Source organism: Telopea speciosissima, chromosome 1, assembly GCF_018873765.1.
Source record: "Telopea speciosissima isolate NSW1024214 ecotype Mountain lineage chromosome 1, Tspe_v1, whole genome shotgun sequence".
In the NCBI taxonomy this organism is placed as follows: Eukaryota; Viridiplantae; Streptophyta; class Magnoliopsida; order Proteales; family Proteaceae; genus Telopea; species Telopea speciosissima.
Genome location: NC_057916.1, coordinates 51,503,635 through 51,575,723, shown reverse-complemented (window position 1 = coordinate 51,575,723; position 72,089 = coordinate 51,503,635). Strand labels below are relative to the sequence as shown.

The 72,089-nt window shown below is 40.6% G+C and overlaps 1 long non-coding RNA gene across 2 annotated transcripts; it reads right to left on the bottom strand.

The window, feature by feature from the left end:
- Positions 1 to 19,350: 19,350 nt before the first annotated feature.
- LOC122644451 lies at positions 19,351 to 25,021 on the bottom strand. 2 transcript variants are annotated; one of them, XR_006330390.1, is made up of 3 exons: positions 24,937 to 25,021; positions 24,741 to 24,830; positions 19,351 to 19,362 (listed from the first exon to the last, which is right to left on the bottom strand). It is a non-coding gene; the product is annotated as an uncharacterized LOC122644451 (long non-coding RNA). The 2 variants fall into 2 exon arrangements; XR_006330384.1 differs by lacking the exon at positions 19,351 to 19,362 and adding an exon at positions 22,582 to 22,594.
- Positions 25,022 to 72,089: the final 47,068 nt, after the last annotated feature.

The following is a 72,089-nucleotide window of genomic DNA, read 5'->3' as shown; positions in this document are numbered from 1 at the left end:
CTCCCAGGATATGTTGATGGTGATCCACATGTGGCGCTTAAAGTTTATGGAGATGCAAGTCACCTACTTTGAAGACATAATCGGGTGGAGGAGATGATCGAGGCTTGGCATCCATGGCATGATTGATGCACCCAAGTTATTAGTTTTATTTTTATTGGGAGGGTTCTTTAATTACTTCTGATAAAAATACCGTCATCCCATAATCACTTTTAATTAATGTTGATTAATTATGTTGTTTAATTCCATCCATGATATGTGAGAGTGGATTGATCCCTCTTTGATCATAATACATGTATGATATGAACTAGTCTAAATTAATAGACATGTTCATGGCCTCCTATTGATTGAAGATAAATATAAAAATTATGTGACATGACCCCGTATAAGCCGACAGGACATTACCAGGACCACTGTCACTCGATTATCTATATTTTCCTCTATCTAGATACATTAAGGTATGGATAGTGAGAGGGCACTGCGACAGTGGGCCATCTTTCATGATTTCATGATTCTAACTAATGCAATAGATAAGTACATGACTTGGGTGTATGTCAGTAGACAGGATCTGGACATAACACCCAGGTGGTCAAAAATATTGGAAGCCCATGAGGCGGATAGCTTAGTCCACACTACCACGGTGTGCATAATTACTCCCGACAGGGTAAGTTATGCATGCAAGGGTTGTAGGTATCCAATTCATCTTTTGGGTCATGAGGGAGACCCAAATCATGAAAGACCATTGATATGTGTGTGCTCATTTTTTCATTTCAATGGTTGTTAATATGCATGTGTTTTACTTGTACATGAGTAGATTATTGTACAATGGCTTCCGTTAATTCCAACTTGTTAACATCATTAGCAAATATAAACTTAATGGTACAAACTATGTCAATTGGTACCAGAGCATTAAGTTGCTCCTGACTGCTGAAGGACTGTACACAGTTCTAGATGAACAAGTTCCTCCTCCACCGGACCCAAATGATTTTGAGGCAAATGAAGAGATGTAGGATTTCCTCATGAGGGATTCTAAGGCATCACTTTATATCCTAGGATCGTTAGAAAAGTCAGTTATGGACTCAGTCAAGGATATACGCACAACTGGGGGTAAAATGGATAAGCTTGCTGAATTGTTCAACAGGTAGTTGACACACGCCCATTCTGATGTGGTGAGTCAAATCCACAACTCCAAGATGTCCCAAGGGACTCTAGTGATGGATCATGTAATGAAGATGATCAATCTGTTTGAAAAACTGTAATCCATGGGGACAGATTTCAGCCTATGATACAAGATCGTTGTGATCTTAGCATCACTCACTTCTACTTATGAACCCTTTAAGATGTCCTATAAGATGTCAGATGAGGAGATGGAGCTCACTGAGCTTGCTAACATATTGGTAGAGGCCGAAGCTTCCTTGAAAAAGGACAAGGCTGAGGTCAATGCAACTGATGTGAAGCCTTCTTCAAATGGGAAGAAGAAGGAAAAGGGAAGTAAGGGTAAGACCCTGAAACCCAAGGGTGGGAAGTCTGGAAATAAAGGCAAAGACAAGTGCTTCTATTGCAAGAAGGAGGGTCACTAGAAAAGGAACTGTCGTGCTTACTTGGCAACTTTTAAAGACAAGAAGCCAGATGAAATAGAGACTACTAAAGAAGGTACATATGATGTTCACGTTCTTTATAAGTCTAATTTGTCTTTTGAACTGACCAATTCTTGGTTAGTGGATAGTGATTCCACTGTTCTCATTTGCAATGATTTATAAGGGTTCAAGGAGACAAGGAACCTGGAAAGAAATGAGGTGCGTCTTCGGATGGGCACTGGAGCTGAGACCATGGCGATGGCTGTGAGAACTTTTACTTTGAATTTTAATTCTGCTTGTTTAGTTTTAAAGGATTGCTATTATGTACCCTCTTTTAAGAGGAAGATTATTTCGGTTTCAAAACTTGTTTTCAACGGGTATAGTTTCTCCTTTAATACTAAATTGATTATTCGTTTTAATAATTCCTTTGTGGCATTTGGATATATGCATAGTGATTTGTACTTTCTAGATTGCACTATTAGAAAGAATGTTGTTTTAAATATTGATTTGAAACAGAAAGCAGCTCCAGTGAACTCAACATACCTGTGGCATCTAAGATTATGTCACATTAATATTGACCGAATCAGTAGATTGGTGAGGGATGGGCCCTTAGAGAGTCTGAGGGTGAAACCATTCCCCACCTATGAGTCATGCTTTCAAGGTAAAATGACCAAGAAACCCTTTAGCAATAAAGGTACTAGAGCCATAGATCTGTTAGAGTTGATACACACTGACGTGTGTGGACCCATAAACAAACAAGCAAGGTATGGGTATGAGTACTTTATAACATTCACTGATGATTACTCTAGATATGGCTACATATACTTGATGCATAGGAAATCGGAGGCCTTTGATAAATTCAAAGAATTCCAAGCCGAGGTCGAAAGACAGCTCGATAAACGCATCAAGTCCTTACGATCAGATCGTGGAGGGGAGTATCTATCAGATGAATTTAAAGAATATCTCATATCATAAGAGATAGTTAGTCAACTAACTAATCCAGACACACCACAACAAAATGGTGTATCCGAACGACACAATCGGACCCTATTGGATATGGTCCAGACGATGCTCACTTATAGTGAGCTGCCTCTCTCTTTTTGGGGGTACGCTTTAGAAACAGCAATTTATATCTTGAATAGGGTTCCATCCAAGTCTGTAGCCTAGACACCCTTTGAGTTGTGGAAAGTGCAAAAGCCCAGTATTCAACACCTTAGGGTATGGGGTTGCATAACACATGTGCAAAAGCAACAGACAGACAAGTTGGAATCCAGGACTTCAAGATGCTATTTCTTAGGCTACCCCAAAGGCACGATAGGTTATTATTTCTATGATCCAGTTGACTAAAAGGTCATTTGTAAGTAAATACGTAACATTTCTAGAGGAAGAAATGATGACCCAGAGATCCAAACTAGTAGTCATTAAAGAGCTATCGAATAGCTCAAAAACGTCACTTCCAGAAGTGAGGCCAATTGACATACCCGCTAAAATATCAACACCTGAAGAACCTCAATGCAGTGGGAGGACTATTAGACCATCCACCAGGCTTACTCTTCTAACCGAAGAGGAAATAGTGGAAGAGTTCCACATGGTATCGGTTGAATTGGATGATGATCTGGTGATATACTCTAAGGCTCTTAAGGATGTTGATGCCACTAGGTGGCTGGAGGCAATGCGCTCTGAAATCGATTCGATGCATTCCAACAAGGTCTGGACTCTAGTCGATCCACCACTTGGCGTTAAGCCGATTGGATGCAAATGGGATCTTCAAGAGGAAGAAGGGTGCAGATGAAAACGTCAAAAGATTCAAAGTGAGACTGGTGGCAAAAGGCTATACCCAGAAAGAGGGTATAGACTATGACGAAACCTTTTCACCAGTGACGATGATGAAATCCATCAGGATTTTATTGGCTATCACTGCACACTTTGATTATGAGATCTAGCAGATGGATGTGTAGATTGTATTTCTGAATGGGTTTCTCCAAGAGGAAATCTACATGGAATAGCCAAAGGGGTTCTCTTCCTTAGAGGAAGAAAGAAAAGTGTGCAAATTCAGAGGTCCATTTATGGACTGAAGCAGGCTTCTAGGAGCTGAAACATCAGGTTTGATCAATCAATCAAATCATTTGGTTTTGATCAAAACATGGATGAACCATGTGTTTACAAGAATATTAGTGGGAGGGCAGTATGTTTTCTTGTTTTATACGTAGATGACATATTGCTGATTGGTGATGATGTAGGATTTCTTTCATCAGTAAAATAGTGGTTATCCATAACGTTTTTGATGAAAGACCTTGGTAAAGCTAGCTATATCCTTGGGATCAAACTCGTGAGAGATCACCAGAAAAGGATGCTAGGCTTGTCATAGGCTACCTATATAGACAAAGTCTTGGCCAGATTTAGCATGGAGAACTCCAAACAAGGAAGTATTCCCTTCTGACATGGAGTCAGTCTTTCCAGATCTCAATGTCCTCAATCTCAGACGGACATTGAAGAGATGAAGAGGATTCCCTATGCTTCAGCAGTAGGGAGTCTTATGTATGCTATGTTGTGTACGAGGCCGGACATTTGCTATGCAGTAGGTATGGTAAGTCGTTACCAATCCAACCCTGGACAGGAGCATTGGAGTGCTGTCAAGAATATCCTTAAGCACCTAAGAAGGACTAAGGAATATTTCTTGGTTTTTGGGTCTGATCATTTGTCAGTCTTGGGATATATAGGTTCGGATTTCTAAACTGACAAGAATGATAGAAAATCCACATCTGGGATGGTATATCTAATGGGTGGAGGTGCCATTGTGTGGTGGAGTGCAAAACAGAAGTCTACAACCGATTCCACTACCAAAGCAGAATACCTTGCAACTTACGATGCAGCAAAAGAAGGTGTTTGGCTGAGGAAGTTCTTATCAGAATTGGAGGTTGTCCCTGACCTTGTTAAGGGCCCCATTCCCATGTTATGTGACAACAGAGGGGCCATTGCACAAGCTAAGGAGCCTAGGGCTCAACAGAGGAACAAGCAAGTGCAGCAGAAGTATCACCTCATCAGAGAGATTATCCAGTAGGGCGACGTGAGTATCTCCAAAGTGGACACAACTGAAAATGTGTCTGATGCCATGACAAAGGGTTTGTCTTCTGGAGTATTTGAGAAACACATGGAGGGCATGGGTTTAAAATGTATGGAAAATTGGCTTTGATGTACAAGTGGGAGATTGTTGGACTTGTGTGTGTCCATTAAACCCAGTTCGGTCGTGTTCAACCTGGTTCTTCTTTGTATTGAACTTTTATACATTTTAGTTTAACATTATCACATGCGATATAAACTTTTTGAGCATTATGTGTCCATAAGTTTTACTTAAAATGGTAGTCACGACTAGGGTTTGGGTTGGGCACCCTTATCATATGGTCGTCGCATTGGGTATGCCTAGACATGTGATGTCAGGGTACAAATGTGAGTAGTCACATGTTTGATGTGTGTATTGACAAAGAATCTACTTTGTTGATTCCCTCATGTATTACTGTCAGATGTAGGAAGGGATAGACATGTGTCACCGACACCCTTTGCCTGAGGGAACCCTGTTGCTGCAAAGTGTGATGCTATTCTTTGGTTCATTAATGACTAAGACTCAAGCGAGTCAAAACTGGTGTTCTGGGAATACGTGAACACTTTATGAGTGAAGGAGTTACTCAACATGATTACCACTGCCCGATTGGGGAACACCAAGATTGAGATTATCTGTGAATGGTCGGATCAGAATCTGGATCCAGTGCCCTTTTGGAAATAGTTTTGCAAAAATCTATTTTACATAAAATAATAGATTATATATGATTATTTGAACAAAGTGTTTTATCAAGTTTTGCGGGACTCGATCAGATGCACAAACGCTCTTATATGGATATGTACTATGGATTGGGGTTTGGCAGTACATGTGTACATGCCCTAGATTCCATAATGATGGTGTTGATTAGTGGGGGGGTTGTATAAGATAATTTGTTATCATATAGGGAGTTATTTAGAATTTGCTAATTTAATTGGTTCTTTATTTAATTAATGGATATGGTGCTAATTGTAATTATCCATAAATATTAAATAAAGTAACTAATTAATACTTTCTTTATTAGATTCTGCTTCTTCACCTTTTTAAAGCACTTTAAGTTTAAACAGAACTGCCAAACTGAGAGAGAGAGAGTCAGACTCTCACAAGGATTAATCTAATCCTATCAGGGTTTTTAATTAAACCCTAGCTCTATATAAGGGGACCAAAATGCAGAAGGGGGGCAGTGCTTCAGATTTTCTGCCTGGCCCCCTCTCTCCTACGTTTTGGTCTCTCTCTCTCTCTTTCCCTCTTGTGATCTCCCTCCTTCTTCTTCTAGTTTCTCTCTACTGTAATTGAGAGTTAGGGTTTGAGAAACCATAGATCTGTGCTAAAGAATTTGAGAGCATCTGGGATTGGCTTGAAGAAGCTTGGTAGCATCATTGAAGGTTCAAATCTGTTTACTTGGAGCGCTCATTGGAGGAAGAACCATTGTCTATTGGATGAGCAACACTTGAGGCCCACCAGGTTAGCAATTCTTTTTGATTCCTCCTATTATTAATTATTAAATATTCATGGGATGCGAAAGAAACCTGAATTGATTTATTTCCGTTGCGCATTCGGGTATGGTATGGATCCCTCTTTCTAAATGATAGATTAGAGATGATTAGAATGGGCATTGGTTTGTCATACCAAACCCTACTAGGGTTCCTGCAGGGACACCATGGGAGACCATGGTCGACCCAAAAATTGAAAATAGGGTGCCCATGCCAGGTTTGGTGCCCCTAGGGCAACCCTAGGGTTCCCTAGGGATAACACTAGAGTTCCCGAAATTAGGGTTCTCGTACTTATATTACTATTGGTTTACCAAGGTGAACCACCCTGATCCCCTAGATCGTAGTTAGACCTACAAATACAGGCCCGTGCTAAGAATCAATTGGTAGTTTACTTAGCTCTTGCGGACACTAGTGAACCCGTGGGTCGAGCTATTTACCTATCCCTAGCAGACGAGGTTAGAGGTGACATAGCCTATCTTTACGTGCAAAATATTATCGCCAATTGGCAGTTGCAGAGACTTGTCTACTAGACATAGGTACATAATAAAGATAATTGTTATTTAAAATTTAAAGATTCAAGATAACATCATGCATGACATGGCATAAAACACTCCTCCAACATAAAAAAATGATGGAACAAAACCAATAAATAAATAACACACCTTGCTGGGATGACAACATAATTTTCACTGGAACTGTGGAATAGGTTATGTACATGTGTTAGCTAGGAACTGCTTGTTGATCCTGATAAGAAATGATGAATAATTGAATGAGTTGCTTTTTCCAGAAAAGCAGCCATGGTCAACATAAGAACTAACCGAGGTGGTCGTCCAGGAAGACGCCCTCGAATTTTTTCGGAGGTTAAGTTGCCAAACGGATCCAAAGCTTAGAATTTTAAAGTGACAGCTACTTTGCCGAGAGCACCAATGGCTGCTCAAGCCACTACTACGGCACCTCAGCTAGGGATAGCAGCTGGTGAGGTGAATGCCTTCATGACCACTATGATGCGGACCATGCAGCAACAACAAGAACTGTTGGGCCAAATGTGTACATAATTTGCGCCCATGATGCAAGAGCGTGCAACACCACCTCCACCATCCAATCAGCCCATACTTTTTCCACCCCCGGTGCCTCAATACTTAGCAAAAAACTCCACAGCAAAGGTGATGAAGAGGTTCAAGAAACTCCAACCACCCGTGTTTTCCAAGTTGAATTCTGAGGCAATGCATCCAGAACGATGGATTAGTGCCTTGGAGAAGGCATTTAATGTGCTCGAGTGTACGGATGCACAAAAATTGATTTGTCCGGGTTACCAGCTACAGAATGAGGCTGAAGCCTGGTGGAAGGCTACCAACCCAAACCTTGAAGCCGCTCACCCAAGTCCTACCTGGGAGCAATTTAAGGAGGTTTTCTTCAAGAACTACTTCCCAAAGAGCTTTAGGGACAGAAAGGAAGCTGAGTTCTCTACACTTGTGCAAGGAACCAAGTCGGTGCTGGATTACCAGCAACGATTTGAAGATCTGTTCCACTTTGCTCCTGAACACCTGAAGGGGGAAGTCAGTAAGACGAAGAAATTTGAGAAGGCACTTAAGCCCAAAATCGGGTCGGTCTTGTCAATTATGGATATTTGGGATTATGCTCAGATGGTAGATAAGGCGAAGACTATAGAAGACAGGATGAAAGAGAAGGAAAGAGAGAAGGCTACAACATCGCCCGGATTGGGAAAAAGGCCAAATAGCTACCAGAACATCGGTTGGCCGAATAAGGTTTACCGGGGAACTAGTTCAAGCCCCAATCCGACTCCATACCGTAGGCCAGATGTGGGACAGAACCCTTTCAGCCCCACTTTTAACCGACCAACTATAAGCCAAGTGAGCCAAGCCTCATCCCTGGCCGATCTGTCCAACAAATGCTATGTGTGCAACAAAGCAGGACATATGGCTAGGGAATGTATGCACCGTAGATACAACACTTACTCACCAAATCAGTCCTACGCTAGACCGTTCCAGCCATGGGACAATCGAATACAAGGAAAGGTGTTCATGCTGACAAACGAAGAAGCAGAGGTGAACCCCGATGTAATGACAGGTAAGCCCACTGAACACTACTAAATTGTAGGAAATAGCCTATGGAATGAGAAACCTACATTTTATACAATTCCTAGGTACCCTGAATGTCTCAACCATTCCCGTGCGAGTACTATTTGACTCGGGCGCATCCCACTCTTTCGTTTCTACAACCTTTGCGAGTAGGATGACTGATCAACTGGGGGACATCGGGCACAATTTAGTAGTCAGCACGCCAATGGGCAATGTCGTGAACCTGAAGGAAGTCTATGACCCCTATCAGGTAGAGATTTGTGGGAAGAACCTAATCGCACATTTGATAAAGTTTGATATGAGGGACTTTGACGTAATACTAGGCATGGATTGGCTATCCGCCTATGGAGCAAACATCATGTGTGCGGAAAAGAAGATAATATTCAAGTTAGATGATGGGTCGGTTTTTACCTACCAAAGTGAACCAATGAGGAAGCATAGAAGAATAACCTTATCCGCCCTCTAGGCGCGGAAGTTGTTGAATGAAGGATGTCAAGGCTTTTTGGCCACTGTAATGGACACTGAGGCAAAGATAAAGCCCTTGGAGGAACTTGACATCGTCAGAGACTTTCCTGATGTTTTTCCAAAAGATCTGACCTAGCTGCCGCCGGACTGTGAGATAGAGTTCGCAATCGATCTGACTCCTGGTGCAGCACCGGTATCCAAGGCACCATATCGAATGGCACCTATTGAGTTGAAAGAATTTGCAAGTCCAACTACAAGACTTGCTGAAGAAGGGTTTTATATGACTAGCGTATCTCCCTGGGTAGCACCTGTGCTGTTCGTAAAGAAGAAGGATGGCAGTATGCGACTGTGTATCGACTATCGTGAACTAAATAAGCTAACAATCAAGAATCGATACCCGCTGCCACGCATTGATGACCTATTTGATCAACTACAGGGAGTAAGAGTTTTCTCCAAGATCAATCTTAGGTCTAGATACCACTAGTTAAAGATCAAGAGTGGCGATATTCATAAAACGGCATTTAGAACTCGATACAGACATTATGAATTTCTAGTATTATCGTTCGGGTTAACTAACGCCCCGACAACGTTCATGGATATAATGAACAGAATATTCCATGACGTGTTGGACAAATTCGTCATCGTGTTTATTGATGACATTCTGGTGTATTCCAAGAATGAAGAAGAGCATGCTCGACACCTTACCTTCGTATTGCAGTGGTTAAGGGAACAGCAACTATATGCCAAGTTCAGCAAGTGTGAATTTTGGCTTCACCAAATCGGATTCTTGGGGCACATTGTCACCAAGGACGGCATTAAGGTAGATCCAAGCAAGGTGAACGCGGTTCTCAAATGGGAGACTCCAAAGAGGGCCACTGAGATCTGAAGTTTCTTGGGTTTGGCCAGATATTATCGCTGATTTATTGAAATTTCTCGCACATCTCGGTGCCCATGACGAAGCTGACAAAGAAGGGCATGAAGTTTGAATGGAACGATGCTTGCGAGTAAAGCTTCCAAGAGTTGAGAAACCGATTGGTGACGGCACCAGTTTTGACTATTCCAGATGGCACCGGAGGAATGGTGGTATACACCAATGCATCCAGAACAGGATTGGGTGGCGTCTTAATGCAAAAAGGTAAAGTGGTCACCTATGCCTCAAGACAGCTGAAAGAACACAAAAGAACTACCCCACTCATGATCTAGAGTTGGCCACGGTAATCTTCACATTGAAGATATGGCGACATTACCTTTATGGTGAAAAGAGTGAGATCTTCAACCATCATAAAAGTCTGAAGTATTTCTTCACCCAGAAGGAACTAAATATGAGACAGAGATGGTGGCTGGAATTGGTGAAGGACTACGACTGTGAGACCCAGTATCACCCTGGCAAGGCCAACGTAGTGGCGGATGCGTTAAGCAGGAAATCACAAACCACATCTCTCGCTTCCTTGGCTATAAGTAAGCAATAGTTAGAAGAAGCCCGAAAGTTTGATCTAGAACTCGTGATCGAAGGAACGGCTATGCAGCTAGCAGCTATGGATATACAGCCGTCGATACGAGAAGAGATAATTGAGAAGCAACCTCTCGACCTCAAATTGGCCAAGATAATATGGGAAGTATAGCATGGAGTCCACAAGGACCCAGATTTTTCACTGGCCCATGACAGGGCATTGAAGTTCAGAGATAGACTATGCATGCCTAATGATTTCGAGGTACAAGACCAAATCCTTAGAGAGGCACACAACTCACCCTATTCAATCCACCCTGGAAGCACCAAGATGTACAAAGATCTGAAGAAGTACTATTGGTGGATTGGAATGAAGGAGACCATAGAAATATACGTGTCCGAATGCCTCACCTGCCAGCAAATAAAGGAGGAGAGACACAGACCGTATGGATTGTTACAGCCACTCCCTATATCTGAATGGAAGTGGGAAAGAATTACTATGGATTTTGTGACAAATTTACCCAACACCAGGAAAGGAATGAACGTAATCTGGGTGATTGTAGATGGACTGACGAAGGTAGCTCACTTCATACCAATTAGAATAAACTATTTGATGGAGAAGCTCGCCCAATTATACATTGAGAATATAGTTCGCTTACATGGCTTGCCCGTCAGCATTGTATCCAATAGGTTTCCTTGATTTACCTCAAGGTTTTGGAGAAGTCTACAGAAGGCACTGGGATTGATGAGCACATTTATGTGTGAAATCTTAGGACATAAAGCATACATTTTACCATATTGGACAGAGTTACTCGGTGCTTTCTTATGCTTTTCAGGTTTTAGGTGAATTCTTGTGAAAATGGAGGAGATGATGCTAAGGAAATGTTTTTAAGGTGTTTAAAGGTGTTAATGGCTTGGATGCATAGCCCATCGAGTCGGCTTCGCAACGGTTTAAACGGCACATGATTCCGAGTTGAAACGAAGAAGTTACGGACGTTTCCGTAACGAAGCACGAAAATGGTCTATAGGGGTTTATTTGTAATTATTGACAGTCGGCTGGGGATAAAGTGAAGCGAAAGTTCAGATTGCAGGGGCCTTAACAGAATTATTAGAAGTTACATTTCTTGTACCCAAAAGATTCCATTTGGAGGGCTCTGGACAGTCCAACTTCAACTTGAGATATCTTGGGCTCCCGAACTCCAAATTGGACGAAATTTGGGTCTATTTTGGGTGATTTTTCGCAAGGAACACAATGGTGAGGCCTATATAAGCACCCCATGCTCCACGTTTCCTGAAGGATAGAATGGGTATTTTATTTATTCTTGAAGGAATCCTAGTCATCACCCTTACTCTCTCTCTCCTCCAACTTCTCAAGGGCACTTCTGGAATTCTACTTGGGATAGACTTATTTTGAAAGATATTCTCACCTATGGAAAGTTGAAAAATCAAAGATGCTTTGATTTTATTGCTTGGAGAAGATATCTACAAAGAAAAGGAAGCACTTGTTAGAATTGGAAGTTTACTTTTCTAGAAATAGAAGGTCTATGTAAACAATCTTCTCTTCTTCTTCTTTCTATTTTTTTCTTTTTTCTTAGGATTCAAGGCATTGTAAAAGAGGAAGGAAAAGAGAATATTCTCTTTTCTTAGGGAATATTTCTCCTACACTTCCCTCTTCTCCCTTCTCTGCTCTTCCCCCTATAAATACCCCTTGCCCTTTGGGTTGTAAGAAGTAAGTTAGTTTTTTAGTTCAGTTTTTTAGTTCAGTTTTTAGTTCAATTTTAATTCAGTTTTTTAGTGTAATTTTTACTTCATTCACTTAGTGAAATTTTCTCTTCTTTTCCTATTTTTGGCTTAAGTTCTTAGTTTTGATTTCAAGTTCTTAATTTTGATTTCATAAGTCTAGTTTAATGGTTGTAATAGTTTTAGTTTAAAGCTTCCTAGTCTAAGTTCCTATGTTGATGACAAGACATGGAGATTTAGAAGAGGAAGCCATGGTGAATTTATTTAAGTATTCAAGCACATCAAGGTATCTCATTCTCTAAACCCTTAATCTCATTCTCCCTCTCCTCTATCTCTCTCTATCTTCTTCTTCTTCTCCCTCTATTTCTTTTATTTTTTTTTATAGGGTTGTGGTTTGTGGATGCACTTTTATTCCCTTATTCCTTTTTATGTGGTTATTATGTGTGGCTGTATTTTTATTCCTTTCAATTTGCGTTAGTCTGATAGGTTAGATGCTCATGTGTTAGGACGCCAATTTAATCCCTTAATTTTGTTAGATGCTTAGGAGTTAGGATGCATTAATTTTCATTAATTTAATTAGTTTAATTCAATACCTTAATTTGGTTCACTTTGCATTACTTTTAAGTTAGTTAAATAAAGTGGCGTATATCTCCTCGTGTTCGACCCGTAGCTACGATTGACCCGTACGCTTGCGGTATTATTTTAACTCAAACAGGGATCTCAACTAAATCTTAGTATAGCTTTTCATCCTCAAACGGACGGACAGTCTAAAAGAATGATCGAGACTCTAGAGGACATGTTCAAAGCCTGTATCTTGGAAATGAACGACAGTTGGGATGCCTACATACCTTTGGTGGAATTTGCATACAACAATAGCTACTACTCCACCATTGGCATGGCACTGTACGAAGCACTTTATGGTCGAAAGTGCCGGACCCCGTTGTATTGGGACGAAGTTGGAGAACGGAAGTATCTTAGGTCCGAGATGATATAGGCAACCTGTGAGAAGGTAGATATCATTAGAGAGAAGATCAAAGCGGTCCAATCAAGACAGAAGAGCTATGTTGATATTCGGAGGAAGAATATTGAACTTATTGTTAGAGAAAAGGTATTCCTCCGAGTGTCTCCAACAAAGAGATTGCTACGCTTCAACAAGAAGGGCAAGCTGAGCCCAAAATTTATCGGTCCCTATGAAATCCTCAACAAAGTGGGCCCCGTAGCATACCGGCTAGCATTACCGCCATCCTTATAAGGCGTCCATGATGTTTTCCATGTGTTGATGCTAAGGAAGTACATCAACAACCTGGCACATGTGCTCTCAGCTGAACTTGAACAATTAGATGTGGATATGGCCTATGGAGAACAGCCTACTGAGATCTTGGATAGAAAAGAACATAACCTCTGTAACCGTACGGTCGCATTTGTAAAGGTTTGATGGGGAGACAGTCCAATAGAGGAAGCATCGTGGGAACGCGAAGAGGAAATGCAGGAAAAGTATCCCCAACTCTTCGAGCTATAAGGTAAGCAAATTTTGAGGATGAAATTTTTGTAAGGTGGGGAAAAATGTCAAACCTGCCCCTAACTGAGTGGGAATTTGAATGAAGGATAGGAACCCCTAGCCAATCCTCCAAGCACTCTGTGGAGTATTACACCAGTAGCTGATCCAGTGGAAATGATTTTTGACATACCTGCCAGAAGGTGGATTGCAGCTCCATGCCACTGTACTGCACATTACATCATGTACAGCTTAGACACCAGGTATTCTCTCTCCTCCTCAAAATGTGGGGCCCACACCTAAAATGGGTGTAATTTACCCTGGGTGAGGTGTAAGTGTAATGCCTAAGCCTTGGGCCAAGCCCCTGTGCAAGCCTCACTGAGAAACAGTTTTGCTGTATTCTCTAGGCGATGCACACATCACCCAGTGAATCGCCCATAATGGTAAAAATGAGTATTTTAATCAGCAGTTGTGTGGGGACCACCCCTACTAGCCATGAGCACCCTCCATAGGTTGAAGGGAGTCTTGGGAACCTCCACATGCCCTTGGACCCCTGTGGACCTCACCAAGTTGCCCAGAATGACTGAGATTCAGTCTGAAAATGCATTCTTGGAATGGACCTAAGCTGCCAAACAGGCCTCAGTGGGGGGCTGGTCTATAAATAGGGGACCCCAGCCTCATTTTAGAGGTTCTCAACATTGTTCAATTTGTGGGAGAGAAGAGAAGAAAGAAAAGAGAGAAAAGAGAAGGGGAGGAAGAAGAAAGGAAGGAGAAGAAGGGGAGGAGCTCACCCTTGCATCCAATCTATTCCAGCAGCCTACCCAACCTGATTCAGGTATAAAAACTATACCCATACCTACTGTTATGTTGCTATTACTATTCTTCTCCATGAATCTCTAGTGTTTTTTAAGCATATCTGGTCATGGACAACCCAGAACACCTGGGGGCTGCCATGTACTGCTTCAAATCCAACATGCAAACCGATTGCATGGAGGATCTAAGCTTTTTAATGAAGTTTTTAATGCTGTTTTGTTCCTGAGACTGAAGCTTGTCTCTGTACCAGACTGCACTGCACTGTGCACCAAGAACAGGCAGTCTAGGCTTGGATCTATGTATACAGGCTGCTCCCAGCCTAACTCTATGTTGCAGCAGCCTCAGACCACCCTATTACACGTGGGATAACCCTTACATGCAGCCCAATCCATGCCCATATGCTAGAACATAGCTAGGTTACTATTTACTAGGCTGTCTGGGCAGCTCCAGGTTGCTAAGTGATGGGCCCAGGTCAAGATCCGAGTGGACCACTGTAAATCACTCCCCATGAGGTCCACAATGACTTAACATGCATAAGGGATCGACCATGGCACTACCTGTTGTGCAAAACCCAAGAAATTGAGCCTGTTCACGTTCTAAACAAGCTCTGGGCGATGCACACATCACCCAGAGATATCGCCCGGAGAATTAAAATGACTGGTATGCAGATCTGACTTTGGGGACTTCCACATATGGGCTATGAACAGTGTAAGGAGGTGGTAGATGACCAAAACACCCCTCCTCACATCTATCCAAATTTATTTGTACCTTGGGCACCTAAGTGGGCCCCGCAAGGCTTGAAAACCCTGTCTGTGTTGGTCCTACAGCACTGCTGACCTAGGGATTGTGTTATAGGACTATTGGGACCTAAAACCAAGTACTACAATGGTAAAGTACCATACTAACCCTAAACCACATTCTCTAGATGATGCACCGGGACATCGGCCTAAAGCCCAGTGTAAGGCCCAGAGAATTCCAAGTGATATCTGACTGAGCACCGAGTTAGACCAGTGAGCCTAGATCAACACTAGAACATCCCAGAATAATTTGGAATATTAAATGACATATTTCTGATTTATACTTTAGGGTTTGATCCCACGCTCGAGGTGCACTGCCAGACCGCAGTCGGAATTGAAACTGCAATTGATTTTATAGAACCAGGCCAAGGTGAGTGAAATGTTATCATATATGTACGTGTAACATGAATAACATGCTTAAATTAAACTCTTATATTATTAATACTGGGTTACATGTTTAATTCAAATCGTATAAATTCATTACAACACTATGATTGATTGTTGGACAACTTTGCTTGAATATTCTATACTGATTGTGAATGCTAGACTAGATGTCGTAGCCGGCATGGAAATGAGGCCTCTGGTAGCCCATAGAATGGGATACGATTGACACTGCCCGACTCATACAATGCCATATAGACATGGGGTTAGAGTTTCATCACCCGTGCTACGTACCCATGCCAACAGGGGTTACGGTGTTGGATGCCTGTGGGAGTGACCGTATATATATATGCTATATGCCAGGCTTTAAGCCAGAAAAGAAAAGAAAAGAAATATGAGCTATATGCCGGGCTTTAAGCCAGAAAAGAAAAGAAAATAAATATGAGCTATATGTCGGGCCTTGAGCCAGAAAAGAAAAAGAAATGTGATTATTGAGCTAATGCCGACGGTTACCTCACAGAGGGGTGGTCGGGCTGACCTTGGTGAACGAATGCGGGAGCTGATTGGTCCTCTCCGATAACTCAATGGGTGTATCGCGGGAAGGAGTTAAAAGCCCGCACCAGGGATACATGTATTGGGGATTGTAGTATCACTAACCTGCCCTAGTTACGATGTTAGGTGGCTAGTAAATAACTAGACTGCATATTCATGTCAGATCCATATGATTGTAGTTGCATATGCATGCATGATGATATGTTTTACACACGGGCTCAATGGGGCTCACACTCTGTTATATATGCTTTTCTATTAGATGATTGTACAGGTAGATGTCACTGTGGCGGGGAGGCTCATTACGCGAAGGAGAGCCCTGGTGGTTTTGACCATATTGGTGTGGACCCCGACGGAAGTTGTGCCAACGGTCCGAGTGTTCTCGGTGACTACTGAGGACTGACCTGTAAAGGGTGTTGACATGGATGTTGATGCTGCCTTTTATCTTGGGGACTCCTTTTTGACTTTGTCAGGAGTTTATCCCCATTTCTAGTTTTAGTCTTTCTCTTTCTTTTTGGGGCTCGAGTTGTCTCGCCCTGTATATATATTTTCCTTTTATTTCAGCTGATGTATTTAGTATCTTTTACTATTTAGTTTGTGGGTGTGAGAGAGGGAATGATTCAGCTTATCTATGTATATAACAATCATTTCCTGTACTACTACGCTTCTTTTACTTTTAATGTAATTATTATTTCTGCAGCACTCTGAGTTTACATATGGTAATACTATGGATGTGTGTTTGTGAATGTATTAACTGCTTCTAGATCCGTGGGATTTGGCGGATTGCCGTTATGCAATTTGGGTCACCTACCTAATCCTCCCAGGGGATGGTTTGGGGTGTGACACAAACCCTAGTCATGACTACCATTTTAAGTAAAACTTACAGACACATAATGCTCAAAAAACTTATATTGCATGTGATAATATTAAACCAAAATGTATAAAAGGTTCAATACAAAGGAAACTGGATCGAATTGGGTTTGATGGACACATAAATCCAACAATCTTCCACTTGTACATCAAAGCCAATTTTACATTTTAAACCCATGCCCTCCGTGTGTTTTTAAAATACTCTAGGAGACAAGTTCTTTGTAATGGCATCCGACACATTTTCAGTAGTGTCTACTTTGGAGATACTCACATCGCCTTACTGGATTATCTCCCTGATAAGGTGATACTTCCGCTGCACGTGCTTGTTCCTCTGATGAGCCCTAGGCTCCTTTGCTTATGCTTTTGCTCCTCTATTGTCACATAATAGGGGAATACAACATTGACAAGATCAGGGACTACTCCAGAAATGTTAGGAACTTCCTAACCCAAACACCTTATTTTTGCCACATCACATGATGCAAGGTATTCTTAAAAAATTGGAATTGGCTGTAGATTTCTATTTTGTACTCTACCACACAATGGCACTTCCACCCATTAGACTGGTAATGATTCATAATACCTATTGCATAGCAAATGTTCAACCTCATACACAACATAGCATACATAAGACTCCCTACTGCTGAAGCATAGAGAATCTTCCTCATCTCTTCAATGTCCATCTGAGACTGAGAACATTGAGATTTGGAAAGACTGACTCTATATCAAAAAGGAATACTTCCCCATTTGGAGTTCTCCATATTATATCTGGCTAAGACTTTGTCTATATAGGTAGCGTATGACAAGCCTAATATTCTTTTCTGGCGATCTCTTATGAGTTTGATCCTAAGGATATAGTTGGCTTCACCAAGATCTTTCATAAAAAAAGTAGTGATTAGCCACTACTTAACTGATGAAAGAAACCCTACATTGTTACCAATGGGCAATATGTCATCTATGTATAAAACAAGAAAACATACTACACTCCCACTGATCTTCTTGTAAACACATGGTTCATCCATGTTTTGATCAAAACCAAATGACTTGATTAATTGATCAAACCTGATGTTCCAGCTTCTGGAAGCCTGCTTCAGTCCATAGACGGACCTCTGTAATTTACATACTTTTCTTTCTTCCTCCAAGGAAGAGAACCCCTCTGGCTGTTGCATGTAAATTTCTTATTGAAGAAATCCATTCAAGAATATAGTCTGTACATCCATCTTCCAAATCTCATAATCATAGTATGTTACGATTGCCATTAAAATCCTGATGGATTTCATCATCACTACTGGGGAAAAGGTTTTCTCATAATCTATACCCTTTTATTAGATATACCCTTTTCCACTAGTCTCGCTTTGAATCGTTCAACCTTTTCATCGGCGCCCTTCTTCCTCTTGAAAATCCACATACATCCAATGGGTTTGACCCTAAGTGGTGGATCAACTAGAGTCCAGATCTTAATGGACTGCATTGAATCAATTTCAAGTACATTACCTCTAGCCACCTAGTGGCATTAACATTCTTAAGAGCCTCTGAGTATGTTACCGAATCATCATCCGATTCAACTGACACCATGTGGAACTCTTCCACTGTTTTCTCTTCTTCGGTGAGAAGAATAAACCTGGTGGGTGGTCTAATAGTCCACCCACTGCTTCGAGGTTCTTAAGATGTTAGATTTTCAATGGGTATGTCGATTGATCTCACTTTTGAAAGTGAAGTTTCTGAGTTATCCAATAATTCCTCAATAATTACAGGTTCAGACTTCTTGGTCAACATTTCTTCCTCCAAAAAAATAACATATTTGCTAACAATGATTTTTTGGTCAACTGGGTCATAGAAATACTAACCAATCGTGCATTTAGGATAGCTTAAGAAATAGCAGTTTGAAGTCATGGATTCCAATTTGTCTGTCTGTTGCTTTCGCACGTGTGCTATGCAACCCCATACCCTAAGGTGTTGTATGCTAGGCTTACATTCTTTCCACAACCTAAAGGGTGTCTTAGCTATAGACTTTGTTGGAATCCCATTCAAGATATTGATTGTTGTTTCTAAGGCAAATCCCTAGAAAGAAAGAGGTAGTTAACTATAAGTGAGCATCGTATGGACCATATCCAATAAAGTCCGATTGTGTCGTTCAGATACACCATTTTGTTATGGTGTACCTGGATTAGTTAATTGATTAACTATCTCCTATGAAGTGAGGTATTCCCTAAATTCATCTAATAGATACTCCCCTCCACGATCTGATCGTAAGGACTTGATGCATTTATCCAGCTATCTTTCGACCTCAGCTTGAAATACTTTAAATTTATCAAAGGCCTCCGATTTTCTATGCATCAAGTAGATATAACCATATCTAGAGTAATCATCGGTGAATGTTATGAAATAATCAAATCCATACCTTGCTTGAATATTTATGGGTCCACACATCAGTATGCACCATCTCTAACAGATCTGTGGCTCTAGTACCTTTATTACTAAAGGGTTTCTTGGTCATCTTGCCCTGAAGGCATGACTCACAGGTAGGGAATGGTTCGACCCTCAAACTCTCTAAAAGTCCATTTCTTACCAATCTACTGATTCCATCCAAGTTAATGTGTCCTAATCTTAGATGCCATAGATATGTTGAGTTCACTGAAGCTGCTTTACATTTTAAATCAATAATCGAAATAATATTCGTTCTAATAGGGCAATATAGAAAATACAATCCACTTTGTAAATATCCAGATGCCACAAAGGAATTATTAAAACGAATAACTAATTTAGAATTAAAGGAAAAACTATATCCGTCTAAAACAAGTTTTGAAACTGAATAATCTTCCTCTTAAAAGAGGGTACATATCAACAATCCTTTAAAACTAAATTAACTGAACTAAATCTTAAAGTAAAAGTCCCAAAAGCCATAGCCATGACTTCAGTTCTAGTGCCCACCTGAAGACGCACCTCATTTTTTTCTAGTTTCCTTGATTCCTTGAACTCCTGCAGTACATTGCAAATGTGAATAGTGGAACCACTATCCACCAACCAAGAATTGGTTGGTTCAAAGGAAAAATTAGACTCATAAAAATTGTTTATATCATATGTACCATCTTTAGTAACCTTTGAATCATCTGGCTTTATGTTTTTCACAGTGGCCAGGAATGCACAACAGTTTCCTTTCCAATGACCATTCTTCTTGCAATAGAAGCACTTGCTTTTAGCTTTCTTATTGTCAGACTTCCCACCCTTGGGTTTCAGGTTTTTACCCTTACTTCCCTTTGTCTTCTTCTTCTTCCCATTTGAAGAAGTTTTCACATTAGTTGCATTGACCTCAGCCTTATCCTTTTTTAAGGTAGTTTCCGCCTCTATTAGTGCATTAGCAAACTTGGTGAGCTCCAGCTCCTTATCTTACATCTTGTAAGATATCTTAAAGGATGCATAGGCAGAAGTGAGTGATGATTTTATACCGCAGATCAAACTTGGTCACCATGGATTCCAGTTTTTCAAATAGATTAATCATTTTTATGACATGGTCCATCACTGGAGTTCCTTGGGACATCTTGGAGTTATTGTCACGCCCCTATCCCGATGTAAGATATTTTGCCACATAGGGGTATGACTGGGACAATCACACATCATCCCAACACCTACCAGGATTACAGATACAGTGTCTCGAGCCACAGTCCACCCTATCATTACATTATGACGACAGAAAGGAACGTACCAAAGGAATAAATCGTTCCAATCACAGAGTTATCAGAAGTGAAATTAAATTAAAATATGTGAAATTATAGAGCATCGGTTCTCTAATGACAACACATAGTACAATATCGATGTTCATAACCATTCAATCTCTCCTAATAAGTAGACATACAATTTATACATGATTGCGGATGAATACAAAATTTAATTAATAAATAATTGCCCCATGGGCACCACTCTTGGGTGTACATCTACATCCAAGTCACGGTCACCGGCTCCACTTGATTTGCATCCAACGGTGCTCATCAAGAGATTATCTGCATATAAACTAAAAGGGGTTGTACAATGGGGTTAGCTACACTAACTAGTGAGGGAGCAAAGGGGAATATGCATACATCATAATCAATATCAAACAGAATGATGCATGCTAATGTTAGATTCATTTCCTACCTAGCACATAATTCTATCGGTCAAGTATATGCTACTGTGATAACTTGGGAGACACTAAGGGTCACTTATCCTATCGCCCCAGTGAAACCTCAATTATCATGAGGGGACCTACGCCAGTAGAAGCCATCATGACTACCCAGTGGCAGACCCCAATAGCCATCACTACTGTTTGAGTTAAAATAATACCGCAAGCGTACGGGTCAATCTTAGCTACGGGTCGAACACGAGGAGATATACGCCACTCTATTTAACTAACTTAAAAGTAATGCAAAGTGAACCAAATTAAAGTGTTAAATTAAACTAATGAAAATTAATGCATCCTAACTCATAAGCATCTAACAAAGTTAAGGAATTAAATTGGCTTCCTAACACATGAGCATCTAACCTATCAAACTAACGCAAATTGAAAGGAATAAAAATGCAGCCACACATAATAACCACATAAAAAGGAATAAGGGAATAAAAGTGCATCCACAAACCACAACCATATAAAAAAATAAAAGAAATAGAGGGAGAAGAAGAAGAAGATAGAGAGATAGAGGAGAGGGAGAATGAGATTAAAGGTTTAGAGAATGAGATACCTTGATGTGCTTGAACCGGATTGAACTTGCTTGCATGAATACTTGAATAAACTTACCAAGGCTTCCTCTTCTAAATCTCCAAGTCTTGTCATCAACATAGGAACTTAGGCTAGGAAGCTTTAAACTAAAGCTATTACAACCATTAAACTAGACTTATGAAATCAAAACTAAAAACTTGAAGTCAAAACTAAGAACTTGAAACCAAAACTAAGAACTTGAAAGAACTAATCTTATGAAATCAAAACTAAAAGCTAGAAAGCCAAAAATCACAATTTAGAAGGAAAAGAAGAAAAGAAATTTCACTAATTAATGAGCAAACTTTACAAGAGAGGTAGGGGGTATTTATAGGGGAAAGGGGAGAAGAAGAGAGAAAAGGAAAGAGGGGGAGGAGCTCCACCATTTTAGGCTGCTCTCCCTCTAAAAATCATGGAGAGGAGAGAGAGTGTGAGAAGGGAATCCAAAAATAGGAGAAGATTCTCTTCTCCTTCCTCCTTTACAATGCCTTGGCTCCTAAGAAAAAGAAAAAAAATAGAAAGAAGAAAATACAAAAAATCCTAGCTACATAAACCTTCTATTTCCACTACAAAAAAAATGGTCATTTACGACAGAATTTTTACTATGGAATTTTTTTTCCATCCTAATAAGTGTTATTTACAACAGAAATATAATTCCATGGTTACATGTCCCATCTTTCCTGACACTTTTATATTTCCGTGGTTACAAATTTCGTAGTGAAGGAATTCGTGGTACCGTGGTGAATATTTATATTATTACCATTGAAATTAAATTCCATGGTTAAAAGTAGCATTCACGACAATAATAATTTATTGCTTAAGACGGTAAAATAATTCCATGGTAAAAAGTCATGAACATTTTTCTTAAAACAACGGAATAACTGGGCCTTCGTATTAAGTTTATAAATGGCACGGGTAATTACTCAATCCATCGTATTAGTTTTCCCGCTTTGTTTTTTTTTTTGGCAGTTCCCGCGTACAAATCAATTATTCATGAATCTCTCTCCCTCTCGCCACATACGAATCAGTGTTCCGTCTCTCTCGGCCTCAATCTCTCACTAATCCCTCTCGCCCTCAATCTCTCACTGATTCTCTCATATCTACTCTTTAATCTCTCTTGCCCTCAATCTCTCACTGATCCTCTCATATCTACTCTTTAATCTCTCTTGCCCTCAATCTCTCACTGATCCTCTCATATCTACTCTTTAATCTCTCTTGCCCTCAATCTCTCGGTTACGAATTCCCCTCTCATCTGTCTCGCCCTTATCCTTTTTATCTCACGGTTTTCTCTTGTTCATCTTTTTGATTGGGAGTCATCTTCTAGATGCTTAAAACCCTAATACAGGTTACCTTTCTCTCTCTCTCTCTCTCTCTCTCTCGAATTCTTTTAATTTGGAGAATGTTTGTGATATCTATTTTAGATTTATTGATCGCGGGTCACATTTTTTCGCAGCTGAAGAGGCCAAATTCAGCAAAGTGGTGTGGTGACTGGTGAGTTTTATTTTCTCCTTTTCTTAATTTATCCAACTGCACCTTTTCTCTGACTTCTCTGACTACAGTTTCGAAATAGTATGTATGATGTAGCTTCAGTTCTAGACTTTATTAAGTTGGTTCTTTCAGTTCTCTTTTATTTCCCCTTTCCTTTGGTGATGTCTTGTTGGATGTAGCAGCTAGATGAGTTCTATTGAGTTGTGTTGCTGTGATTCTTTGCCCCGTCTTGCCTTTGGGTGGTCTTTTGGCTTCTATCAATTTGGATTGCTTTTCTATATTAGATTCCTTTCTCTATGCACTAATGATTTGGGTGTGTTTGTTTTGTTTCTGATGATTCTGTGAACTTCTATGGTCCTTTTCTTTTCTAGGTTTGTTGGGCTTGGTTTTATAGTGTATAATCTACTTTTTTGTGTATCTTTTCTCTTCTCTGAAAAGGAGATCAAATAAGTCCCAAGGCCACCTCTTTGGTATTCCCTGTTTCAACCAAGTTCAAAGTTCGACATTATCCAACTACATCTCTACCTGCCTGAACCCTTTTGCCATTGCTTGGGGCATACATTTCATTATTGTTGACAACACAAAATCACTCTGTTATAGTTACAACAAGAGGAGAAATTATATAAATAATTTTTTTTGTTCTCTTCTACCAATCACCATGAATTCAAACCCTTTTTGAAGAATGGTAAATCCATGATCTTTCAAATTTACAGGCATATCTCGACCACTCAATGCATTAATTCACATTATGGCAGGGCTCATAAAATCTCAATTAGTGCCAAATTTTCTTCTTCCAATTCAATTAATTGGCAACTGAAATATGGCCGACTCAATATTGTCTACCATACATGTGTAAAACAGTAAAATTATTCTTCAATTTAAAAAAAAAAAAGGAAGAAGTAAACTTAAGCAACTGACAGCAGCAGATAATGACCCACTTTGATGATTTTATAACACCAGGCCCCCAGACCATTTGCCCGCAGCCAATCCAAATTTGGCATTATCTTCTTTCTGTTCTATTCTATTTCCCCCTCCCTGGTGAATTTTGAGAAACTGCCAGTCAAGTCATAGTTGGTGCCCCCGAACATAGATGCATGCCTTGTGAATATAGAACATGCATCCCTTCTGTACCATTAGCTGCTTTTCCAAACATCTTTGTGTGCTCCTGGCTATTCTTCTTAATACATTCTTCTTAATACCAGAATATCTTAGATTACTCAGGAGCTATATCTCTGCAAATATGCTAATACACCAAGTCCAACTACGACTGCAGCCCCTGCTACAACAGTACTGTATGCAGAAGCCCATGCATCTCTGTGCGCATAATCCAAACCTTCTGAACCACCACGCCTCTGACCATCTGACCCTGAATAATCTAGATGCAACCTCAAACTCGTTTTTAAAATTGTCAATCGGTCGAGTGTGTGACAAAAAATTTATAACAAATCAAGTAACATTAGACATCATCACTAGGACAACTCAACTACACCAATTTTGACATTGGAGGTGTGGATACTAGAGCAAGTCAATGCTAGAGAGTTCCCTTAGATCAAAGTATTAGAACAGCAAAGAGCAGTGGGATCGTGTCCAGGCTTATACAAAATAAATTTTGTAATAGCATGCTTATATAGAAAACCTCAACACTAGATGACCCTACAAGATATGACTACATTCATTTTTCTACACAAAAAAGGGGATAGGAGCCACCATACCTTCAAACCAACCTGCCTTGCATGGTCCACAACCGCTGCAAGATCACCATCCGATGCAATCACAACTTTATCATGATCTTCATCTTCATACTACAAATAAGTAGTTAAAGAAACATTTAAATAGATGAAAGACTACCATCACGCAGAGTAACTACAATAACAAAATATAAAACATGACCAATGGGTTTCAAAATACCAGAATTTGGGGCAAATGGTTCCAATCAATGTCGCCACCCACCCTCTGGAGGACGGAAGTTAAAAGATCTGTCAAACTTCGAGTGTCTGAAATAGCAGGGAAAGGAAATCAAATCTGTAGTATCACCATACAATCAAGGAGACATGGAAAGTAGCTACACTAATCAAGAATCTAGGATCAGCCTGAAACACTACATTGGTCCATCTGGGTAATCTCCTAGGCTGGGAACAACAATCATAGCCATTCAATTATTTCAATCTCTGATTTATAGGACTATTTGCCAAATCAATTTTGACGAGCAATAAATTGAATGATAATGAAGTCGATTATCAAACGTCTTGTTGCCCAAAGATGGTAGCTATACTATAAGATCAATTGAACAAGGTCTGGCCTACTCCTTTCACTATGTGGCAAAGTTCATAGAGTGTGTCCTTCACATCATCTTGAGCACCTTATCAGCAAATGTTACAATTTTGGTTGAGGGGATGAAAACAAAAACATACCATAGATGAATCTATGCATCCAGCCCTTTCTATCTTCAATCTTGAAGCCAAAGGTATTAGGCAAACCAAATGAACTAAGAGACTCAAACCTCAGTCTCTGTTCCATTAGAGGTCAATTTCAATGATCCCTCACTGCAAAGTCACTAAAAGATAGTAAGAAACAATACTAAATCATAGATGTATCACTACAGTTATATAAAAGTGAAAACCTCCGTGTCTCTTCTTCATCATCCACAGATTCCAATTGCATGGCAGAATCCCAAAAGTTTTGTATCACACTATTGGCTGTTCTTGTCTTTCTTTCCCCCCTTCGGGCCTCCTTTTCTTTCTTTTCTTCATCCTTTGGTAATGAATTTTTTATTCACCAAAAAAAAAGATTAAGAATGGTATTCTAAAATTATTTTTGCTTCTTAGAACTCTTCAGTGAGGTGTTGTCGTGCTGGCATGATTGTTTTCCTTAATAGTAATATTTGAGAATGGTTAACAGGTTATGTGAGGTTCGTACGTTTATAATTTATTCAAGCTTGATAAGTGTTAGATATATTAGCTTAAGGATACTTTTTTTTTCCAAGTAAAATACTAAAATTTCCATAAGTTGTTTATCTGATGGATTCATAAATTTGATTCACTGCAAGGCCGAAATGGTGAACCTCAATCTATCTTGATTATCTTCCTGCGACCTGAATGAGCTATTCTGATGTGTTTTGGTATCTTCATCAGCTATGCAGCCTTAAACATTTCAAATTAAATTAGGAGTGCTCATGACTATTTTTGGGGTTAAGCAGTGTCATCATTTAGTCTTTCCTCTATTGGGAGATAGTATATTGAATTGTAATTTTGATATTCGAAGAATGATCTTGGAAATTTGTTACTTTGAAGTTGAAATGTCAAATTTGAATGGGAATCTAAGGGGGTTCTATCATGCATCTCACCTCATTTGTTATTGCTGTTTGGTTGTGGGCTCAACAAGAAGAGGAAAGTGAAGTCTTGTTTCCAATCTTGTTTCGACTCTTCGGATAAATTTTCCTTGCTGGGTATATTTACACATCCATCCATCCACCAAGTATTTCTCAATGATGTCCTCAGCTTCATAGGTTAAATCCCTAATTTGGATAACCAATTCCTCCATTGCAATATGTGAAAGAGTGGAACCTCTTGAGAGAAAAAGAAACTAAGGAAAGAATGTCGAAAAAATCTGGAAATTCAGCGTGGTTTCCTCCATCTTCAACTTCTTCGTTTTCCCTCTTAGTTGCCTGATGTTGTCTAACTAGGAATATCTACTTTCTATTTTGATTATTAGTAGTCAATTTCTATTTTCATTGTAAGTAGTTAGTTTCTATTTTAATAGTTAGTACATTGTCAACAAGTAGTAGGTCACATCAGTCTAGAAACTGATTGTGTTTTGTAACCCAAGTAAAAGGCCAAAGTTGGTAGTTTCTAATTTTTGGAACTTTCTAATTTTGAGTCCTTACTATTTTGTTTTAATGAAGTCTATAAAAACAACCCAGGAGGGCAAGCAACCCACAATTTTGATTCCTTGGTGTTTGATCCATGGAGGAAGGAGCTGGTGTATGAACTGGCTGACTCCTTGCGGTGGGAAGCCCAGGAGGTCACTCTTTGCTGCTGTTCTTCATGCCCTACAAGCTATCTAGACATTGGAAGACTCTACTTCATCAACCGAGACACCTTTACTGCTGCCCCCTTGCTCATGTGCCTTGGTTTGAGCCTATTTTGTGTTACTTTCTAATTCCAGCAGCCCCTTCTCCTAACCAATCCAGCCATCACTTCTCTCCCATCTTTTGAGCACATCTCCTGCATCCTAAGGCCCCCAATCGATCCCTTTTTCAGCTCCATTCTCCTCTCTATACTCTGTTTTACCCTTGTCAAGAAAGTACTGTTAGCATCATTCTTTTGTGGTTGGTTCTACTTAATCTGAGTTTGGGGGGATTATAATCTGTTGCTTTTGTTGATTGTATGCTATTACTAAGAGGGTTTAATTTATAGCATTGAACTTGGAAGCAGCCCTCTTTTGGACTTAATCAACATTTTTTTTTGTTTTACCAGTTACGTCTGAAACTATGTCTAGGAGTTGGATTGAAAGATCAAAGGATCCATCCTTTAGAACGCTCGCACTATACATGCAGGAGGTTGACAAATTCCTAGACTATGCATTTTCTAATGCAGCATGTGGGACTCAGATCTTATGCCCATGTGTAAAGTGCCTAAATCAACTTTAGGGAAATTGGACTGAAGTGACCGAACATCTGGTCTGTGATGGATTTTTAAGGAACTATACAATTTGGAATAACCATGGGGAAGCATCATCTTCACACACCCCTCTCCGTGAAACTCCAGTGGAACTTGACTCATCAGATACCTATGATGTTACACATAACATGCTAAATGAGATGTTCAGAAGAAATACAGATGAAAGGATTGATGATGGTGGCACAGGTGTGCATATAGAGGGGGAAAGTATAGCAATGAAGAAATATGAACGGTTGATGGAAGATGCAAATTTACCATTGTATCCAGGAAATGAAAGGTTTACAAAACTATCTTTCATTCTTCGGCTTTATCATATTAAATATCTCTGCAAGTTGAGTGGCAAAGCATTCTCATTGTTGCTTGACTTATTGAAAGAAGCATTTCCTGAGCCGAATTTGTTACCGAAGTCTTTGTATGAAACCAAGAAGATTATTAAAGACTTAGGCCTGAATTACGAGAAGATTGATGCATGCCGCAATGATTGCATGTTGTATCGGAATGAGACAGCAAATGCCACGTCTTGTTACAAATGTGGCATATCAAGATATATATCAGACGATAAGAAGATCCCAGTCAAGATATTACGTCATTTCCCTTTGATTCTAAGGTTTCAAAGGTTATATATGTCGTCTAAACTATCATCTGATATGAGATGGCATCATGAAGAGCATGTAGATGACCAGAAGTTACGACACCCAGCTGACTCTAAAGCATGGAAGGACTTCGATAGGCTTTATCTGGATTTTAGTGAGGACCCTCGTAATATTAGGCTTGGGCTTGCAAGTGATGGATTCAATCCATTTAAGATGAATAGCTCAAAGCATAGTACATGGCCTGTTGTGGTGATCCCTTACAACTTACCACCGTGGATGTGTATGAAGGCTCCTAACATGATTCTTACATTGCTTATTCCTGGACCAAAACAACCAGGGAATGATATAGACGTATATTTGCAGCCATTGATTGATGAGTTAAAAACATTGTGGGATACAGGCGTTGAGACTTATGATGCATATAAGAAAGAAAAAATTTAAGCTACGTGTATGCTTGTTATGGACCATTAATGATTTTCCGGCATATGGGAATCTCTCAGGTTGGAGTACGAAAGGTGCTTTGGCTTGTCCATGTTGCAACAAGGATACAGTTTCACGTTGGGTAAAATATGGAAGAAAGCACTGTTACTTGGGCCATTGTCGATTTCTTCCTCCTGATCATAAATTTCGTACTGATAGAAGAAGTTTTGATGGTCATGAGGAACATAGAGTGCAACCAAAGACACTTTCTGGTTTTGATGTGTTGGAACAGCTATGGGGTGCTCAGTTTCCCCCATTTGGGAAGGATAATATTGACAAGGATGGGGGGGAAGAGAAAAAGGGGGTTACAAAAGCCAGAGCTCCCATTTAACTGGAAGAAGAAGAGTATATTTTTTGATTTGCCATATTGGAAAAATAATGTTGTTCGTCATAATTTAGACGTGATGCATATTGAGAAGAATGTTTGTGATAGTATCATTGGGACATTGTTAGGTATGAAAGATAAGATGAAGGATCACGTGAATGCACGTCTAGATTTAAAAGATATGAAAATCCGTGTTGATCTTCATCCAAAGATTATTGAAGGTAGGGATAAAGTCATTTTACCTCCAGCATACTACACATTGTCCAATGAGGACAAGGAGGTGTTTTGCACAATATTAAGTGGTGTGAAGGTTCTAGACAGCTATGCTAGTAATATCTCACGTAACGTGCAAGTCAAGGAGAGGATAATATCAGGAATGAAGAGCCATGATTGTCATATTATGATGCAACAACTTCTTCCAGTTTCCTTTCGTAGTGTTTTGCCCAAGAATGTTGGTAAAGTATTGATTGAGATATGTGAGTTCTTTCGAGATTTATGTAGTAAAGTTGGTTCAGAGGAGGATTTCAAGTGGCTTAATCAAAGTATTGCTGTCTCAATGTGTAACCTTGAAAGGTATTTTCCACCTGGATTTTTTGATGTTATGGTGCATTTGATAGTTCATTTAGCCAGCGAGGCGAGCTTGGCTGGTCCTGTACATTACCGTTGGATGTATCCAATAGAAAGGTTAGTGTTTAATTATTAGTTTGTATAATAATACACCTTATTCATGTTCTATAAAATTTATGGCTAAATATTCATCACAAATGTGGATTTGTGTAGGTTCCTCAAACAACTTAAAGACTATGTTCGCAACAATAGTCGGCCAGAGGGCTCGATAGCTGAAGGATATATTGCGGAAGAGTGTATAATAATTTGTTCTAGATACTTTGAAGGTGTTGAAACGAGGTTGAATCGGCCATCCAGAAATGATGTTTTATTGGATGTAGAAGACCCACATTCTATATTCTCAAGCATAGGTCGGCCCCTAGGGAAATGTGAACTGTTGCATCTAGAAATGAGAGAAAGGAATCAAGCACATCGGTGTGTGCTAGTCCATTACAAAGGAATAAATGAATACCAACAGTAAGTACGAAATAGAGATAAAATTTCATTTCACTCATTTCCTCAATATTGTATTTGATATATATGTATATATTAAAGTGTAATTGAATTTTAATTTTTTGGCCTCACTCAATTATAGACTCCACCTGAAAGAAATCAAAAGGTAGTCAGGTCATAACTCTCGTCCCAAGAAGGTTATGGATTTGCATGATAAGGACTTTCCAAAATGGTTTAATGAGCATGTACGTAAATATAAAAATTTCAATAATCTACTATATGAAAATTTACAACTTTATTCTGACCCATTTTGTATCATCAGATACTGAAACTCCAGCAAAATGGGATTGAGGTGCCCAAGCACATCAAATGTCTTGCTAGGGGTCCTAACTTTGAGGCAAGAAGTTATATGGGATACATTATTAATGGGATCAGATTTCATAGTAAAGTGCATGAGATTAATAGAAAAACTCAGAATAGTGGGGTCCTAATAACTGCATTGACTAATAGCTTTTCAAGTCAGAAGGACAAGCATCCTATTGAGGGACATGTTACTTATTATGGTATTCTGAAACAAGTGATAGAATTAGAATACTCAGTGGATCTTAAAGTAACATTATTTAAGTGTGATTGGGCTCATCCTGAGAGAGGAGTGGAGAAAGATGAGCTCGGGTTTACACTTGTAAATTTTAATCACTTGAAATATAGTGGTCAAAATGTGAATGACGAGCCATTTGTCATTGCTTCACAAGTGGAGCAGGTGTTTTATGTGTCAGATCCTCGGAGGTCGGATTGGCACGTTGCCGTGACTACCAAGATTAGGGATACATATGACTTGGAAGGTGAGGCAAATGATGTTCTGAATCATGCATACACACAGACTACAATACAACGTAGGCAAAATATGCAACTTTCAGATCATGAAGGTGACACAGATTTTGTGTGGACTAGATCAGATATAGAAGGGATGATAGTTCAGACCCCCATTGAACTAAACAATGAAATTGCAAGTTCAGATGACAACAATATGTCTAATTGAATGACTAGTCTCGGTTGATGATGAGTATGTATGCAATGTTATACTATTACTTTTTTTTATTTTACAAATACAAATTTATGTATTGTCATTGAACTAATATCAATTGTTTATTTTTAAACAGCTAGTCAATAATGAGTAATGATGAGTTTTATGATGGCACGAGCTCAGAGGAAACAGGTAAGAGCACAAATATCTTTACTTATATTTTTGTCTATTAAACTTAGTCAATATGTGTATTTACCTAATATCAATTGTTACAGGTCCTAGAAAGTCTGGAAGAGGACCAGCTCGGGGCAAGGAGGTTTTGTCAATGCCCAGTGGAAAAAAAATTAGCATACAAATAGATGATAATGGCCAACCTTGCAATGAGAGAACTGCACAATTGATGACTTGGATAGGAGTTAAAGCTCGAGATGCACACTTGCTACCTGTATCTTATTCAGATTGGAGGAAAATTCCCCCACCTCTAAAAGATGATGCAGTGAATAAGATATATGTAATATAAAAAACAAATACCATTTTTTTATTTCATTAAAGTGTTTGTTACTTACGTTTTAAGTAACTCTATCTTATGTTGTATGCAGGAAAAATTCAACATCCCTGAGAATCGTAGGAAATGGATCGAAACTAAACTGAATGAAAGATGGAGGGACTTTAAGCATGGTCTAAAGGCAAATGTGTTTAAGAAGTATCCCACACATGAGGAGAGGCTAGCTCATATAGATAAACGTGTTCCACAAGAACAATGGAACGTACTCCTTGAGACATGGAGTCAAGAGAGTAGTCAGGTATGGCACCTACAATTTAGCCAACCATAGGATAAAATAATGGAATAGTAAGTAGATTCACATTATATTGCTCATATAATTGTGTATATTTGAACAATGGTAGGTTGTATCGGAACGTAATACCGATCATAGGGCCAAACTGTTATCATTGCATACCACAGGAAAGACTCCTTTCGCTGTAATTCGAGAGAGGAAGGTAATATAATTTTTAATTATAAATGTTTTTTTTATAGTTAACCCGGTTTAAGATCTTATATACTAATACTCTCTATCACTAATTTATTATTTTTGTTTAGCGTAAAGAGCACCCAGATGAAGGACCTCCCTCTCGTATGGAATTGTTCAAGGTGACTCATACAAAGAAAGATGGATCTTATTCAGACCCCATTGCAGAAGAAAGGATTGTAAGCTTAATAATCTAATAAAAAAACTACTAATGTAAATTCAATACTGTTTACTCAGGTCTGTATTGTCAAATGCAGGCTAAGATGGACCACGACCTTAACAACCAACCTGAAGAAAAACGTGGGGACCATACCGTGCAAGATGGAATCTTCAGGAGTAATGTAGGTGAAGATACTCGTCGGGTACGCATGTATGGAGTTGGATTAACTCCGAAAGCGATACATGGAACGGCAGCAGAGCGCGCTAAGTCATTTGCTCTAGAGAATGCAGAGTTGCGGACTGAGGTACGAACATTAAAGGAGGCAGGCTTTGAACAAAAAGAAGAGATAAGTGGATTGAAGGATATTATTGCTGAACAATAAGAAGAGATAAATGGATTGAAGGCTGAGATGGAGATTTTTAGGCGATTCATGCGAGGGCAACAAAAATGAGGTGGATATCTATTGTTATTGCTTAAGGTAAATTAAACTTAACACAAAGAAATTATCCATTACACTTGGGAGGTTTTTTTTTATATGGTATTGTGGTTACTGTATATTCCATCCCTCTCTCTGTCTCTCTCTCTCCCTCTAAATAAACCTTTCATGCTTTTAGCTTTAAGGTGTTTTTTTTTTAATTTTATTTTATGAATTCCATTCCTTTTGCCAAGTAAAATTTCCTTATATGTCTGCTACAACTGCTGGTCATTGATAAATCCATCATTTATTTACTCTACAATATTGCAGGTTGTTATTACAGCATTGCTTACATGGTTGGGATGGTTCATTTTGAGAAGCTGGTCTTTACTCTAAATGTTGGATTCCCTCAACTGTCACCTCTTGGAGACACTTTTTTTTTTTTTGGTGAAACTTGGAGACACTCTTCATTTACCTTGACGTTTGTCATTTGTCATTTTGTCTTTAGTTTTTTTGTTTTGCTACTTTGCTCTCTCGATGGATAAACAGATCTGTAAATATCCATTATACGTGCGTTGATCCTAATCTCAGCTTTATGGATGTGTTGCTTATTTATTGCCCAATGCCCAACATTTAGCTCCATGCAACGTCTGTTTCTCTTGTTTTTGTCTTGTCAAATTTTCTTTGGTGTGCTAACTCATTGCAGATAACTTAATTGTTGGGAGATTCTGGAGCTGAAGCAAAAGCTTTCTTCTGCTGATGGTAGCCCTTAATAATAATTCTATTCCTTATACATATTGTTGTCTTCTAGAAGCATAGGGGTGGAGCAAAGAATGTCCAAGGGTCAATCTACAGTGAATCCTGCTCTCTTGATCCGTATGGACGAGGAAAGGAACAGTCTCGATCTGCTTCAGGTACCTTAGCTTAAACACTCTATTTCCTTTTTTTTTTCTTTTTTTCTTCTCTACTGTTGTGTTTTTTTGTGATGTTTTTGAGGTTTATTGATTTTTGTTTGGAAGTTTTATTTTGTACTTCATGGAAAATGAAGGACTCATTCCATTTGCTGAGGAGGAGTTCAAGAGGAAAGAAGAATATTGTAGTTTTGTCAGGAGGAAGGTAACAGATTTCTTCAGATGGTCACACGATGATGCTGGACAAGATATTCCGATGGTTTTCTCCGAATCTTCTTCTTCTTCTTCGTACGATGAGGATGATGATGGTGAGTCTTCATATCATGATTGTGAATCTTCATTTCTTGATGATGATGATGATGATGATGCTGAAGGATCTCCATTAATTTGCCCATAATTAAAGGGGTTGAAATGATATGAGAGATTCTTGCTCTGCTCTGCTCTGCTTAGACTTGTGCCAAAACCAATCAGGTTTCCAGTTTTACCATTTTTTACTTTATCTCTCATTTTAAAAAAAAAATATGATATAATAATAAGAAGAAAATCTAACCATGTGTATGTTTGTTGATGCAATCAGTTTGATTGATGATCAGCAGCAAATGCAATTTTCTGTGGACCAAATCATCCAAATGGTGGGATTTTTGGTAAGTGTATCATTTATGCTCTAAAATGCTTTTTAATGACATGAACGTGATATCAGTGTTAAAATCAGGTTGCTGTCCGTCAAATATTTGGATTTAGTCTCCTAAGCTAGAATTCCAATTAGATAAGTGTTTGATCATGGTTTCTAGGGTGGTTTCTTCACCCACAACCCTGCAATTAAGAAAGCGTTTGCTTCAATGACCCCTCTGTATAACTCTTGATCTTGCATAAAGAGTTTTGTCAGGTAACTGTATTACAGTGATGAGGGCCTCACATTCACTAATCTTGGTGCATATATCTAGTGCTACATGAGTGACTATGTAGGGTGGCCAGAGGTTGTGGTTGCCAGCACCTTTTGGTTGCTTAATAATAGTTAATGGTGATCTTCAGTTCAAGAGTCTTACAGAAAACTATATGAGATGGTTTCAACATCTTAGTTCTGTTGCAGGGAAATATTATTGGATTAGAATCAGCGAAAATATTGGATCAGAATCGACCATTGTCGAGCCCAATTAACCCAATTAGATCCGGCAATGATAACCTCACCTTGTGGAGCAGCATCCTTCTACTAGTCATGTATGGGGTAAGTGCAGGAAATCTAGACATTGAAAGAGCATCAATAAACACTAGAATAATCACATTCCACTGTTTTGTTCTGAATGGTGGTAGTGCATGCAGAAATGACATTGTATCCAGTAAGTGTCCCAGCATAAAAATATTCTTGATTCTTGAGTCATATAAGTACCAAAAAGCATGGCTATGAGAAGAAATGAAAAGATGATAGTCCCTTGGACTAGAAAGTGTGAGAATGTTCGCTCATAGTTATTCATTCTTTTTACTATAAAAATTATCTCCCTAGTGTATTGCAAGAATTGACACCTGGACTCTGTTCTTTACATAAAAAATCCTTTAGAATAATAGAAATAATAAAGAAACATAAGGGAGAAAAACAATATTAAGGTGCAAAGCCCCAGGAGATAAGGGCAAATTATTTCATTTAATCTGAACTTAGGATAGATTGGTGCAGGTGGGACAAATGTAGCAAATAACTTCTTCATGTTCTCTCCCACTCTCATATTAGTTTGGACTAGTACCCAGAAAAAAGTTAGTTGGACTCTTGGTCATACGTATCCCAATTCCCAAGTTTGTATCCAACCAACAAAAAGAAATTATATGGATGACCAAGGTTCAGAAAAGGCCAATGAAAGTAACACATGCATATGCCTCAAAACACCCAATCATAGTACAGAAAAGGAAAAACTTGAATAAGACTTTGAAAAACACAACATACACAGATTAGGCTGCTATTTGTTTATGTTCCTTGTGTTGATGAGATGCTTTGCTGCATATCATTAATCCTGTGAAGGAAAGGCATTGTATTGTAGTCAGATAAGGTAATGGTTAGGTGGGGATATTTGTTATTACTCGTGCCTTTATGCTCTTATGTGACAAACCAAAACCCGTCATGGCCAAGTTGAAAGTGATATAGCATACCCCCAAGAAAAGGGAAACAAAAAAAAAGGAATGAAATCCCTATTGCTAGAGCACAGCTGGTGAACCCCATATGCAGTGGCATATTTCCTGCTCATGCTATTTATTATTTTTAGTTTCAGCTTATTTTTATTTTAGTTTGTGTATCTCAATTACATTCTTACTTAAGATTCTTTTTTTAGTGCCTATTGTCTCTTTCATTTCTTTCTTCCCCTCTTTCAACTTTTGTTCTGTTACGATATGCATTGATATGTTGCTGTTCTCACATTGAAGTAGGCCGATAGTACTATTGTTTTAGAAACACAATTTTTGGAATTTTGAATGTTCATGCACATATATTTAACTAATTGCTGCCTAGTTCGGATCCCCCTATAGCATCCAATCGGTCTCTTGCTTAGTTCAACATTGAGGCAACTATTGAAAATGCCAATCCCGTGTTTTAATAATGCTTCACGGTGAACTTGATGAAGGCATTGTTCTAAATAGTTCTCTCTATGCAGGTTGGTCTCATCTTGCATGCTATGGGATTCAACAATTCCACCCGCATATACCTTGCAGCAGGTGAGCTCTTTGGCAGACAACGGTTCATGAAGCCTTTCAAGGATCTATTTCCTCGCTTTGAGAACCACAACACAGTACATCCTCCTGCAGAGGAGCTGGCAGAGAATACTCGGGGTTTGCTAGAGATCCAATCAAGGTTCGAGAGGAATTCTCTAGTGGAGATGTGTTTCTTGTTGAATGCCTCTTGATCTTCAAATTAATAATGATGTTTTTTCTTTCATTTTGAAATTTGGATGTATATTTGTAGGAATATTTATATATTGTAAATAAATTTTTTTTTTAAAAACTATCACACCTTTTACGATGGAATTTAATTTCCATGCAAAAGATGTTACATTTCCGTGGTATATAATATAAATGTCCATCGTATATAAGGTAGTTCTAAAACTACGGCAAACGTAGTAGGCCCCATATAATTTATTATATACCACAGTAATTATATCCGTCGTATATAAGACTCTTATACCACGGATTTCATAATCCGTCATATCTAATGTTTTGTTATTCCATAGGAAGGAAAGTGTGTGGTATATAATTTTTTGTACCCTACGGAATATTATCTGTCGTATATAGGTAACTTTATACGACAGTACAAGTATGTCGTGGTGTATACATGCTGAACCGACATACAACAAATTTCCGTCGTAAAAGCTTACGACGGCAGTCCATCCGACGGTTGTGCGACGGATTGTTACCATCGTAAATACTTTTTTTGGGATGGAACAATCCTTTTGCCATGGAAAATTACCATCGCAAAAACTCTGATTTCTTGTAGTGTTCTAGAAAAGTAAACTTCCAATTCTAACAAGTGCTTCCTTTTCTTTGTAGATATCTTCTCCAAGCAATGAGATCAAAGCATCTTTAATTTTTCAACCTTCCATAGGTGAGAGAATATCTTTCAAAATAAATCTATCCCAAGTAGGATTCCAAAAGTGCCCTTGAAAAGTTGGAGGAGAGAGAGAGAGTGATGACTAGGATTCCACTCAACCAAATAACAAAATCTCCAATGTGTCCTCTAAAAATCGTGGGGCATTAAATGCAGCCCAATAAAAATCATGGACAGTAGTGGGCCTTCAAAAATAATGGAATCTAGTGGCAATGTGGGTTCCTCCATGTGGGTAGCAGTCCTTCTCTCTCTTCAAGAATGTAAAATTGCCAAAATGGCTCTGTACTTGCAGTAGATCTCCACCATTGCTTAAAAATATCTTCTATAATATCAAAAATGTCCTTGGGCAGTGGAAGAATGACTATGGGCTTGCACTACAGCTCCTTTCTAACCCATTATCCTTTCTTGGGCTGAAAAGAATAATCAACTGTATGGTGGGCTAGACGAATGCGTACTTGCGTTCCGTCACATCCAACTTGCTCCAAATTTAGTCCTCTTTACAGCCATGGAAAGAAAAATGATAACTTTACATGTAACTTGGGACATGCAGCTCCCGATAGTCCAAAATAGCCCAAAACCTGAAAAGCACAAGAAAGCACCAAAGTAACTCTGTCCAATGTGGTAAAATGTATGCTTTATGCCCTAAGATTTCACACATAAATGTGCTCATCAACTACCCCTATCCTGGCCTCTCCCACCTCCACAGACCTTAGGTGCTCAGACTATCCAACACATAAACCCCTATTGGCAAGGGTCGTAGCATAAGGGAACAAGCATTCGAGCCACAAATATACTATATGCAGGTCCTATCGTCCCGAGAGGTATTCCGGGTGCATCAATGTCCCATTCCATCTAGTACCCAGGTACCAGCATGGCACGACATATACAGATCATGATGGCATATAACGGTTTTCATAATTAAATAAATTGGGGTTCCGGTACTGGCACACCCGGCACCGTTGCCCGCTATAATGGTGAGAATACTATCACATTCATAACAGTTCACATTTGAATAATAATGCAATGCGCACCATGCTTATAACTATATAATAGCATGCTTAATATTGCCAATTATATAATATTCAAACCCAATAAAGTCACCCAGAACCCACTCACCTAACACGGGTGTAGCCCGGCGCGATTGGCATGAATCTCACCGAACATTGGGTGTCATCCGACGTGGTTCACATGAATCTCATTGGTGCACCAATCTAGACATACAAAAGAGAATGTTAAAACAGGTATAGAAGGGTCCCATGCTAGGCCCCCAAGGTTAAAATCAAGTTTCAACCCAAATAGCACGAGTGGATTCATGGGTGGTTTCAGCAGAGGTGAATCCACCCCTGACTCGGTTCAGGCCAAAAGGTAAAGATGGAGCGAGTGGACCCATGAGCAGAACTTCTTACTTAGATTTGGTCGTGTATTCGTTCGACACCAGAGACACAACTAAAAGGGAGCGGATCAACGGGTGGATGTGCTTCTTGGGTCTGCCGCTGCATCCGTTTAATTTCTTGAGACAGACTCGAGAGCAATAGGCCCCGGGTGGAGGCAAACAGAGTGAATCTGTGCCTTCGTCCGCTCAGGCCAAATCGTAGGGTTTGTACTAGGCGGACTGATGGACAGTACCACGATTGGTGGATCCGATCGTTCATCCGCCGGCCATCCAGTCCGAGATTTCAATGGGCTTTTGCTCCAGCTTGAAGCTTGGAGCTCCTCAGTACCTCAGGGTCATAGGAGGGGTGTCTAAGCCTTCCTAGGGTCATTAGAACCTAGGCTTAGCCTCATGGATCTAAGATCCTACAAGATTGGGTCTCAATTGGCCCAAGTGTCAAACCCTGCTCTTGACTGACTGGAATTTTGATTGAAGAATAGGAACCCCTGATCAGGCAACTAAGAACACTATGGAGTATCACTCCAGTGATTTGGATTGATGAGGAAACCCTGTGTGGATCATCCTACATGCCTGCTAGTAGGTGGATAGCAGACCCCTTGCAAATGCACAGCTTATAGCATGATGTATGGCCTGAACCCCAGGTAATCTCTCTCCTCCCCATAACTATGGGACCTACTTCTGAAAAGTGTGTAAAAACCTCTAAAAGGCATATGGGGACAATGCCCTGATCAAGGGTCAAACCCCTGTGCAAGCCCCACTGAATTTTAGCTTACTGGAATTCTCTAGACGATGGCACTGGGCGATGCAGACAAGGCCCAGTGACATCGCCCAGTGAGTGAAACAGCATATTTTAATGGATTTTAATTATGGAGACCACCCAACATGGACATGGGCACCCTCCATAGATAGAGGGGAATCTGAGGGACCACCTCATACCCCTAGTTCATTGTGGACCCCACCACATAGCCCAAAATGGCTGTGAATTGGATTAAAAATGCATTTTTGAAAAAGGGACTTAATGGCCAAACAGACCCTAGTTGGGCTGGGCCTATAAATAGGTGGCCTTGGGCTCATTTTAGAACCCTTGGCCATTGTTCAATTCTTGGGAGAAGAAAGGAAAGGAAGGAGAGAAAGAAGAGAGAAAGAAGAGAGAAAGAACAGAAAGAAGAAGATGGAAGAGGAAGGAGAGGCTGCCACCCCTCATCCAAGCTTAGATCGAGTTCTCTCACCTGAACAGGTATAAATCTTCATAAAAGCTACTGTCCTCTGAAGATCTCTGAGTTTTGAATGGTTTCCTGCTCTCTGGGCAGCCCAGAACAGCTAGGGTTTGCCTAGAACAGCTCCAGATCTGCCATGCAAGCCTTGAGCATGGGAGATTTGTGATTTTTATTCAATTTTATAATTCTAGTTTGCTGTTCTTGAGAGCCGAATCTGGCTGTGCATGGCTGCACTGCCAAATCCATTGCTGGCTTGTGGTTTGGAACCCTGGATACAAGCTAGGACTGCATAGACCTAACCCTAGGTGATTGCAGTCATGAATCATCAAATTACATCTGTTTCCAGCCTTGCATGTGGCTGAAACTGAGGTTCATGTTTGGAGAAAACCCTGTGATACTATTCACTGGGTTGTCTGGGCAGCCTCTGGCAGCCAAATGGTGGGTCTGATGGAAGATCCATTTGGACCAAAATGGAGGTCACCCCTAGGGCTACACAGCACCCTAACATGCAGGGGGGATCAAATCTGACCTCAGTCTAAGAAGCCCAACCTTAGAATCTCAGCCCAATATCGATTTGCAGACTCTGGGCGATGCACCCAACACCCAGAGCCATCGCCCAGTGATGGGTTTTTCTGTAGAAATGCTGATCTGGCTTTGGGAACCTCAACCAATGGCTATGGGACACTGTGGGAGGATGGGAAATGACCTAAATACCCTTTTCCACATCTGTCCTTAAGGAGAAATGATTTGGAACCCAAGTGGGCCCCGCAGGTGAAGGAAACCCTGCTGTGCAAGGTCCTACAGCATAGACAAGCTGTGGACAGCACTGTGAACCTAATCTGACCTAGGGTCAGGTACAACTATGAAGAATGACTATTTTACCCCAAGACCACTAACTCTGGATGATGCACCGGGACATGAGCCTAAGGCCCAGTGATTCCAAGTAAGTACCAATTGAACATCGGGTCAACCCAGTAAGCTTAGGTTAACCCTAGGACTACTAGAGAGAGATTGGAAACTTAATATGACAATTTCTGATTTACATGTAGGATTTGATCCCGTGCTCGAGGACAACAATCAAACTGCTATTGGAACTAATTTTGCAATTGAGTTCCTAGAACCAAACTCAGGTGAGTGAAATATTATCATATGTGTACATGTAACTGTGATGCTATGCCGGCTATTAAATTTAAATCATAAATGTTGTGTTATTTAAATTATGTTCAATTATTCAAAATTCTACACATTGATTGTCTGTTGATCAACACTATGAATTATAATGATGTTTGTGATTGTTAGACTAGATGCCATAGTCGGCTTGGAAATGAGGCCCGTGGTAGCCCATAGAATGGGATACGATTGACACCACCCGACTCATACGATGCCATATTGACATGGGGTTAGAGTTTCATCACCCGTGCTACGCACCCTTGCCAACAGGGGTTAAGGTGTTGGACAACTGTGAAGACTACCGTAAAACCTCAGGCGTTTATGCCGAGAAGCCTCAGCACAGCTGGGATGCCCCAGGGCAGATTTGCCAGGAAGCCTCAGGCTAAAAGCTGGGGAAGCACCTAAAGGTGAATTTTTGGCAGAATGCCACATATGATGATTATGCACCTGTTCGAGTGAATTGAGATTGACTCGATTACCTCACAAGAGTTAATCCAGAGGGCTGGTCGGACTGACCTTGGTGAACAAATGCGGGAGCTGACTGGTCCTCTCCGACAACTCAATGGGTGTATCGCGGGAAGGGGTTAGAAGCCCGCACCAGGGATACATGTATTGGGGATTGTAGTAGCATAAACTTGACTTAGTTGTAATGTTAGGTGGCTAATAAATAATCTGGACTTGTATATCATGTAGGATCATGTGGATTGTGGTTGCACGTGCATGCATGATGATATATTTTGCTCACGAGCTCAGTGGGGCTCACACTCTGTTATACATTATTTTTCTTAGATGATTTTGTAGATCGATGCCGCTGTGGCATGGAGGCTCATTACGAGGAGGAGAGCCTTGGTTGTTATGATGATCTTGGTATGGACCCCGATGGAGGTCGTGCTAATGATGCGTGCGTTCTCGGTGGTCATTGATGAAGATCGTTGAAGAGTGCACTTGACATTTTGACTTGGGGACTCCATTTTGTTTTTGTTAGGAGTTTATCCCCGTTCTGACTGTGGTTCTGTTATAGTTTTCTTTCTTTTTACTTTTTGGGGTTGAGTTAGCTCACCCTGTATATATTTATATATGTATTTACTTTGGTTTGTTTCTTGTCAGCTTTGTTTCCTAGTTTGTGGGTTGTTGGGAAATGTATCAAACCTTATCTATGTATATATTATCATCATTTCCCATATTGCTACACTTTCTATTGTTATCTTACTTATGGTAAAGTGATGAATGTGGTTTCGTGAATGTAAGCACTGCTTCTAGATCCGTGGGATTTGGCAGATTGCCGCTATGCAATTCGGGTCACCTACCTAATCTTCCCAGGGGGTGGTTTGGGGTGTGACACCAAGGGTTGGGTTTTAAAGTCCAAAACCAAAGCTTAGCAGCAATGGCTGAAATTGTAGCCCATGAGAGTCCAAACCAGACCTAGGTCAGCTCCAAGCTCAAGGAATCTACCAAAACAAAAGGGAAAATGGAGGAGAACCAATTTTAGGTCTTACCTTGGTGAGATCCTCCAATGGAGAAGTGGAATCCAAGGCTAGGTGAGCCCCCTTGGCCTCCTCCCTTCCTTTTCATCTCTTCTCCTTCACCTTCTTTGTCTCCCTTCATCCGGACAGCAAGAGAAGGAGATGTGGGGCAGCCAGCCATGTTGGCATAGCTCCCATCTTCTTCCCTTCCCCTCTCATACCTCTTCCACTCCTTCTACTTCCCTTTCCTTCCTCCTCCTCCTTCTTCTCTTGTCTCTTCTCCTCCACGATTTACTTGGGAGGGGGAGAGATAAGTGAATGGGAGGGATTCTCTTATCTTTAAGGGGTAGAAGGGACCTTAGGTTATGTTTGGTTAGGGGTCTTTAGAATGTAGTTTAGTCCTTAGGCTTTAAATGGGTTTTGGGCTAGGTCTTAGGCCATGTTTGGTCCAAGTCATGGCTCTTAGGTCCATCTAGTTAGTTAGGGTCTGTTTAGGTTGGGTTCAAGCCTCACTAGCCCTATTAGCCCTTAAGCCTTGTTTGGTTTAAGTCAAGTTATTAAAACCCATTATTTAATTAAGTTAGGCTTTACAGGCCCCACCTTCATGGCCCATTCACCTAACTAATGGTAAGGGTAGGGGTCCACATGGTCTAAAGGTCCAATTATAGTGTCCGGGACAAGGGGATGTGGGTCCCACAGGAAGAATAAACCAAAAGGCAGATGACAGCACGGGCAGATCCTTGAGTGGATTCTGTTTGAGTGAGTCCGTTCGTGACTCTGGTGCTGCTGTCAAGGCCCAAACTTCAAGGAAAGTCATGGGGCATTGGCCCACACTTCCAGGTCTTCAAATGGATACTTTTAGTAACATTTTAAGCTTATGGTCACAGGTGTTGGCCAGTGCCACCGTGACATTGCCTCTTAGGTAAAGGTCTAAACTGCCCCAGGGTATAGGGGTATATTTGGGGTGTGGGTATAACATCCCCCCAACCTTATTAAAAAGTTTGTCACCAAAATTTGAGGCAATCTCGTCTCAAGGTGTGGGTTTGTTGAATAACAATACTTCTCCTTACCCAATTCAGGGGCTAAGTCAAAAGGTCGGGTCAAGATGAAACAGTGCCTAAATGACATAGCAAGTTAGATTCTACCATCCCCCTTCTTCCTTATAGGGTCACATTACCATAGGGGTGTGGTCCAAAATAATCTTGGCTCCATTTGATTTTAGAGCCGGGGGTCACAATATACCAGTAGGTCAGTGGGGTATCACATGGTCTAGGAAAACCTAGGGAGCTTTCTGTTATGGGTGGTTTAGTCTAGTGTGTAGGGTACCACTCTGACCTTCACAACTTTGGTCACTCTTGGGTTACAAGATTCAACCTATTCAGTCCCCAACATATGGTTCACACTCTGAAGGCTATCACTTTTGGCTATCTCACTACCTCACCCAACTTTAGAATGATTTAGAATATTGATGGAATCTCCTATTGTTCACTCCCAGTATGGAGAGAACGCATTTGGTGATCCATTACCCCATTCATTTCTGTCATTGGAAAAGGTCTTGTTACATCCTTCAGTTCTAGCTTTCAAAGTCTTTAAACCCATCTCACAGTTACTCCACAGGAAAAAGTCCTTTATGGTTCTCTCTTTGAGAGCCAAACAACCTTTGAGAGCCAAACAACCTCCAATGGTTAGGTCTAAGTCAATTCATTTTAGTAAGTTCTAATAATTAATCTTATCTAGTCATTGGAAAAGGTCTTATTACATCCTTCAGTTCCAGCTTTCAAAGTCTTTAAACCCATCTCACAGTTACTCCATAGGAAAAAGTCCTTTATGGTTCTCTCTTTGAGAGCCAAACAACCTCCAATGGTTAGGTCTAAGTCAATTCATTTTAGTAAGTTCTAATAATTAATCTTATCCAGTCATTGTTAAATTCATTAACTATTATCCTGGGATCAGCATGACCGAGGGTCAGGGCTCGACTAAGCGATCACAGCAAGACCAAGGTAAAATCGTACTGGTAGTACTAGAGAGTCATTCTAGTCACGCAAGTCTAAGGTCCTAAGGGGTATATATATATATACACACATCACACCATCGCATAGGCAAAATTTCAAGAATTAAAATCATATCCCTATGGACATATCTGTCATCTAGGTCAATCCACAAGAATAAAAGTCCTCGGGTGCGATTTGCTAAGTCTTACTGAAGGGTCAATTAACGGTGTAGGACTTCCTCTATGAATCTAAACAAGGTTTGGGTGAACCAAGTAAAGTACATATAGAGTCATTACTAACTTAAGGTGTCATGAGTGTCCTTCAACTGTACGTGGTCCTTATGGCTCATTCAAATGAACCAGTTCAAGCCAGCCTATTACTTTCCTTTTTAATACCCACCCACAGGTTTAGGCTTCCTATTCATAAAGTGTTGGGTCCCCAAATCACAAAACCTAAGGGTCTTTATTCACAAGAGTAACTCACCTCCCCTTTTAGGTAAGAGGGGAGTCACGACGGTCATTAATGCCTACCATTTCCTATTGGTTGGCCTAGTCGAGTATAATTTCTAATCCCTTTTTGTTTAGGGTATTGACTAGACTTAGGTGGCCCCCATATTTGGGTTACACAACAAAGGTGTTTGACCTAGGGTATAGGCACCAAATCAACACACAAGGGTGTGGCCAAAAGGTCTCAAGAGTCTATGGTCAAAATTCCAAAAGAACAGCGAGCGGGCTCACGAGCAGTATCAGTACTCTGGTTTCGTTCGTGGTCCCTTCACCAGACAGGGAGAGAAGACTAACGGGTGGATGCAAAACGTGAATCCGTTCGTTTGTCCATTCACAGGAAATCAAAAAGCCGAGAGAATATGAATCGATCAGATCTACGGACGGACTCATGAAGGTGGATCCGTTCATTGATCCAGCCAATTTTAAAATGCCAAATTTTCAAATTTCATGCGAGGCAGATTGGCGAGCGAAGTCACGGTAAGTGGATCCGTTCGTTTGTCCGTTCAAAAAATTTTAACAAAAACAGAATCGTGAGTTTCAAAACTCACTTTGGCTCCAGGGAAAACATAACCACAGGGAGAGGGAGAAAGGCTCTTCAGGCTTCCTTGAGGAGTTCTCTTGCAATTTCAGGCCTCAAAGATCACTTCTCACTTGATCAAGGTAAAATTTCTCTTCCCTCTTCTCCTTTCTTTTCTCTTTTCTCCTCATCTTAGGATTCCACTTGTGCCTCTTCATCTTCTCTTTCATTTCTTCTTGGATTTGTGATAATTCATTCCAAGTATGATCATGCCTTGATTTTGTTTGCATTCTCATGGTCATATACACCTAGTTCATGCCAAAATCGGTCTAGGCTAAGGCTTTTGGATTTAAAATAGGCTCTACAGATCAATGACACTGTAGGGGCGGCTTTTTACTTGTTCATTGCATCCTTTATAGATTCATTAACCTATGCAAACATTTTAGGAGTTGTATAATATGTTTAGTTAATCCACTGGGATTGGTTCTAAATCTTGATGGGGTATCTCTTCAATTCCTTCATGCTTTGGGAAAACCCGTCAAGTCCATGTTTAATCTATTGTATGCATCTACATTTCATACACACTATATCATTGTCTTATCCTCAAGTACATACTCTTATTCATTTTGCTTCTAAATCCTAAATATTCATCCCCATTTTCTTCAAGTAAATTAGTTCTTGTCTCTTGTTGGGGCACTTCATTCAACCACTTGCTTGTTTGACGATGGTTAGGACATAGGGTAGTCAAACGCACACATTGTCCACATCAACCTTACTTCTTCACATTCACACATTAGGGATTTTATATGAACTTCATGTGTGAACCTATCTTACTCCTCCTCTTTTACCCTTAACACATCTTCATGATATCCATATCATATAGTTCATACATAGTTATTTCTTTTGGACTTTCATCATCATGTATAGTCTTACCTTCAACCCATTCCCCTATCACTTAAGCATTTCACTTCTTTAATTCCAACCGCCAGTCATATGCCACCTTTCCAATCTGGCTCACCTTTGCTAATTCTTTTGATGTTGCCTTATGTGTGTAGGTGACTTCATGGCTCCAAAAAGGAAAAGAGACACTGCCATTGTGCCTATCATCCCTACCACCTACAATGTACCTCAGTTTACTTCTGAAAGGACCGAGGGGATTTCTCGGGGGCGCCTCTTTAATAGAAAGATTCTTGTGGAAAGGGACGTAACAATGGAGGAACTATTAGCATACAAAGTGGAGGCTAGGTTCAAAAGATTAGAGTGGACCAATATGTTAATTATGCCCGAGTTTTACTACCCTTCCTTGGTTAGAGAGTTTTACTCTAACTTGCTGCTGTTCGAGGGGGACGTCGGTGACCTCAGGCTGACTACCCTTTTGAAGGGGGTTGCCATTAGCTTTACTACAAAGGAGTTGGGAATTATCCTCAATATCTCATCAGAAAGGAAAAGGGTTTACTATTCTCCAAGCAGTCGCCCAGATAAGTGCCTGCACCCAAAGGAGGGTAAGAAGTTATTCCAGGTTCTGACAAATAACAAATATAAGGAGAATGAAGACCTCTCCTATTTTCCTCCTTCTCAACAGGTTCTCATCTTCATTGCTAGGACAAATCTAGCTCCCTATAAAGCACGCAGCACACATCCTTCTTTGATGTCCGCAGTCCTAGCTCGGTCCCTATACACTAGCCAGCCTATTTGCCTTCCCTATGTGATCATGAAGCACATGGATCGCACTATAATGAATCCTGCTCGCAACCACACTCTGCCCTATGGTCGGCTGCTTACTTGGGTTTTCTTATGCTTCGAGGTTGATCTGGACCATGAACCCAAAAAGTCAAACACTGAGGGGCCTATTGGGTTTAATGCACTGTAAAAGATGAACTTATACCATGTCTATGACAGTGCAGGGGAACAAGTCCAATACAGAGAGGGTAGAGGTGTCAAAAATGATGAGGAGGATGACAGTGATAGCGATCCCGAGCTTAGGGGTCCTGGACCATTTGTAGCAAGTACTTCAAGGGCGACAGGGGGAGGTAGTGACATGTCGATGGCCATCAAGCGGCTGAGCGTGAGGGTGGTGGAGGGCTTCGATGGAGTCAAGAAGTAATTCAATACTCAAGCTTGGCGTCTTGCGGCCATAGAGCAAGGAGTAGATGACATCAATGCCTTCCTCGGTCGTGGTGGTGGCGATGGTGCAGACGACTAGCTCAGCTTCTTCCCTCGAAAATCCTCTGGAGTTGTCCTATTAGTTCTTTAGTTTCTTTCCTCTCGATGGATAGTTTGTGGAACTATTTTCATTTTGCTTCGCCTTTTGTTTCTTGCATTTTCTTTTCTTCCTTTAATCAATTAGTGTGAACAATCTGGAAACTTTTAGAATTAATAAATGTATATATTGATCTTGTGCGGTTAATATCAAGCGTTTTGGGTCAGACAGGTGAAATCTGGTGTTTTAAGTTGGAGAGGGCATAGGTATGCCCAAACAAAAATTCGAAACATTCATGGTTGGATTTAAAAAGATCTGAGTTAAACAAGATTGAATCACAGATGTCAAATTACGAAGGACATAATTGCCCCCAGGAAAGGTTTGGAATCATGGGAATGGTTATGTTCAGCTTCATATATTTATATATATATATATTTAATTCCCTCCTTTAAGTCAGTGTTGATTATTGTGGTTGGTTAAGTTTAATTCATTATTATATATGAATTATAACATATATACACCCATCTAGTATCTACTTAAGACTCAACCAAGCAATTACACAGTTGTAGCTGAACAGTCTATGTTTCGAGTTCTAAGTTTTATGTTGTCTATTATCACTAGATTCTTGTTTCACCACAATTAGTCTTCTCCCTATGCCTGCACGCAACCATTGTGTTTCTTAAGATTTTGAATTTAAAGCCTAATTTGTGGAGAGTAAATCAAGAGGTTACGTCCAGACTGTGGTCGATGCAGAGCATCATTGCTCTAATACCACTCTCTCACGTCCCTATCCCAATGTAAGATATTTTACCACATAGGGGCATGACTGAGACAATCACACATCATCCCAACACCTACCAAGATCATAGATACAGTGTCCTGAGCCACAGTCCACCTTGTCATCACATTATGACGATAGAAAGGAACGTACCAAAGGAATAAATCGTTTCAATCACAGAGTTAGCGTGTCAAACCCTACCCCTGACTGACTGGAATCTTAACTGAAGGACAGGAACCCCAGACATGGTCTCCAAGAACATTGTGGAGTATCACTGTAGTGATTGAGATTGATGAAGAAACCCTGTGTGGATCATCCTATATACCTGTCAGTAAATGGATCACTGACCCTTGCAACTGCATAGCTCATAGCATAATGTACTACCTGGACTCCAGGTATTCTCTCTCCTCTTCACAACTATGGGACCCACACCTGGAAATGTGTGTAAAAGACCCTAAATGACATGTGGGGAAAAGGCCCTGACCATGGGCCAAACCCCTGTGCAAGCCCATTGAGATTCAGCCTTGCTGAAATCTCTGGGCGATGCAGACATCACCCAGAGACATCGCCCAGAGTGCAAACAGCATAATTAATTGATTTTAAATTATGGGGACCACCCATATTGTACATGGGCACTCTCCATAGGTTGAGCGGACTCTGAGGGGAGTCTGAGAGACCACCTCATATCCTTGGTTCACTATGGATTCCACCAGTGTGCCCAGAATGGCTGAGAATGTAGTCAAAAATGCATTCTGAGAATGGGCCTTAACAGCCAAATAGGCCTTAGTCAGGCTGGGTCTATAAATAGGTGTACCTCAGCTCATTTTAGAGCTCTTGGTACTATTCAAACCATGGGAGAGGAAAGAAGAGAGAAAAGAGAGAAAAGAGAGAAAAGAGAGAAAAGAGAGGAAGAAGAAGAAGAAGGAAGAGAGGGGAGGCAGCCTTGCATCCAAGGCCCAGATTCATGCCTTCTCAAACCTATGCAGGTATAAATAACACATCTCATACCTACGGCTTCCATTGATTCATATGTTTTGATAAGTTTTCTGCTCTTTGGCAGCCCAGAACAGCTGGGATCTGCCATGGACTGTCCCAGATCTGCCATGCAAGTATGGTGCATGGAAGATCTGGGGATTTTATGAGGTTTTACAAATCTGTTCTTGTTCTTGGAACTGAAACCTAGCTGTGCATCGCTGCACTGCCCAGTTGCACTAATGACTGGCTATTTGAAGTCCTGGATCTTTGTCCTGACTGCATCGGACCAAACCCCAAGTTGTGGCAGACTTGAATCAGTGTATTACACCTAGAATCAACCTTGCATGTGGCTGAAACCAAGTCTGGGAAGTTGGAGAAATGGTGGTCACTATTCACTAGGACTGTCTGGGTAGCCTCTGGCAGCCAAGTGGTGGGCCCAGTTGAAAATCCACTTGGACCAAAGTGAAGATCACCCCAGGGGGTACCTAATACCCTAATATGCATGGGGAAAAGGTTTGGTCACTGCCCATGGCCAGCAACCTAGGAAACTCAGCCAGATTTCATTTTTGAAATCTCTGGGCGATGCAGACATCACCCAGAGACATAGTCCAGTGAATCAAAAGTTGTTGTTTTGATTCTCTGACTTGGGGGACCTCACCCATTGGCCATGAAACTGTGTGGGAAGGTGGAAATGACCTAAATGCCCCTCCCCACATGTGTTCATATGAATAAATGCTTGGGAACCCAAGTGGGTCCCGCAGGACTTGGAAACCCTACCTATGATTGGCCCTATAGTACTGTCAAGTTGGGGACAGCACTGTAAGCCTAATGTAACCTAGGGTCAGGTACTAATACTATAAATGACCATTTTACCCCTAGGTCACCAACTCTGGATGATGCACCGGGACATAGGCCTAAGGCCCAGTGCAAGGCCCAGAGAATTCCAAGTGAAGACCAACTATACACCGGGTCAACCCAGTGAGCCTAGATCAACCCTAGAACCTCCAAAAATAGATTGGAATATTAAAATGACAATTTTTTATTTATATTTAGGATTTGATCCCGCGCTCGAGGCCTACAACCAGACTGCAGCTGGAACTGAATTTGCAACTAAGTTCTTAGAACCAGACCCAGCTGAGTGAAGTATTATCATATATGTATGTGTAACTGTATTACTATGCCGGCAATTAAAATTCTAAATTTATAAATGCTGTGTTATTTAAATTCTGTTCAATTACTCAAATTATTACACATTGATTGTCTGTTGATCAACACTATGATTCTTATCTGATGATTGTGAATGTTAGACTAGATGCCGTAGTCAGCTTGGAAATGAGGCTGGTGGTAGCCCGTAGTATGAGATACGATTGACACCGCCCAACTCATACGATGCCATATAGACATGGGGCTAGAGTTTCATCACCCGTGCTATGCACCCTTGCCAACAGGGGTTCAGGTGTTGGATAACTGTGAGGACTACCGTAAAACCCTAGAGGCATTTGCACCTGGAAGCCTCAGCATAGCTGGGATGCCCTAGGGCAGATTTGCCAGGAAGCCTCAGGCTAAAAGCTTGGGAAGCACCGAAAGGTGAATTTTTGGCGGAATGCCACATATTATGATTATGCACCGGTTTGGGTGATTTAATATTGAGTCGGTTACCTCACAGGAGTTAATCCAGAGGATCGGTGGGGCTAATCTGGGTAGGGAGATGCTGGAGCTAGCTGGTCTTCTCCGACAACTCAATGGGTGTATGGCGAGAAGGGGTAACCAAGCCCGCACCAGGGATACATGTATTGGGGATTGTAGTAGCACTAACCTGACTTAGCTGTATTGTTAGGTGGCTAATAATTAATCTAAACTTGCATATCATGTAGGATCATGTGGATTGTGGTTACATGTGCATGCATGATGATATGTTTCACTCACGAACTCAGTGGGGCTCACATTCTGTTATATATGTTTTTCTTTTAGATGATTCTGTAGGTGGATGCCGCTGTGGCATGGAGGCTCATTACGAGGAGGAGAGCCCTGGTTATTATGATGATATTGGTGTGGACCCCGACGGAGGTCGTGTCGATGATGCGTGCATTCTCGGTGGTCATCGATGAAGACCGTAGAGGAGTGTACTTGATGCTTTTTATTTTGGGGACTCCTTTTTGTTTTTGTTAGGAGTTTATCCCCGTCGTGCTTGTGGTGCAGTCTTAGTTTTCTTTTCTTTTTGGGGTTGAGTAATCTCACCCTATATATATATGTATTTCTTTCTTTTAGCTTTTGTCAGCTTTATTTCTCTTTGTGGGTTGTAACTGGGTGGGAATGTTTCAGAACACTTTGTATATGTATATATCACCTTCATTCCCGTATTGCTACACTTTCTCCTTGTTTATTAAAATTGTAGTTTATCTGCAGCACTCTGATCTTGCTTATGGTAAAGTGATGAATGTGGGTCCGTGAATGTAATAACTACTTCTAGATCCGTGGGATTTGACGGATTGCCGTTATGCAATTCAGGTCACCTACCTAATCCTCCCAAGGGGTGGTTTGGGGTGTGACAGAGCTTGGTATCAGAGTGTGAGGCTCTTGTTACATTCACGGGATGCAGATTAGGTCTGATAAGTTACTAATATTAAAACAAATAATAACTAAAAGCTATAGGGGAGGTATATGTAAATAAATAAAAGATGCATAATTTCATTAACATAAAGACAACTATGGCCGAGCCACTACATAAGCCTTGATAAGACAGTATTACATTCAGTATTTACATAAGCTGACAGAAAGAAACTACATATATTTTGAACAAAAGAAATAAAAAAATAATATAGTCTGAACCACGTAGCAGAAACATAAATGCTGTTTGGAAGAACTACTCCGGTGGAGGCTGAGTCTGGCATGAGTCGACATGGTAGAATCTATCCCAAAAGTCTAAGCGCTGCTCTACAGATACTACTTTGCTCTCTAAAGATGAGAATCCTCGATCCATCCTGGTCGACATGTCAGAAAGCTGAGTGCTGAGGCCTTGGAACTGTGACATCACCTATGCCCACTCAGAAGGCTCTGGCACGTGCGAGCTAGTAGCACCCGTCTCTCCATAAGAGGGTAAATCTGTGAATGTGTGCCAACACCCTCAAAGTCGCCCTGCATCTCGCCCTGAATGTCTCCCTCAATGTCATCATGCTCCTCACCATGCTCATCACCACCATGCATCTCACCCAGCTCCTCATCTCTCTGTTGCTCATCTCCTGGCATCTCCATCTACTCATCCTCTTGTGGATCACCCCCTGGCACCTTCATCTTCAGTATCGAGGTCTTGTCAATGGTCCTGGATCTATCCCTCTCCACATACTCTCCCGCCAAAGGAACCTCGAAGTGTCGAAAGACTAGAGTGAGAAACTTCCCATATGGAAGGTTTCCATCAGATGGGTTCTGTCAGTGATATAGCATGACCTGAAGTAATAGGTATGGGAGGTTTATGATTGGTCCCCCTCTGCCTGCTCCCAGTAAATAGTAGGTGATACAAGCTCTCATCATAGAAATGCTACCCCTATTATCGCCCTTGGGGTAGATGTTGTAGGTCACACACCTACTAATAACACGAGCACTAGGCTTGTAGGAAGCCTCTGATTTGGGTGTGCTCTCAGACCCAATTAATGCATTGAAGACCCTCCTCCTGGTCTCCAATGAGAGCATCTCAAAAATGTCAACACGAGGCTTGTAGTAACACCTCTCCCCAGTGTTGGGCAGCCCCCATATCCCTGCTAATGAGGCAGTGGTCAACCTGATATCCACTCCTTTCACTCTGCTCTCCAACCCAAACTCTTGTGCCCCAGATGGCACCAAATTGCAGTAGAAGTACCGAACCAAATTGGGATAACAAGGTTCAGTAGGAGTCAACATAGAGGCCCAACCTAAAGTATTGAACCTAGTAAACAGGCTATACTAATGGAAGTCATCCACCTGGACCACCCGACCATTGACTATCTTGAGGGACCTAAACTTGTCCCAGTCTTTAAAATGCACATACCTAGAGAAGAGAAATTGGTCAAACTCGGGCTCCTCCGATGATGAATCATTCCTAGGAGAAGAGGGAGGCACCATAGATGATGATGATGATGAGTTCTCACTCTCAACCCGAAGTCTCTTCTAGGCTACAGACTTCCTAGCTGTGTGATGACTTGTAGACATTGGCCTACAAGGAGGAAAAAAAAAGGGGTTAGGGTTATGGGAAAGTTGAGAAAACCCTAGCTAAAACAATAAGGGGCTAAGAAAAATTTTAGAATAGTAAAAAATGATTAAGAAATCTTACCTAAGCTTGCATAGATTCGCGAAAAATCTGAGGAAATGCGAGGATTTGGTGTGGAAATGGTCACACTACCCTCCAAATAATTTCCCTAGGTGTTTAGAGAAGTTTAGGACAGGAATGGTGTAAAATGGGCCCCTCTTGGACTGTTATACCTGCGCCCCGATTCTCTGGGCGATGGCACTAGGTGATGCATCCAACGCCCAGAGACATCGTTCAGTGATTATTTCTCTGCTGTTTTTGTGTTTCAACACATTGGAACTTTAGTATTACCTAAAATAACTTCAATGGACATGGAAATATGAATTTTCATAAAATAATCATAATGGGTATAAAAAAAATATAAATATAATAATAATAATTAATTAAATTACTTAAATAAAATAAATACAATGGTACCAAATAATCTAGATAGGAGAATACAACTCCTACTTAGGAATTTTAGTAAAACACATGGAAATGGGAATTCCTTACTTTAATGTTTAATTCAAGTATCTAAAAATAGATAAATATATATATATATATATATATATATATATATATATATATATATATATCTATAAGAATTAATGTATGTGTAAATAATTAAGACTATGTGCTTGATACTGTGATGTATAAACTGAGTGGTGTGATGCTATGCAAATCCGAACATAGATATGTAGGTATGTTGTAATACGTATTTACGACGCGTAATGAGCATAGATCTTACCATACCCACAGCCTGGGTCAGCCAAGATTAGGATCTAATAGGTTGTTTAGTAAATCTGAGCTTTTAGACGCTAAGGTACCTCGAGCCAACCCAATTATATTCTTATTATTTATAGTCATTTAAACTCCAGTAGACATGTACTTAATTCTTTGAATTAAGTATAACCTGATGTTTAGAACCATTTTTATGACATGACCCATTACCTCAGCCAAGGCTGGAGACCCCAACATCATGATCTATATTAGACAACTACGAGAGAGACTGAGACGGATATGACTAGTACTACCCCGAGCTGAGAATCGGTTGAACTTTTATCTAGCCCTTGCTGCCATTAGTGGACCAGGGGAATGAGATTTCTATTTGTCCTTAGCCGAGGAAGTTAGAGCTGACATAGAGTACCTGCTTGCGATGGAATTTGTGACTGGGAGGAAACTGGAATTGCTTGCCTGTTAGACCAGGTAAATAATTAAAAGACTTTTATTTAAAAAAAATATTTGAAGTCTCTCATATAGTGTCATGCATAGCACATCATTACATAAAATGCTTAAGAAACAAAACACAATAAATGAAGGAAACACCTCATAACAAACAAAGAAGATATATCTAACAATCCACCTTACTGGTGCGACTCATGAAATTCACTGGAACTATGGACTCGGTTTGTACCTGCAATAACTAGGAAATAATTGTTAACCCCGATGAGCAATATTGGAATATTGAACATGCTCCTCTTTTCAGAGAGGCAACAATGGTCAACACAAGAAGAAGTTCTCGTGGTGGTCGTAAAGAAAAACAACCTCGTGTTATACCGGAGGTTGAATTACCAAACAGGACTGAGGCTCAAAATTCTAAAGCATCGACTGCTTCATCAGAGGGACCAGTGGCTGCACAAGCCACTACTGTAGTACCTCAGCCAGATGTGGCAGCTGGCGATGTAACTGCATTCATGACTACTATGATGCGGACCATGCAATAACAACAAGAATTGCTTGGTTAGATGTCTACACAGTTTGCAACCATGATGCATGAGCGTGTGGCACCACCACCGCCACCCAACCGGCCCGTACTATTTCCACCACCTATGCCTCAACACTTAGCGGAAAACTCTACCGCCAAGGTCATGGAGAGATTCAAGAAACTCCAACAGCCTGCATTTTCCAAAATAACTTTCGAGGTAATGCAGCTAGAACGGTGGATTAGTGCCCTAGAGAAGGCATTTGAAATTCTCGAATGCACGGAAGCACAGAAGCTGATTTGTGCGGGGTATCAGTTACATAATGAGGTTGAAGCTTGGTGGAAGGCTACTAAGCCCAATTTGGAAGCCACTCACCCGAATCCCACGTGGGAGCAATTTAAAGAAGTTTTCTTCAAGAACTACTTCCCAGAGAGTTTTAGGGATAGGAAGGAAGCTGAGTTCACCGCACTGGTGCAAGGGACCAAGTCAGTGTTGGATTACCAACAGTAGTTTGAAGACCTGTTCCATTTTGCTCCAGAGCACCTAAAAGGGGAAGTTAGTAAGGCAAAGAAGTTTGAGAAAGGACTCAAGACTGAGATTGGAATAGTATTGTCAATCATGGATATCCGGGACTATGCTCAGAGGGTCAACAAGGCGAAGACGATGGAAGATAGATTTAAAGAGAAAGATGAAGAGAAGGCTATGACGTCACCTGGGTTGAACAAAAGGCCAAATAATTTTCAAACTTTTGGATGGCCAAATAAAGCTTATCGAGGAACAAGTTCAAGCCCTAATCCAACTCCGTATCGTAGGCCGAGCGTGGGTCAGAACCCTTTCCACCCCAGTTTCAATTGACATGCTCAACCGACTGCGAGTCAAATAACAACAGCCACTTTGTCAGCTCGACCAACTACCAGTCAAGTGAGCCAAGCCTCAACGCCTACTGTTCCACCCTATAAGTGTTACCTATGCAACAAGGAAGGGCATATGGCTAAGGAATGTAGATCGCGTGGGTATGGCAACAACTCACTGAATCAGCCCTATGCTAGACCTTTTTAGCCATGGGATAATCGGACGCGAGGAAAGATGTTCGCAATGACGAATGAAGAAGCTGAGGCAAACCCCGATGTATTGACAGGTATGTTGCTGAACACTACTAAATTATAGGGAATAACTGGTTTACTTCATGTAACCTAAATTATATATAAACCCTAGGTACCCTAAGTATCTCAACCATACCTGCATGAGTATTATTCGACTCGGGAGCATCCCACTCTTTTATCTACCACTTTTGCGAGTAGGATGAAAGATCAATCAAGAGACATCAGGCATGAACTAGTAGTCAGCACACCGACTAGTAGTGTTGTGAGTTTGAAAGAGGTATACGACCCCTGCCAGATTGAGATTTGTGGGAAGAATCTAACTGCACAGTTAATAAAGTTTGATATGAAGGATTTTGACGTAATACTAGGCATGGATTGGTTGTCCGCCTATGGTGCAAACGTCATGTGTACGGAGAAGAAGATAGTATTTAAGTTGGAGGATGGGTTAGTTCTCACCTATCAAAGTGAGCCAGTGAGGAGACCCAGAAGGATAACCTTATCAGCCCTTCAGGCGCGAAGGTTGTTAGACGAAGGATGTCAAGGCTTTTTGGCCACTGTGATAGACACGGAAGTAAAGATAAAACCCTTGGAGGAACTTGATGTCGTCAGAGAATTTCTTGATGTTTTTCCAGAAGATCTGACACAACTACCGCCTGACTGCGACATAGAGTTCGTGATTGATCTAGTTCCTGTTGCAGCACCAGTATCCAAGGCACCTTATCAGATGGCGCCAATTGAACTGAAGGAGTTGCAGGTTCAACTTTAAGACCTGCTGAAGAAGGAATTTATACGACCCAGCGTATCACCCTGGGGAGCACCCGTGGTGTTCGTGAAAAAGAAGGATGGTAGTATGCGGCTGTGTATCGACTACCATGAGTTAAATAAGCTGACCATCAAGAATCGATATCCGTTACTGCGCATCGATGACCTATTTGATCAGCTACAACGAGCAAAAGTTTTCTCCAAAATGGATCTTAGGTCGAAATACCATCAATTGAAGATCAAGACCGGTGATATTCACAAAACGGTGTTCTGAACTCGATACGGACATTACGAATTCCTAGTTTTATTGTTTGGGTTAACCAATGCCCCAGTAGCGTTCATGGACATGATGAATAGGGTATTCCATGATGAGTTGGTTAAGTTCGTCATTGTGTTTATTGATGACATTTTGGTGTACTCCAAGAATGAAGAAGAACATGCTTGACACCTTACTTTTGTGTTTTAGCGATTACGGGAACACCAACTTTATGCCAAGTTTAGCAAGTGTGAATTTTGGCTTCACCAAATTGGATTCTTCGGACACATCATCATTGAGGACTGCATTAAAGTAGACCCAGGAAAGGTGAAAGCGGTTCTCGAGTGGGAGACTCCGAAGAGTGCCACTGAGATCCAAAGTTTCTTAGGATTGGCCGGATATTACCGATGGTTTATTGAGAATTTCTCATGGATTTTGGCACCCATGATAAAACTTACAAAGAAGGGCACCAAATTTGAATGGAATGATGCATACGAGAAAAGTTTTCAGGAATTAAAAAACTGATTGGTGACAGCTCCAGTCTTGACCATCCCGGATGGCACCGGAGGAATGGTGGTATATACTGATGCATCTAGGACAGGATTGGGTGGTGTCCTATTGTAAAAAGGTAAAGTAGTCGCCTACGCCTCCAGACAATGGAAGGAACCCGAAAAGAACTACCCCACTCATGATTTAGAATTGGCAGCGGTAGTCTTCGCGTTAAAGATATGGCGGCATTACCTATACGGTGAAAAGGGTGAAATCTTCAGCGATCACAAAAGTCTAAAGTATTTCTTCACCCAGAAAGGGCTAAACATGAGACAGAGGCGGTGGTTGGAACTGGTGAAGGATTATGACTATGAAATCCAGTACCACCCTAGGAAGGCCAATGTGGTAGCAGATGCGTTAAGCAGAAAACCTCAGACTGCATCTCTTGCTTCCTTGGTCATAAGAGAGAAGTTGGTAGAAGAAGCTCGAAAGTTTGATCTAGAACTCGTGATCGAAGGAACGACTATACAATTAGCAGCTATGGATTTACAGCCGTTGATATGAGAGGAGGTAATTGTGAAGCAACCATTGGACCCCAAGCTGGCCAAGATTATTTGGGAAGTACAACAAGGAGTCCATAAGGACCCAGATCTTTCCTTGCCTCATGATGGTGCACTGAAGTTTCGAGACAGATTGTGCATGCCGGATGATTATGATGTCCAAGACCAAATCCTTAAAGAGGCGCACAACTTACCCTATACAATCTACCCCGGAAGTACGAAGATGTACAAGGACTTGAAGAAGTACTACTGGTGGATGGGAATGAAAGAGACCATAGCAATATACGTGTCCAAGTGCCTCACATGTCAACAGATAAAAGCAGAGAGACACCGACCGTATGGATTATTACAGCCACTTCCTATACCTGAATGGAAGTGGGAAAGAATCACTATGGATTTCGTGACAAATCTGCCCAACACCAGAAAGGGCATGAACACGATTTGGGTGATCGTAGATGGACTGACAAAGGCAGCTCATTTATACCAATCAAGATAAGTTATTCTTTGGAGAAGCTTGCCCAACTATATATAGAGAATATAGTCCGCTTACACGGTGTGCCTGTCAGTATTGTGTCTGATAGAGACCCTCGATTTATCACAAGGTTTTGGAGAAGTTTACAAAAGGCATTGGGATCTCAACTGAATCTTAGTACAGCTTTCCATCCGCAGATGGACAGACAGTCAGAAAGAACTATTCAGACTCTGGAGGATATGCTCCGAGCCTGTGTGTTGGAAATGAACAATAGTTGGGATGCTCACATACCTCTGGTGGAATTTGCATATAATAATAATTATCACTTCACCATTGGCATGGCTCCATTCGAAGCTCTCTATGGTCGGAGATGCCGAACTCCGCTATATTGGGATGAAGTTGGCGAATGAAAATATCTCGGGCTGGAGATGATACAAGCAGCCTGTGATAAGGTGGATGTCATAAGAGAGAAGATCAAGGCAGCCTAGTCAAGACAGAAAAGTTATGCAGATAATCGAAGGAAAGACATTGAATTTGAAGTCGGAGAAGAAGTATTGCTCCGAGTGTCTCCAACTAAAGGATTGCTACGTTTCAACAAGAAGGGCAAGTTGAGCCCAAGGTTCATCGATCCTTATGAAATTCTTAATAAGGTGGGACCCATAGCATACCGACCAGAATTACCACTATCTTTGTTGGGCGCCCACAATGTTTTCCATCTGTCAATGCTATGAAAGTACATCAACAACCCGATGCATGTATTGTCAACTGAACCTGAACAGTTAGACGTGGATATGACCTACGAAGAATAGCCTACAAAGATATTGGACAGAAAGGAGCACAATCTTCGTAACCGCATGGTCACTTTCATAAAAGTTTGATGGGGAAATAATCCCATAGAAGAAGCTTCATGGGAGCGTGAAGAAGAAATGAAAGAGAAATATCCTCAACTCTTTGAATTGCAAGGTAAGCAAATTTCAAGCACGAAATTTTTGTAAGGTGGGGAGAAATGTCAAACCCTGCCCCTGACTGACTGGAATCTTGACTGAAGGACAGGAACCCCAGATATGGTCTCCAAGAACACTATGGAGTATCACTCCAGTGATTGAGATTGATGAAGAAACCCTGTGTGGATCATCCTATATACCTGTCAGTAGATGGATCATTGACCCTTGCAACTGCATAGCTCATAGCATAATGTACTGCCTGGACTCCAGGTATTCTCTCTCCTCTTCACAACTATGGGACCCACCCCTGGAAATGTGTGTAAATGACCCTAAATGACATATGGGGACAAGGCCCTGACCATGGGTCAAACCCCTGTGCAAGCCCACTGAGATTCAGCCTTACTGAAATCTCTGGGCGATGCAAACATCACCCAGAGACATTGCCCAGAGTGCAAAATAGCATAATTAATTGATTTTAAATTATGGGAACCACCCATATTGGACATGGGCACCCTCCTTAGGTTGAGGGGAGTCTGAGGGACCACCTCATACTCTTAGTTCACGGTGGACCCCACCAGTGTGCCCAGAATGGCTGAGAATGCAGTCAAAAATGCATTCTAGGAATGGGCCTTAACAACTAAACAAGCCTTAGTCAGGCTGGGTCTATAAATAGGTGTACCTCGGCTCATTTTAGAGCTCTTGGTACTATTCAAATAGTGGGAGAGGAAAGAAGAGAGAAAAGAGAGGAAGAAGAAGAAGAAGAAAGAGAAGAAAGAAGAGAGGGGAGGCAGCCTTGCATCCAAGGCCCAGATTTGTGCCTTCTCAAACCTGTGCAGGTATAAATAACACATCTCATACCTGCTGCTTCCATTGATTCATATGTTTTGATAAGTTTTCTGCTCTCTGGCAGCCCAGAACAGCTAGGAACTGCCATGGATTGTCCCAGATCTGCCATGCAAGTATGGTGCATGGAAGATCTGGGGATTTTATGAGGTTTTACAGATCTGTTCTTGTTCTTAGAATCGAAACCTGGCTGTGCATGGCTGTACTGCCCAGTTGCACTGATAACTGGCTGTTTGGAGTCCTTGATTTTTGTCCTGACTACATGGTACCAAACCCCAAGTTGTGGCAGACTTGAATCAGTGTATTATACCTAGAATCATCCTTGCATGTGGCTGAAACCAAGTCTGGGAAGTTGGAGAAATCGTGGTTACTATTTACTGGGACTGTCTGGGCAGCCTCTGGCAGCCAAGTGGTAGGCCCAGTGGAAAATACACTTGGACCAGAGTGAAGATCACCCCAGGGGGTACCTAATACCCTAACATGCATGGGGAAAAGGTTTGGTCACTGCCCAAGGCCTGCAACCTAGGAAACTCAGCCAGATTTCGTTTTTGAAATCTCTGGGCGATGCAGACATCACCCAGAGACATCGCCCAGTGAATGAAAAGTTACTGTTTTGATGCTTTGACTTGGGGGACCTCACCCATTGGCCATGAAACTGTGTGGGAAGGTGGAAAATGACCTAAATGCCCCTCCTCACATCTCTTCATATGAATAAATGCTTGGGAACCCAAGTGGGTCCCACAAGACTTGGAAACCCTACCTATGATTGGTCCTACAGTACTGTCAAGTTAGGGATAGCACTATAAGCCTAATGTAACCTAGGGTCAGGTACTAATATTATAAATGACCATTTTACCCCTAGGCTACCATCTCTGGATGATGCACCAGGATATAGGCCTAAGGTCCAGTGCAAGGCCCAGAGAATTCCAAGTGAAGACCAACTATACACCGGGTCAACCCAGTGAGCTTAGATCAACCCTAGGACCTCCAAAAATAGATTGGAATATTAAAATGACAATTTCTGATTTATATCTAGGATTTGATCCTCGCGCTCAAGGCCTACAGCCAGACTGCAACCGGAATTGAATTTGCAACTGAGTTCTTAGAACCAGACCCAGATGAGTGAAGTATTATCATATATGTATGTGTAACTGTATTACTATGCCGGCAATTAAAATTCTAAATTTATAAATGCTATGTTATTTAAATTATGTTCAATTACTCAAATTGTTACATATTGATTGTCTGTTGATCAACACTGTGATTCTTATCTGATGATTGTGAATGTTAGACTAGATGCCATAGTTGGCTTGAAAATGAGGCCGGTGGTAGCCCGTAGTATGGGATACGATTGACACCGCCCGACTCATACGATGCCATATAGACATGGGGCTAGAGTTTCATCACCCGTGCTATGATCCCTTGCCAACAAGGGTTTAGGTGTTGGATAACTGTGAGGACTACCGTAAAACCCTAAAGCCATTTACACTGGAAAGCCATAACACAGTTGGGATGCCCCAAGGCAGATTTGCCAGGAAGCCTCGGGCTAAAAGCTTGGGAAGCACCGAAAGGTCAATTTTTGGCGGAATGCCACATATTATGATTATGCACCAGTTTGGGTGAATTGATATTGAGTCAGTTACCTCACAGGAGTTAATCCAGAGGATTGGTCAGGCTGACCTGGGTAGGGAGATGCTGGAGCCAGCTGATCTTCTCCGACAACTCAATGGGTGTATCGAGGGAAGGGGTAACCAAGCCCGCACCAGGGATACATGTATTGGGGATTGTAGTAGCACTAACCTGACTTAGCTGTATTGTTAGGTGGCTAATAATTCATCTGGACTTGCATATCATGTAGGATCATGTGGATTGTGGTTGTATGTGCATGCATGATGATATATTTCACTCACGAGCTCAGTGGGGCTCATACTCTGTTATATATATTTTTCTTTTAGATGACTCTGCAGGTGGATGCGGCTATGGCATGGAGGGTCATTACGAGGAGAAGAGCCCTGTTTATTATGATGATATTGGTGTGGACCCCAATGGAGGTCGTGCTGATGATGCGTGCATTCTCGGTGGTCATCGATGAAGACTGTTGAGGAATGTACTTGATGCTTTTTACCTTGGGGACTCCTTTTTGTTTTTGTTAGGAGTTTATCCCCGTCGTGCTTATGGTGCAGTCTTAGTTTTCTTTTCTTTTTGGGGTTGAGTTATCTCACCCTGTATATACATATATGTATGTATTTCTTTCTTGTAGCTTTTGTCAACTTTGTTTCTCTTTATAGGTTGTAACTGGGTGGGAATGTTTCAGAACACTTTGTATATGTATATATCACCTTCATTCCCGTATTTCTACACTTTCTCTTTGTTTATTAAAATTATAGTTTATCTGCAGCACTCTGATCTTGCTTATGGTAAAGTGATGAATGTGGGTCCGTGAATGTAATAACTGCTTCTAGATCCATGGGATTTGGCGAATTACGGTTATGCAATTCGGGTCACCTACCTAATCCTCCGAGGGGGTGGTTTGGGGTGTGACATAGCGGAAGCGAAATTAAATTAAAATATGTGAAATTATAGAGCATCGGTTCTCTAATGATAATACATAGTACAATATCAATGTTCGTAACCATTCAATCTCTCTTAATAAGTAGACATACAGTTTATACATGATTGTGGATAAATATAAAATTTAAATAATAAATAATTACCCCATGGGCACCACTCTTGGGTGTACATCTACATCCAAGTCATGGTCATCGGCTCCACTTGATTCGTATCCAACAGTGCTCGTTAAGAGGTTTTCTATATATAAACTAAAAGGGATTGTACAACGGGATTAGCTACACTAGCTAGTGTGGGAGCAAAGGGGAATGCGCATACATCATACAATCAATATCAAGCAGAATGATGCATGCTAATGTTAGATTCATTTTCCATCTAGCACATAATTCTATCAGTCAAGTATATGCTACTGTGATAACTCGGGAGACATTGAGGGTTACTTATCCTATTGCCCCAGTGAAACCTCAATTATCACGAGGGGACCTACGTCGGTAGAAACCATCATGACCACCCAGTGACAGACCCCGATAGCCATCACTACCCCTGTCCTGGCATCTCCCACCTCCATAGACCACAGGTGCTCAAACTATCCAACACATAAACCCCTGTTGACAAGGGTCGTAACATAAGGGAACAAGCATCCTAGCCACAGATATGCTATATGCAGGTCCTATCATCCCGAGAGTTATTTTGGGTGCATCAACATCCCATTCCATCTCATACCCGGGTACCAGCATGGCACGGCACATATAGACCAGGATGGCATATAACAGTTTTCATAATTAAATAAATTGGGGTTCTGGTACCTACACACCCAGCACAGTTGCCCGATACAATACTGAGAATACTATCACATTCATAACAGTTCACATTTGAATAATAATGCAATGCGCACCATGCTTATAACTATATAATAGCATGCTTAATATTGCCAATTATATAATATTCAAACCCAACAAAGTCACCTAGAACCCACTCACCTAACACAGGTGTAGCCCGACGTGATCGGCATGAATCTCACTGAACATCGGGTGTCATCCGGCATGGTTCACATGAATCTCACCGGTGCACCAATCTAGACATACAAAAGAGAATGTTAGAATAGGTATAGAAGGGTCCCATGCTAGGCCCCTAAGGTTAAAATCAAGTTTCAACCTAGACAGCACAAGCAGATTCATGGGCGGTTTCAGTAGAGGTGAATCCGCCCCTGACTCTGTTCAAGCCAAAAGGTAAAGACGGAGCGAGTGGACCCATGAGCGAAACTTCTTACTTGGATCTGGTCGTCCATCTGTTCAACACTAGAGACACAACTAAAAGGGAGCGAATCAATGGACAGATGTGCTTCTTGGGTCCGCCCCTGCATTTGTTCAATTTCCTGAGATAGACCCGAGAGCAACAGGCCCCGGGCAGAGGCAAATAGAGTGAATCTGTGCCTTCGTCCACTCAGGCAAAATCGAAGGGTTTGTACTGGGTGGACTGATGGACGGTACCACGATTGGTGGATCCGATCGTTCATCCACCGGCCATCCAGTCCGAGATTTTAAAGGGCTTTTGCTCCAGCTTGAAGCTTGGAGCTCCTCAGCACCTCAAGGTCATAAGAGGGGTGTCTAAGCCTTCCTAGGGTCACTAGAACCTAGACTTAGCCTCATGGATCCAAGATCCTTTAAGATTGGGTCTCAATTGGCCCAAGGGTTGGGTTTTAAAGTCCAAAACCAAAGCTTAGCAGCAATGGCTACAATTGCAGCCCATGAGAGTCCAAACCAGACCTAGGTCAACTCCAAGCTCAAGAAATCTTCCAGAACAAAAGGAAAAATGGAGGAGAACCAGTTTCAAGTCTTACCTTGGTGAGATCCTCCAATGGAGAAGTGGAATCCAAGGCTAGGTGAGCCCCCTTGGCCTCCTCCCTTCCTTTCCATCTCTTCTCCTTCACCTTCTTTGTCTCCCTTCATCCGGACAGCAAGAGAAGGAGATGTGGGGTAGCCAGCCATGTTGGCATAGCTCCCATCTTCTTCCCTTCCCCTCTCATTCCTCTTCCACTCCTTCTACTTCCCTTTCCTTCCTCCTCCTCCTTCTTCTCTTGTCTCTTCTCCTCCACGATTTACTTGGGAGGGGGAGAGATAAGTGCATGGGAGGGATTCTCTTATCTTTAAGGGGTAAAAGGGATCTTAAGTTATGTTTGGTTAGGGGTCTTTAGAATGTAGTTTAGTCCTTAGGCTTTAAATGGGTTTTGGGCTAGGTCTTAGGCCATGTTTGGTCCAAGTCATGGCTCTTAGGTCCATCTAGTTAGTTAGGGTCTATTTGGGTTGGGTCCAATCCTCACTAGCTCTATTAGCCCTTAAGCCTTGTTTGGTTTAAGTTAGGTTATTAAAATCCATTATTTAATTAAGTTAGGCTTTGCGAGCCCCACCTTCATGGCCCACTCACCCAACTAACAATAAGGGTAAGGGTTCACATGGTCCAAAGGTCCAATTATAGTGTTTGGGACACGGTGATGTGGGCCCCACAAGAAAAATAAACCAAAAGGCAAATGACAGCACGGGTGGATCCTCGAGTGGATTCAGTTCGAGTGAGTCTGTTCGTGACTCTGGTGCTACTATCAAGGCCCAAACTTCAAGGAAAGTCACGAGGCTGTGGCCCACACTTCCAGGTCTTTGAGTGGATACTTTTAGTAATATTTTAAGTCTAAGGTCACAGGTGTTAGCCAGTGTCACCGTGGCATTGCCTCTTAGGTAAAGGTCTAAACTGCCCCAGGATATAGGGGTATATTTGGGATGCGAGTGTAACAGTTATGGATCTGACTTATTACATCACAATGTACATCTATCAGCTACCTGTTGAACAATTCAACAAGCTTATCCATTTTACCCCCTGATGTAAGTATATCATTGACTGAGTCCAATATTGATTTTTCTAATGATCCTAGGATGTAAGTGATGCCTTGGAGTCCCTCTGAAGGAAATCCTGCATCTCCTCATATACCTCAAAATCATCTGGGTGGGGTTCAAGAGGAACTGGTTCATCAAGAACTGTGAAAAGACCTTTTGGCACTCAGGAGAAATTTAATGCTCTGGTATCAATCAACATAGTTTGTACAATTTAGTTTGTATTCACTAATGCGCGTTAACAGGTTGGAGTTAATGACAGTCATTGAATAAGAATCTACACATGTACAAGTAAACCACATGCGTATTAATAATCATCGATAAAAATTTGAGCATGCATATCATTGGTCTCTCATAATTTAGGTGTCTCTCATGACCCAAAAAATGAATTGGATACCTATAACCCTTGCATGCATAACTTACCCTGTCAGGAGTCATTATACACACCCTGGTAGTATGGACTAATCTGCCTGCCTCATGGGCTTTTCTTGACCACCTGGGTGTCATGTCTAGATCCTGTCAGCTGACATACACCCAAGTCATATATACACCTATTGCATTAGTTAGAATCATGAAATGATGAAAAATGACCACTATCGCAATGCCTTCTCACTATCCATACCCTAACGTATCTAGATAGAGATAAATATAGATGATTATGTGATAATGAGCTTGGCAATGTCCTGTCGCCGTATGCGGGATCATATCGCACAACCTCTACACTTACCTTCAATAGGAGGCCATGGATATGTCTACTAAACTAATCCATATCATACATGAACTATAATTTAGACTTTCACTTTGTGTGCAGAATTTGTACCAGTGGACCAATGAGGGGTGGAATTTTTATTGTTAGCATGCACACTAGAGGTAGAACCTTGCTAGTATTTCATTAGTGTTAGTGCAGGGTATGCTTATTTATTTATTTATTTTCCCTTTTCTATGCATGGTTATATGTTGCTAGTATACAAATATTTTTATTTATAAGTTTTTTTAACATGTAAGAGAGGTTAGCCTAGTGGTTAGGACCCTATATGGAGTTAAAGAGGTCTAAGAATCAGGTCTTGAGAGAAGTAATTAAAAGAAATTTTTTTTATTTTATCTTTGGTAGCTTGGTGGACCCCACACAATATTGACTTTTGACTTGAGCACTATAGATCGATTTTGAGAGGAAGAGAAGATTCCCTTTGTCAAGGTGTACTTGAGAAGTTGAAATAAAATAAAGGAAGTGAGAGAATTAATAAACTGTAAAAGGAATTGAGAGATTAAAAGTTGAAGTTTTATTAATAAAGAGTTGAAATCTACTCTAAGAAATAAAGGAGCAAAAATAAAGAAGAAATAAATAAGAACTAAAGAAGAAGACATAAAGGAGAAATGAAGAAGAAATGAAGAAGGAGAAATAAAGGAGAAAAAGAGAGAGGGAGAGAAAGTTCACGTAACAAGGGAGAGCTCCATTAAGCCTTTCATTTTTCAGAAGGTAACACATTTTCAAATTCTCATGCTCTATTTCAGAGTCATTTGAATATAGGAGATTGAGTTTTAAGATTGTATTGCTATAGTGTTCTGTTTTGGACAGATTCTGCCTGCTGATAGTAAAACTATTGTATTTCTTAATAAGTGAGGATTTTGGGCCCCTCTTTTGGTGGGATTATTGATAATATGAAGATGAAATATTTCTCTAAATTTGGGATCCATCCAATTTGAACCTGAACTTGGGAATAATGAAAGCCCAACTACTACTTGGTATTTACAATTGAAATTTGGTGTGAATTATTACATTTTTTGTCAAGTTTTATACTAAAAAAATTCGGATTAAATTAAGTTTAGGATATGGTTGATCTGTATCTTTTAATTCTGTTATGCAGATTCTGGCAAAATCTGAGCATTAAGATTGAGACGCATGATTTAAATATGAAATGTGAGAAATTGGAGATGATTTTTGGAGTAAATCTTGGTATTAAGGTAAATTGGTCCCGTGTAAAATTTGAGAGTCTTAAGAAATGTATAGGTGGGGAAAATACTAGATTGTGAGGGCTGTCCATGTTTGCAAGTTGAATACAGCCTTGTGGGGGTGGATTACCCTATTGATTTTGCTATTTATGATCTATGTAGGAGATATTGGATCTTTATTTTTGTGATTTGAAGTGTAGTGAGAATTGACTTAAAACTTGCTATGTGAGTGAGACCCCGTAGAACCTATGTATTATTTTTATATACAAAACTCTTTTCTTTGATTTATCATTTTATGAAATTTCAAGATTTGAAACAACATGACTATTTGTGCATAATTGTCTTGAAGTATATTTTGAAGTACTATGCATGTTTTGAAATATAATTTTATTTTTATGGAAAGAATGCATGATTGTGACTTTATCAAAAGTATGATGAGACTTGTCATTTTATAAAATAATATTTGAATGTAATATTGTTGAACTGCAACCCTTCCAACAAGGGATTATGTGTTGGGGTGGATTACTGAGCATAGGAGTGAGGCAAGAGCGTGACATTTAAGGACATGATCCGGTTCTGTGAGCCAAGAGCTCGAAGCTCACAATTCTATTGTGTTTGGGTATGTAGACCGGGGGGTGAGGCAAGAGCGTGACGTTTAAGGAACATGGTTTCCCCTCCATAGGAGCCCGTTACCGGTTATGAGAGCTACGAGCTTGAGTCCCATCTATTGATTATATTGGTGATATGTTGACTGTTAGCAGTGCCACTTTATGAACCTACTGAGGCTATTACTTGGAAATGGTGTTATGAACTTTTGAACTCATGACATGTTTTACTGGAATTTGTGATATTTTTAGATTTTTACAACATATGTTTTGAGATTCTATTACATTTCTGGATGTGTATTTGTTTATCAATATTTATGTTTTGTTTCCCCTTACTCACTAAGCTTTCCTCAAGCTTACCCCTTTATTTAACCATACAGAGAACGAGAGTTAGGAGCAATGCTCATGTGATGAGTGCACTAGAGTTGTTGGAGGAGATGATACTCAGATTGGGGATGATTAGAACATTTATGGAATCATTTCCTTTCTTTTATTTGAAACGGTTGTAATGATTTTGGATTTGGATTTGGCCTTAAATACATGGTTTATTTTATTATTTGGATGGTTGTATGTAATAGGGATTTATTTTTACTTTTAGTTGTGGTGCCACCAACACCTTAGTTTTGAATATTCGAATTCATATTAACTGAATGCTAATTTTAACTGTTTAAGTCTTCCGCTGTGTTATATGATGATTATTGAGGATTTATTTGGAGATTATGATTAATGGTTCAATTTTGGTTCATCTATCTAAAATCATTTCGATCTTCTGGATTTGTGTGACGACCCTTACCCCTAAGCCGGTTTGGGAGTGTTACAATGGTGGTATCAGAGCAGAGTTTTAGAGTAGAGTACGAACTAGAACTGGTGGCATAGGATCTTGAACATAGAGATATTATATGTAGGATTGAACACCTATCAATAGAGTAGTTTAACTTGGTTTCCTGCATATTGGAATTTTTTTGTTAGAACATAGAAGGCCCAGGCCAGAGTTTTTACTTTGACGATAGAGGATGCTGAGGCTTCACCCACAGTGGTTACTAGTAAGCCTATATCTAAGGATTTGATTTATAGTATAACTGAGGATTGCTTTGATTGATTAATGAATTGCATCTAGAACTTGAAAATGAAAACTGAAACCTAGAACATTTTTCAGGTACATTGAACATTTCTACCATATCTGTCAATGTATTATTTGACTCGGGTTTGATACACTCCTTTCTATCTAAATCATTTTCTAAGAAGATTAGTGTTGACCCTAGACAATTGAGACCCTCCTTATTGGTGACCCTACCATCTGGAGAGAATTTAGTTACAGACGCTATGTTTGGGTCTTGTTTGGTTCAGATAGAGGGCAGAGAGATGCCAACAAACTTAATTCTTCTAGACATGATAGACTTTGATGTCATACTTGGCATGGACTGGTTGTCTACTTATCATGTCAGTATATAATGTTATGAGAAGGAAATAGTTTTTAAACCTAAGGATGAGACTGAATTTAAGTTTAGTGGGTTAAGGATGGGTAAACCTGCATCGCAGCTGATATCAGCAATGCGTGCAAGGAAGTTTCTCACTCAAGGTTGCCATGGATTTTTGGCTTCTCTAGTTGATTTGAAGAAGAGCAACAGTTAGAGGATATCCATATTGTTAGGGACTTTCCAAATGTGTTCTCTGATGACCGTGTTGGATTACCACCTGATAGGGAATAGGAGTTTATCATTGATCTAGTACCTGGTACGATGCCGATCTCTAAAGCACCAAACCAAATGGCACCATTAGAACTGAAAGAGTTGAAAGACCAGCTGTAAGAGTTATTAGAGAAAGGGTATATTAGACCTAGTGTGTCTCCTTGGGGAGCACCAGTTTATTTGTGAAGAAAAATGATGAGACCTGGAGATTGTGCATTGACTGCAGAGAACTGAACAAGGTGACCATCAAGAATCGATACCCTTTACCCCTGATCGATGACTTGTTCGATCAGTTGCAGGGTACAAGTGTCTTTTCCAAGATTGACTTGAGATTTGGGTACCATCAGTTGAAGATCAAGGGTGAAGACATACCAAAGACTGCATTCAGGACCCGTTATGACCACTATGAATTTGTGGTTATGCCATTTGGGTTGACTAATCCCCAGCTGCATTTATGGACTTGATGAATCGGGTATTCCATGACTTTCAAGACAAATTTGTTAATGTGTTTATTGATGATATCTTGATATATTCCAAGAACAAGGAAGATCATGAGGAACATTTAAGGACTGTACTGCAGAGACTTAGAGAAAAATAGTTGTATGCCAAGTTGAGCAAGTGTGATTTTTAGCTCAACCGAGTTGCATTTTTGGGTCATGTTATATTAGCTAATGGGATTTCAGTTGATTCTGCTAAAGTCAAGGTAGTTACTGATTGGGCCAGGCGAACCACAGTTACTGAGATCAGAAGCTTTTTGGGTTTGGCTGGTTATTATAGAAGATTTATTGAAGGCTTCTCCAAAATTGCTATACCTTTGACTAGACTTACTTGGAAGGGTGTGAAATTTTATTGGTCAGAGGAATGTGAGAAAAGTTTTCAAGATTTGAAGCACAGATTAGTGATAGCACCAGTGTTGAAGATACCAGTAGGAACTGGAGGGATACTTATTTACAATGATGCTTCACACAGAGGTTTAGGCTGCGTGCTTAATCAACATGGCAAGGTGGTAGCCTACACTTCTAGGCAATTGAAAAATCATGAGAAGAACTATCCCACACATGATTTAGAACTGGCAGCGGTGGTGTTCGCGCTAAAAATTTGGTGGCACTACTTATATGGTGAGAAGTGGGAGATTTACACAAATCACAAGAGTCTAAAGTACTTCTTTACCCAGAAAGAACTAAATATAAGACAGAGATGGTGGTTAGAGCTAATAAAAGACTATGATTGTGACATTCACTACCACCCAGGGAAGGCGAATGTGGTTGCAGATGCATTGAGCAGAAAGTCACAAAGATTTTCAGTAGCCATTTTGACTGAACAAATACAATTTCAGGAGGACATCAAGAGTTTGGAACTAGAACTGATTGTCAGTTGTCCCACAACATTATTTTCCAAATTGACTATTAAACATCATTGATTGACCAAATTAAATCATCTCAGACTATAAACCCTTACTTGATGAAGGTTAGAGGTAAAATTCAGGCAAGGAAACAAACACAGTTCCAGTTGAC